A 70,466-nucleotide genomic window follows, 5' to 3' on the forward strand; every position below is an offset into this window, starting at 1 on the left:
ATTGCATATTACAGCAGCCAGCTTTTTGTCTACCACAGAGTCAAGAAAATGCACAAGGAGTGATAATTTTTTTTTTTTCCTGTACTTTGTTTAATACAGCAGTTGGGTGAATGTGGGCAGCAACTTGCAACCATCTTCTGTCAAAGAAACACATCATATCATCACTCTCTAAAGAGATTTTGCGCCTGCAAACATTTAGATATGCCAGGACCAGCATTCATGCCATCCATTAAATTAATGTAGTTACATAATTCAGTCTGTGAAAACGCTGCACCACAATCCACCTATTACTGGAATTTGAGAAGCAAACATTCCTCAGCGTGGGGGAAAAAAAGAAAAGAAAATATGAGGCAGACACAATACCAGAAGCCTTGTTATCAGTAACCGTCATCAAAAGCCAAGTGAGGAGGAGCTGTGCTGGAATCAGAGAGGCAGAGAGAGAAAGATGAGAGATTGATAAAGATGGATAGTCAACCAGAGCAGATAAAAAGCCAGGAGAACTGAGACTACGGCTCAGAGAAGAGACACAACAACGGACAATGCAAACAAACAGGGATATGCCCTCATATCGTCTGGTATTTTCACATCAAAGAGGAAATAAAGAAGAGATAAGGATCTCCAGACACTTGTGCTCAATGCACGCTCTTACTTCTAGTTAATGATCCATAAGTTCACTGAGCAATCAGGTTAGCTCTTTCTCATTTCTGTAAAATATCCCCTTCATTTTACTGACACTTGGTGTGTTATCGCATGCTTGAGGCCAGCTCAATAAGAATAATTTATGATTAACTTCTGGTGTTTTGGAGGCAGTGTGTGCTGTTAACGGTTGTGGTACTGTAGGTTAAAAGCTGCGAGTGTTGGTGCGAGAGAGAAGATAACTTATTGACAGTTAGGGAGGCCAGGCAGAGAGCCAGAGTCCTTCAGCTATTTTTAGGATGCTGACTGTGTGAAAGTACACTGAACACAGAATTGATGACACATAGCCAGAATCTGAACCTGTGCCGGATTAGTGGTGTCTCTGTGCACTTGCACTTGTGCATGTGCATGTGCATAAGCGTACTTGGGCACAGAGGCACATGTGTACATATGCATCCAGTGCAAAGAGTGCAGAACTGGGTGCTTGTATCTTTGTGTGCATATGAACGGAGGAGTGAGTTGGTTGGTTGGTCACCATGGAGAACAAATGAATGATGGACGTATGAAAAGGATTTGCAGAATCATTGGAAGCGGTTTGCTATTTGTGAAGGAGTCTAGCTCTGTGCGTCTGTGCTTGGATCTTGCTCTTGTTTCCTGTGTTTAGATATCATCCTTGAGAGCGGCTCTTAGCAGTACAAGCAGTATAATTACTGAATATGGAAAAAGTGCCTGCTGCCTTACTTCAGTCTGGGCGGCAGTCGTTCACAGAGAAACCAAGTAAACTCTTCCTTTGGTCCAATTTACAACATATGTATCTGTGTTTCTTTACAGGAAAACCCCCCCTAAAGCAGAACTGAGCACTCTTCCACACTAAAAACATTGTAAACAGGAATCAAGAAAAACAGGGCTCCAGAGACAGTGAATGGGAAGCTAATCTTCTGGATAATTACATATCTTGTTTGGACTTTTTTTTTTTTTACCATTTAATTACTTTAGTTCAAAAAAGATCCGGCATTTATATTAACCAGTTAATCATCAAACATAATGTGACTCTTCACACAATGGAAGTCTACCATCCATAGTTAATATGGCTTGATAGACTGTGCAGGAGATGAAGTCTTTGAGGCTTTATCATCTTCATCAGACAGTTGAAAGCAGAGAGAGGCGGCAGCGAGGAGAGAGAGGGGTAACATGCAGCACAGATTTTAGGCTAGTTTCAAAAAATCTTACCAGCATGTTTGTTGAATATTGCGCACTTACAACACTTTTGCTTTGGTTGATGTACTCATTCATATCCTTTAGTAATTCATGTCCCAATCATTTTTGCATTAAGATGATCTCTCTTCAGCCCACACAGTCACAGTGTATTTTTTCCCTATGAATCCTCTCTTAGAGGGAAGGTAAGAAATGAGACCACAAACAGAGAAACAAAAAATTGTTTTCCGCCTTCTAGATAAGTCAGTGATTTGATCTGAGATAACCAGGTCAGTCATGCAGACTCATGCATACTAAAAAGTGAAAAGGTTTTTTTGCAATACTCTGCACTTTAGGTCAACATCATGTCACAAGAAGAAGCATACCAACGAAGTTAGTTTAACCTGGGTGTGTTTAAGAAAATGTATGTTACTATATAATCTGTGTTTATATATATTCATGTATGTGTGTGTGTGTGTCTGCCTGTGCGTTGTCTCATGTTTCTTTCAGGACTTGATCCAGGCTGTTGCTAGGTGCCGTGACCTCCAAGAGCAACATTCATGGACGCAGAGGGTGAACCCTGCAAGGAGGAGTAGGGCAGTATTTTATTTCTGCACCCTTCCCCTACCACAAACACACACACACACACACACACTCACTCACATGCTGTATACCACAAATTCCCCATAGGGTTGGCCAGTGTGTCTAGGCTTGTTCACTAATGGTTCATCATCAGGAACAATGTCGACTCTAATGATCTCTCTCCCCCTCTTTGACCAGAGGAAGCAGGGGAGTCTATGATTTTAAGGAGTGGGATTTTTCACCCGGGAATAAAGGTTTTAGTTTGACATCACTGCAAACTGGTTTTAAACACTTCCCACAGTTCAAACTGTTATAAGAAATAGGTCTCCCTTCCATTAGCTGCAATGAATTGCTGCCCTCCAGATGTCCCAGCTCCCACCTGCAGGCTGTGAGTGGAGTGGGGCCCAGCATTGAGAGGACAAGACGTTCTGTAGTGTGTGTCTGCCAAAGGTACTTTACTGGAGCTCAGCTCCAAGGAACTGAGCTGGGGAGGGGAAGGACACAGTTTGCATGTCTAGCTAGACATCTCAGTGTGTGTATGTGCATACCACAATACTGTACTGTAGAAGGGGATCAGCAGAAGTTAGAATCACCCACTACCTTGCTGCTATTGACCCTCTAGTAAATGTGAGAAAACTCTTGTCCAATTCAGTTTGGACTATTTTCCAGTGCCCTCTTTTAGCTGAATGTGAAGAGAACCACTAAGTTGTCGCTTTTTGAACACAAACACAAAAACACTGCTGTTTATCCAACCTGACCACCTTCATACTTTATCATTTGGCGTGACTCTTTTCATCCTCACTCATCATCATCCCAGCTGCAACTGTCATTTGCTACAGTTAGCAGTTTACATCAAACAAAGCCCAAGGCAGAGCAACAAAAGAGAAAAAGACAGTCGGCAAACAAACTGGGAGGCAGACTAAATAACTGCGGCCTGTCTGCTGCGTGAGTGAAACACAACCCAGTGGTGTGTGTTTGTGTGTGTGTCACTGGCTGTGGCTCTGCATCTGTGTATGTGTGAGCTTCTGTGTGTGTGTGTGTGTGTGTGTGTATGTGTGTGTGTGTGTGTGTGTGTGTGTGCTAGTGTTGGCAGCAAACATGAGAAACAAAAGTGTCTCAGCTCCATGCATCTCCACTAGGCCGCAGCTGTTGTTGGTATTTAAACTTAATGCAGGTGTCACTGCTGTTGTCTTTGTGGAGCTGTCGTTGTGCATACATCTCCCATGTCTCCCCTGTGAATAAATCAACTTTGTAAAATGTATGTAAACGTGTGTGTGTTCATTAACAGGAGTCTGTATGTGTGTAGAGGTGGTTCAGTGACAGCAATTGGCGACAGGACTTGCACTTCAACGCAGATGCATCGCTTGGTTGATTTAACAGAGTAAAGTGGAATCTGATGAGAGCTTAGGTGGCTTACAGAGCCTTTTGTTGTAATGATCAAGCAGACCCTTAAAGAAGTGGAAGAGCACTCACTTCTGTTAAGGCTGAAGTCCAACAACTTACACCAGACTTCAGAGAAAAAAATTCAAATTAGTAGTAAATGATCTAGATCTGCCTCATCCCTACTTTTTGCATAATCCTACTCACAAATAAAGTGACCCTGGTGAAAACATAACCTCTGGAGGTGGAGGTCACTGAATGCAATGAGAACATGAACAAAATGTAGCCTACTCCTGAAGTGGAGTTTGATGAGAAATTTGAAACCACTCTCGTGTCTATAAGGCAAATATAAAGTTTGCAACCACCAGCAGCTACTTAGCTTAGCTTAGCATAAACACTGCACACAGGGAGAAAAAGTTAGTATGGTTCCGTCTAAAGGGAAAAAATGCACCTACCAGCACTAACTCACTAACTACTATATTAGTTTGTTTAATTTGTAAAGGAAGTAACGCCCTCTCAAACTGTCATTTCTACTCTTTAGTTTTTTGTACAGATTAAACTCTTCACATGATTTTGTTACCTTTGGACGGAGCCAGGCCAGCTGTTTCCCCCTGTTTCCAGTCTTTGTGCTAAGCCAAGCTAACTCGCCGCTGGCTCCAGCTACGTATTTACTATACAGACACTGAGAGTGGTATCGATTTTCTCATCTAACTCTTGGCAAGAAAGCGAATAAATATTTCCTCAAATGTCAAACTATTCCAAGATCCTCCTCCAAAACCATTGTCACTTGGTTTTCTAAATATTTACTTCACCTCCCTGATCTCTGTCCTAAACTGAGTTGGTTGGTGTGTCCACTCTGAAGTGTGAGTTGGTCGAACAGGTTGCGGCAGCTGTCTTGGACTCACCAGTTGAGATAACATTTGGGGGGTGGGGGGTGGCTTCAGAGGTGGGATCCCAGTCTGTGCATCCCCTGCTGGGCTTCCCCTCAGCTGGGATTGGCCCTCACCAGCAGGAGGTCTTACCGGTGTATGGACACCTGAGAGCGTCATGCTGCTTTAATAGCCCTGTTTATAACTACCCCCGAATCCCCACCCCCCCACCCCCAAGTATGCAGGGACATTGGGTTCCCATAGGTATTGGCTAAAAACAAGCACCTGTCCTGGAGTCTAACTAGACCACAGTCTTGCTGAATTCTCCAGTTTCTGACACACATTTTCAAAGGAGCCACCGTCAGCATAACTCGCCTCTGTTTTGTGTCTGACATATCAGATACACACAAATAAAGCTGACGCTCATCACGCAGAACTTTTCAGATTCTCTCGTCCATCTTCATGACAAGTTGTACTCACCCGTGATAACAGATCAGCAAAACTGTCTCTGTGAAACATCTGGGCTTGAGTCATGACATGACCCCTGTTTGCGAGTAGGCGTGTGTTTGTGTGTCTGTGGTTGTGGTTTTGATGGTGTATGTCTACTTGTGAGAACGTCTGTGTGTGTGTCTGTGTATGTTTTCATGCTTGTACCCTCAACACATGTCCTATGCAGTGTACAGTGGTACCCCTATGGAAAATGCACAGTGTTAATGGGGGCAGACCAAAGTACAATCTGATACAAAAAAAACATCCCTGTGAGAAACGAAGCCTTCGTGAGTCTCCACCTGCATTTGTTTGTGCATGTGTGTGTGTTTGTGTGTGTGTGTGTGTGTGTGTGTGTGTGTTTGTGTGTGTGTCTGTGTGTGTGTGTGTGTGTGTGTGTGTATGTGTGTTTTTAAAAGAAATTTGAGGGACACAGGGAGAGGGTGACCTTAACAACCTTTATGGTATGTGTGTTTTTTAGTTTGAAGTGGAATAAAAAGAAAAAGTGCGAAAGAATATGTATATCTGTGCACATCTCACAGCGCTCTCTGTTTAACTGCTTAAAAATGATCTGACATAATGACCAGTCAGACTCAATGTTATTAACACAAACATCATTTTGCTCATTCACTCATAATTTATGTCAAGGTGTAATATATTTTGGCAGCATGAAATACCATTTAAGACCAGCAGAATAAAGTTAAGTGATGAATAGACTGTGGGAGAGACATGGACAGCAGCTTATCAGTCAAATCGTGCAAGCTGCCATAATGTGTAATGAACAGAGATCCAAGTCTGAGCTTTATCTGACATCTAGTGGTCAGTTGTGGTTTGACTCCTCTGAAACTGTGTCTGAAGTACAAAGTTACTTCATATGCACATGAATTAATGAAAATTGGGAGTCACACTATCTAAAACAAGATTATTAATCTTTGCTTTTACATTTCCCTTGACTTTTTACATACATACATGTACATGCATGTGTTTCATACACTATTCCAGCTTGATAAGCTTTTTAATCATGTACTGACTTTTAAAAATGTCAGTAGAGGGGATTAGTAAATATTTTAATATTTGATTTTGTTATTTATTATAAATAAATATTTGACAAATAGTATTTTAAAAAATAAATAGATAACAATGAATCAAAAATTAGAGTCATTTACGTCACCTGAAGTAACAGTAAAGTCAATTAGATTGTTTGGCCTTGTTCTGCCTTATTTTAGGATATTTTAAAGATATTTTATTTTCATTTACTTCATTTATTTGTTTCATGAAATGAGTCAGCTTTTAATGTGAAATATGGACTTATTCCAACTCACTGGTGGAGAAAAATAAGAGGATTGTGGGACTGATTTGATAAGACAGGAACATTTTGGGTGCCAAAAGTACCACCACTTTGTGAGTCAGACTGAGTTGTAACGAGCCTGAGTTATATTTGGTAAAAAAAAAACTGCCTGTTTGCTCCTGTTAATCAGTTTTTCAGTTTTGAGCCTTTGTGTTGTTTTATCCAGATGAGGAGTTTAAAACCAACTGGATCGTATTAGGTCTCCTTTGGACTGGTCTCTATGGTTACTATAAGGTCAAATGTAAGAGGTCATTGGGGGAAACAGATGGGCAGATCCTGCCTTACCACAACCCTCACATCTATAAGCTAGGTGCAGATGTGTGGGAGGGAGCGTGCACATGTGTTTGTGTGTGTCCATGTACTGTGCATGTTAAAACACTTTCTCTCTGATGCTGTATAATATCTACTATCTAACAAAGAAAACTCAATGATGAAATAGAATAATCCCATTTTATTTCTCTGCAATTTTTGATTTGACAAAAACTGTATGATTGCTTTCCTCCAATGACTGAAGAAAACACAGGAGGAATGTGAGATAATTACACACCTATATGTGCCACTATAGTGCTATAGTATATAAGTGCATCTGGTTTTAGCCTCATCTTGAAACAAATAAGTATATTGGTGAAGTAAGCACACTATCAATAAGACACCCACTCCAGAACACATGAGAAATATATAGATTCCCACTGTGATTAAGATTAATTCACCAAATCATTTTGTACATGTAAAAATAAATACTTCCGCAGTGTCTGGGCCTCATCTGCAACTCATTCCCCCTGCTGATTTGATGTCCTACTTAAATCTCCCATGTCATTTTCTTCTGTTTGCCATTGTCTTCTCTCTGCAGATATGCAGATATAATTCTATACTCTTACGGCATTTCAGTGGGGTGGGGTGGGGGGGGGGGCAGTGCCAGGGAGCTTACAAACTGACAATCTGATTTGATTGAAAACACAGTAAATCCCACGCTGGCCCGGCGATTCAATCTCACATCATCGCTGACACACTGACGTCCCATAAACCCACTTCTTAATCCCAAAGCCTTTTTTTTTGTGGTCAGTGTGCCACACATTGCCACAAATCCCCCACTGCCTCAGTTTCACCCCGCCCCCACCTCCCCTGTGTGTGTGTGTGTGTGTGTGAGTGTATGTGAGTGTGTATGTGCAGGGATGAGACTGAGTTTAGGCACAGCTGGCATCATCAGCCTGTAACCTGTTCTGCTCTGGGCATATTTGTGAGAGCACTGGCGTAAAGTGGGTACCTGGGCAAGGTCAGGTAGGCAACCAGCAGAACAGTACACCATGCTGATCTGATGCGACCTCTGGTTCTCTGTGGTTCTGCTGTTGATACATGATATTGTTTAGATGTGCTTTCCTGGAGAGAAAGACAATCCCCTCACTGACACAGTGCACTCCTGGCCAGTAGGCAGTCATAAAAACTGTGTAAGATTTAGATGCTAATTGATATTGTATATTTTGGTTAATTTTCTAAAAATATATGTACATAGTTTCTACAGTTAATTTGCGTTTACAGGGTTATTGTTTACTATCTAAATTTCTAAATATTTACATGTGCATCTTTAAAAATAGTTACAGTAACCTCCTGAATCCATCCCTCTTGTTTTCCTCTTGCCTCTGTCTAAATCCTTCTAGTCTCTGATTGGTTAGTTTAGTGACATGTGACTTAGAGACAGGAAGTGTTGTTATTGTGAAGCAGATGAAGTGGAGAAAAGTAAAACTGCTGCTTGAAACATTAATCCAGCTCCATCCAGCGGATCCTCACATTACATTTGGTGCTAACATCCTCTTACTAGAGTTGATGATGCGTTGGATGCTCTGTCAGGCTCTGCCAGGTTCTCCACAGTGGACCTCCAGCATGGATATTGGTAAATTGAGCTCACATTCATTGCATTGCATTAACAACAGGCAGTGGACTGTATCACTTCAAAGTTATGCCTATGGGACTCAAAAATGCTCCAGCCACTTACTGACGCTTAATTGAGATGATACTTCATGTCCTCCCGTGGAAAACCTGCCTAGTCTACTTGGACGATGTCCTCATTTACAGTCGCTCCTTCAGTGAACACCTCCAGCACCTTGGAGAAATCCTCTCCATATTTCAAGATCAAGTTACATTTTTGGGCCATGTTGCATTCAAAAATGGCATTCAGCCATACCCACAAAATATGAAAAGTGATCAGGATTGACTTACGCCACACTCAGCAACAGAAGTCAGAGCATTCCTAGGACTTTGTTCATAAAACCGTAAGCTCATCAGGAACTTTGCACATCACAGTGTTCAACTACATGCACTCACTAGGAAGAATGCACTCTTCCAATGGACTTCTCAATGTCAGGATGCACTCACTTACCTAAAACATACCCTCTCAAGCCCTCCAGTGGTTGCGTTCCCTGATTTCACATTGCCATTCTCCCTGTACACAGATGCTTCATGCTCTACAAATGGTGCTGTGCTAGCTCAGAGACAGTGACGTCATAAGAAAGTCATTGCATATGCTAGCTATATTCTAACAAAAGCAGAAAGGAAATGGTCAACCTATGATAGAGAGCTCTGGGCTATTATCTGGGCGGTTTGTAATTTTCACCACTACCTCTACAAGCAGCCCTTTGTTATTTCTTATTGTCACAGATCACAAACCTCTCTTGGGTCTCATAAAAATACCCACTGACAATGAGAGAACTTGTCGTTGTGCACGCTGGGCTCTTGAACTTGACTCTTTTGAGAGGACTGTAATTCACAAAGATGGCAGCTGCCATCTCAATACAGATGCCGTGTCAAGTCGCCTTACTGACACCACAGCTACGGACCTGAGCATCTCCTCCCCAGCTCATGCCAGTCCACACCCTGACAAGTCATTTAAGTCCTGTAAGTCCATCTTGTCCTGTCAGTTCTGTGCATCACTACAACTCCTGCAGTACTGATCCAAAGCCTGTTTCAACCCAGCAATGTACTCCATGTGATGCCAGACGGAGTCCAATACCTCTCCAATGAAAATAATTATTGCTACTGAGCCATTTCAAAAAGTCGCAGCTGAGATACTTGAGCCTCCCATCACAAGTCGTGGCAATAGTTATGTGCTTGTTCAAGATTATTGACTTAGTGAAAAACCTTTTTCAGCTGCTGGGCATCCAAAAAACACGAACCAGCCACAACAGAACACTCACTGATCAGTTCATCACTTCTTCAGCAGCCTGGTGAATGGGATGACTGCTTTAACCAACTTGCTTCGGCGTACAACACCAGCCCTCACTCTACTACAGGGTTCACTCCCTTCTTCCTCACACACTCGTCGTGAGGCCAGGATGCCTGCCAACCTGCTCTTGCCTTACAACACCATCCTCAAATACTCCAGGTTCTCCTGCTGACTATGTTGCACAGTTGGCCTGGAACATTCAGCCAGCTTGTCATTCTGCTGCTTTGAACAGAGATTGTGTCCACAGCCAGTATGACAACTGTGTCAAGCACACACCATATGTTGTCGGACACCTCATGTGGTTAAATGACCCCACTAAAAAAAAAAAAGAAATTGTTCCTCGCTGGAAAGGCCCCTTAAAGTATTGGAGTGCCTTGGATCTGATGTGGATTCTCCTGGGGTGAGGTACAGGATTCCTTACCTCCTTGATCAGTCTGACAATACCCAGATTGTCCATTACCACAATCTCAGACCCTATGCTCCTGTGCCGGATCATGGACACCAGACACCTGATTGTGACTCATCTTTGCAGCCTCAACTCCAGAGCTTGACTGCATTGTCAGGTGCTTTGCCCTTGAAAACTTCGAAGTCTGCAGCAACAAAGAGCTACAATGTACCTGGCTGCCTGCCTCTGCCCCAACCTCAGCCCCAGACACCAACCCCACCAACCCCTACTCCTGGAACTCAGTGTTTGATTGCTCCCCCCTCTGGCCAGGTTATGGTTGGGCAGTCCCCCACTATACCCGCTGCCACACCTGCTCGAGACTCTGATTCTTCACTGTGTCCCAGCAGGTGTCGAGTGAGACCTCCCCAGTACCTTATGGACTATGTTTTAAAGTGAGACTTTATTGGGACACGCCTAGTAACAAAAGATGGCGAATGGTGCATTTCATATTCAGTCTATAGCTGTGTCCCAATTCAGGGGCAGCAAAGAATCGGTTTTAATCTGGCATCACGCTCACTTCTCCCACTCGAATGAACAGGCTCAGAACTGCCGCTTGTCTCCTAAAGGGGCGGGGAGGTGACGAAACCTACGTAACACAGATTGCGACACATAGGATTGCAAGTGCACCGCCTCCTTTCTCAAATGTTAATAATGAAGCGGACGAAATGTGGAGAAAAGTGTAAATAGAAAACTGCTGCCTGAAAAGTTAATCCGTCTCCACCCAGCTGTTTCTTTTATTAAAAAGTGATCCAAACCACCACACATCGAACCCTCACGTCACAACTGCACCAAAGGAGGAGAGAAGATGCCAGGGCAGAAGAGAAAAGGATTAAATCTTTTGTGCACTGATGTTATGATCTACAGTCTAGATGAAAAATTGTTTTTGACCACCTTGGGATTTGAAGACAACCTCATATGATTCTTGATTTTCTTGAAAAATACGACCAATCTGCAGCGGACGTGAAAAGTTTTTTAAAATTGTTTTTATTGTTCCCGTGCTCCTCCCCGGACTCCTCTGCATCCAAAAAATCCAGACTCTTGCGCAAGGGACGCAACAAAATCCCTCCTGGCCTTGAAGCACTCGTCCAGTTAAGCACATTTACAGATATGCTGGATGATATCACGCAGGAGCCACACCACTGCGTGGCATGACAGACATGTAAATAAAACTGTTTAAAGAATATAACAGAAGAATTGCGCGCTCTCGGCATCCGATGCGCGTCCCCGCCCCGGCAGAGGCTGCCCGAGATCCCGGGAAGAGGAGTTGGAGCTGCGCGAGTTAAAGTTGGGCTAAAGGGGGGGGTGAGAGGATACTGCAGAACAATCTACGATTATATTAACATTGCCCATGCGGAGAAACGTTTCCTAAGTGAAGGATGACTTGCAAAGTACTGAACATATGCCTCTTATTTTTGGGTTTTCAACATTGCTCATCACGTAAGTCTTGTGAAACAGCAATTGTTCATCTCTTATCGGTTGCTAGAATATCATTCAAATATTTCAAGGTGTATATAAATGCATTTTCTGCAGATTATTTAGCGTGTGGTCGTGTGTTTTAGAAAAAAAAAGTTGCAGAATAACATTCGGTAGGCGAATAAGTGAAAAATACCACTGGAGGGTAAAATGTAGCCTGAGGTGTTGAAGGGCAATGCACGTTGCGATAAAACCATAGTCTTCAAACACAGATCATTACATTTCACTGCTTGTTTTGCCTAATGCGGTTTTAGTAAAGCGCTGTTTTGTATGATCACACGCAAAAAAAAAAAAAAAGTGTAGAAGCAGAGCCGCGCCGGTCCTGCAGCAGAAGGTGCGCACGGTGATCCCCATCACACTGGAGTGTCTGCATTGCAGTGCTTTCTCTCAGCCAGCATGCAAGTTTCTGCACCGTGTGGGTTCAACTCTCGACTTCCCTGCAAAGCACGATGCCGCCCGTGTGTCTATTGTATTGTTTCTATTATAATAACCTTCGTGTCGCATTGACAGTGTATGCAGTTGTTGCTGAAAATCCGCTGAGCACATTTTCAAAGTGGCGGTTGAGGGAGCAGGGCTTCGGCGTCCTGACCGGGACCAGCCCACTGCAGTACTTTTTTTTTTTGGGATGCCTGTGTTCCCATCACCTGTTCATATAGAACCCCGCATCCTGCGCACGACGAGCGTGGATTCACCTGGCAGAGAAATAATTGCCCACTTATCAGTGCAGCAGTCCTGTGGTGGATTTAGTTGCATAGAGGAGGGGCTGTGTTTCTGGCTAAAATTGGGTGAGGGGGCTTTTAGGGAAAGGTGCTATCTACCCATCTATCAAACATGTATGCATACTAATAAGCTTTACAGATGATGTCATTGTCAGGGGCACTTCAGAAGATGTTGATTGTTAATTAACCCCATACAGTGCATTGCATGACTCATTCGTTTTTACATCTGTGGGAGATCAGGGATTAGGGATAGGAAGTCATGTGACCTCTGGATAGTTTGGAATGTTGGATTCTGGATTGTTCAAATTACAGGGAATAGAAGTAACAGCCCTCAGCTAAAGCTAACCCTGATATAACCCTGTATTGTGGTGAAACAAAAGCTCAACCAGATTTACAGTTTGTGCACTGAGTGTTAATGTAAGTGGATCCACTAGATGTTATGCACCTTTCTGAACTCTGAGCTTTTGTAGGGAAATAACCTTCCCCATAGGCACAGTGTTCATATTTGATATATATCATGTTTTTCTCTGATGTAAAATGATTTTTATATGATCATCCTACTGCCTCTGCTTTTACTAGGAGGTCTGTCACATATTGTGCTCGGAAGTGAATCATACTATCTTGCCATAATAGAGAATTGAAAAGTGAATGAAAAGTAGAGACTGCAGTTGAGTGGAAGTTTGATAACCTTATTGAATCACTGCATGCTAACCAGTAAGTTGAGGCCTGTGGGTTTGGGTCGTACTTTATTGCAGGCCAGGCCAACTGTATGTCTGCTGTGTGCATGTGCACAGTGGAACTGTGCCAGATTAAAATGGAGCCTCAGATCCCAGAGCACTGTGACCCAGTGGGGTGGGGCTGAGACTCTTTCTTTAAGGTGTGTGCGTGTCTGTGTAGGTGTTTGTATTAGCAGTCTCAAGTTTATGTTTATGCTTTGTACATTCTGTCATGGTTAGCAGTTCGTGCAGCAGGGGACTGACTGTTTGGTCTATTTGTGGGGAACTAATATCTTGTGAAGGAGGCGTTTGTTGCTCTCTGCGGAGACAAAAACATGCAGCTGTTTCAGATCAACATTTAAATCTGAATGTGATTCTGATGTGCTGCATGGTTCGGGTTTTTATCGCTGGCTGTAGTCAGACACCACCCACTGTGATGCCTGCCTGGGTATAAATAATTTAGGGAAATCCCTCCAATAGTAAACGCTGTATATATTTTTTACTTCCTCTCTGTTCTGATGCAGGATTTTGTTTTTTATATAATATTGTTGGACATCTGCATTCAGTTCACATCTGCATGCATGCAGGGTTGCTGTCTGAATCCTCAGCAGCCACGCATCATAGGCAAGACAGTGACAGCCAGAGGAGGGGCCTCTCTGCATACTGTATGTAACCCGCAGTAATGATTGTGTCAGCCCAGACAGACCGACCTACACTTACAGTAGACTGATGATTCAGCAGGAGTGATGATAGAGCTCTATCCCCACAGCCTCTTAATGATGAATGGAGATAGAGATTTCTCTGTGTGGTGAAGAGAAGTGAGGAGAAGGAGGAGTGTGTGTGTGTGTGTGGGGGGGGGGCATGCAAGATCACAAGTAGAAGGGTGAAAACCTAGTGACAGGATGTTCTGCTCAGCCTTCAGGTGCACTTTATCTACTGCAACATGACAACGCCCACTTTTGGAGAGAGAGAGAGAGAAAGGGGAAGAGGGGCAGAGAGAGAGGAAGAAATAAAAAAACAAAAGACAAAACAGGGAGATGATGATGAGAGAGCGTATGAGGTAATGGGATGCAGTGAGCGCACAACAGAGCGGATGATTTTGGGATGGAGATAAAGAGAGAGGGGAGTCAGAGTGACAGTGCGTGACAGTCTTGCCATGAGGCGAGAGGTTCAGGGTCTGAGTGGCCTGGGTTAACCTGCTGCAGTCTGGCATGGAGCTGCTCTTCGCATTTAAAGTCAAATTCCTCTCCCTTCACTACTAATTGAGGCATTAAAACAAATCGATACATTTTAAGCCATTAGCAGCGAATGAGCTTCGGGTGTGTAACTGCAGCACAAAGCCCCCAAATATTTTTGTTTGAATGGCCCGTTTTGAGCAGGGGATCACTTGCAATGGCTCTACAGCGCGGTGTTGCCGCAGAGATCTGTTATTGATCGTCTGTAAACATTTCTGTGTTATGAAGGTGGCGAGAAAGCTTCTTAGGGAGGCAGGCAGAGGCTGAAAGTCAAGGTCACATTTCCCCTGCTCAGCACGTTTCTTCCACATGAGTGTGCAGGCTGTCCTTGCAGGAAAGGTGACAGAACTCATGCTCATTTGACTCAGTTCATTTTTCCACATAATGGTGTATTCACGCTGTGTAATGGCTCACGTGACATTTGAGGCAGTGTAAGGCAGCAGATGAAAGCTTCCTACTCCCTCATTCATATTTCTTCACTGTAACATTCTGCTCTCATCACTCAGACTCCTTTTCCTCCACAAAGGTGTTTTTAAAATTTGAGGCTGTGCTGTATCCTTCCTTATCGTGCCCCACCTGCAGCCTGCATACAAATTCTGCTAAAGCACCCTGTTTTCAGCCACTGTTTACTGCCTTTTCTCTTGTGCTCCATGACCTCTGGGACTGTAAGAACATGAATTACAACATCAGAACTACAGTAAACAACTCCGTACGTTTAGAGAGGATTATACTGTTGAATGAAGATGGTCTGGCTGGAGATGCTTTCATTTTCCTCGTCTCTCTATTTTAGTTGGTCCTGAGCACACTCAGATAAAAACGTTATTTTTTGTATCTCCCTAACTTCTCATTCAAGTTAAACCCAATCCATCTATATTTTTCTTTTAGTCTATATCTATATTAAATCCCTTGGGGGGTATTAAAGAGCATACTTCAACACTTAAAATGAGACAGTGTTTCTCTTGCAGCTTGAGGTGAGGGCATCGCGCATTTATCCTCAGCACTGACACAAGCAAGATTAGGTAGAATTATGGTCAGTTGTAATAGCCTTGGGCCGAGGAGCACGCCTCAGCAGATGGGTGATGGGCCTATCGGTCTCATAAGCACATGCAGAATGCAACCGTGACACAGCCACAGTCTCAGGTTGACTTTCATGAAACTGCATGTACTTTTTCAAGAAATACACCAGACATGCAGTAAAATACACACATACACACACACACACACACACACCCACACCCACACACACCCACAAAGACATCTACATGACACCGCAACATCTTTATTCTGTCTCCGCAGCACTGACCAATACACGACCAAGATCCATCTTTGTACTTTTTTTAAAATATGAAATGGGTGTTGTGTAACTGCATGACGTTCACAATAGTTTATCTCAGAGATAGCTGTTGGTTTCATAATTTACTGCTGGTCCCACACAACCTTTGAAGAAATGCAGATGCTAAGATGACACACTCTCTGAGTAGGTGTCAGCTCACTTGGTTAGATTTGTAAGTCGTGGCCCACCTGCTTATAAGGAGGCTATTTAGGGGTTGTGCATTAATGAGGAATATGAATCTTTGACCTTGCCATCTGAATACTTTAAATAACAAAAAAACCTAAATGTGTTTGTGCTGCACTTTGAATTTAACGGGACTGATCAAGCTGAATTTGAATTTTGTGTCTCCTGGAGCATGCACTAACCTCTAATTAAACTCCAAATGTTTTTTTTTTTAATCAGGCTGTGCAGCAGTGCGAGTCTTTGTTGCCCAGAACTGTATAATTTTGTTGCAAATGCTGAATTATGAGACAATCTATTTAATAACCTCTGACCTTGGTTTCTTCCTTATTGTCACCGCAGGAGAATGTGTTGATCCGCTGGTCTCCGGGCTCTATGCCTCCTCCTTTCTGGCTTCCTCCAGATATAACTTCCTGTATTCTGCCAATTTTGCCAAACTGTATGGTAAGTCCTTAACTTCATCATTCACCATTCACCTTGGAGACCTTTCTCACTGCAGATATTTGAACTTATTATAAGAGCACAAGTGTAACTAATAACATTAATGATGACTGCCATTGCAGCATTTATAATATTCTCTGTATATAAAGCCTTTTGTGGATCCAGAGGGAGCTGCACAAAGTCTGATAAATTGCCTCCTGTGATGTCATTTGAGTCAGTATTAGTTGGGGCTGAAGACTACAAGTTTGAACCAAAATCTCCAACTGAACTGTTGACAATTGAGTTGCATTGTGGGTAATGTAGGTGCCAGGTTTTGACAAGGAAGAGGAATGCATGGATAAAAGAAAAAAGACGACCTCTTTGTTCTGCTGTGTCCATTTTGATACTTTTCTGTTTAAACTGTCCATCATGAATCTGACTATGTTTGAGTGTAACACCAAAATCAGTGAAGTACTTTCATAAGCACTATAAATATAAAATCTGCTTTAATTTTAGCACAGAAATATGGACCTCAGATTACATAATCTAGCAACTGAAGGAACAATTATAGTGACTGTGTGAATTTAGCTTTGAAACCTGCTAACTTGTTGGTTAAAAGATATATGCTTACAGTACAAGTAATTGGCTATAATTAGATAAATATATTGCTTTATACTAAATGCTTCTCAACAAAGCAGCTGAACCTGCTCATTAGAGGTCTCCATCCCCAAGTCTGTCTCAAATTCAAAATGGCTGCCGTAAATTACAGGTTCAGTTGATGTCACATTTGGTTTGGTATTGATTTTGTGGCCATCAAACTGCATCTGTCACCCTCCAATCAAACAATTGTCTTTCTCCCCCTCAGGCAGCAGTGGCTGGTCCCCATCTCCGAGGGACAGACAGCCATGGCTACAGGTTGACCTGGGCAGGAAGTACCGACTGGTGGCCATCGCCACCCAGGGGACCTTCAACTCATATGACTGGATCACCAAGTACTCCCTGCTCTATGGAGACCGACCGGATTCCTGGACGCCGTACATCATGAAAGGAGGAAACTCTGTAGGTGTCACTGAGCCAGAATGGTTGTGGTAGGGGCGTAGGATCAGGGCCATAACACGGACGAGTAAAGGATTAACTAGTCAAATCTTCACAGTCGATTCTGCATTCAGTGGGTGCTTCATTATATTCATTGTCTCTGGCACTGAAACAAAGACAGCACAGCATATTACCTCTCTCAACACTGACAGAGCTAATCTCATCATCAGTTCATCTCCGGTCTCTTAATAAGGTGTTAACGGCATTGCAGTGACTCAATAACTCTCTCGTCTCTTTCTCCGTCGCATCTGTTTGCAGACGATGCCTGGAAACTGGAATTATTATCAGGTGAAGAGGAATGTCTTCCATTACGCCTTTACTGCTAAACACATTCGTCTGCTGCCTCTGGCGTGGAACACGGAGAACGGAGGGAAGATCGGTGTGAGGCTGGAGCTGTTTGGCTGCTCTTATGGTAAAAATGACTGATGGATGCTACACAGGGATTTACAGCCTCTGATTCAGATCTGGGGGCATTTTGCAATCCCAGTGCTTAGTCATATTTGACAATATTCCACTATACCCACGTGCCAAATATCCCATAATATTTTCCCAGTTAATAAATGACTAAGCTCAGAATCACCTGATTCTTACTTGAGAACATCCTACACTAGCTAAATGCCAACACCTACGAGATACTGCAGAAAATCAGATAATCCCAATAAATGCTACATAAGGTTGCACCTTGCTCAATACAAAATGGGCAATATTTAAAATTTGTAGTTATATATTTTGAAATTTTCTCTGTGTTTCAGATTCCTATGTCCTACAGTACAACGGGGATGACTCGGTGGTCTACATGTACCCTGAGGAGAGGTCGCGCACACTGCACGACCACATCGCCATAAACTTCAAGACTCTGGAGCAGGACGGTCTGCTGTTGCACAGCGAGGGGATTCAGGGAGACCTCTTCACCCTGGAGCTGAAGAAGGGCCGTCTCTATCTGCATATCAGCCTTGGTACAGCATGAGTCGTAAATACACTGGAAATCTTTTATAGTATTTGGGCGCTCCTTTGTTGCAAAGGGCAGTGGAGAGGAAAACAGGAAATGAAAGGGGGGGGGGGGGGGGGGGGGGGGCAACAATGGTCCCCGACTAGACGGACCTCATTTCCTAAGCCACCACAGGGACACCCTTAAAGTTGAATTTATGGAAGGGATTTTGATCCACAGTTGTGGGAAGAAAGAAAATACTGGTTTATGTGACGGTGACATCAATCTCAGAAAGAGGCAGGCTTCTCTCAACCCTGAGATCAATATTGCTTGTTAGGTTGTTGGCTGGAGCCCTACAATAACTTTGATGTGAAAAAGCTGCTCTGAGCACTTTCTGTGTTTGCCATTTGTTTTCTAGGAAGCAGTGTAGTGCACAAAGTAAATGGCCGTACTACACTGACTGCTGGCAGCCTTCTCGATAACTTGCACTGGCACTATGTCACCATCAAGCGTTATGGTAGAGAGGTGAACTTCACAGTGGACAGTCAGACAGTGACAGCCATCTGCAATGGAGAGTTTACCTACCTCAATCTGGATAAGCAGGTAACTTAGCATCTGGGTTAATTATCCTCCTTTAGTTATATTAATATCAACGAATATGAATTCAGTTAACTGACTGTCTTGGTACCTCTTAGTTGTATGTAGGAGGAGTAATAGAGCAAAACCTGCCTCACCTCCCTACCACGCCAAATTTCCGGGGCTGTCTGGAGAACGTCTTCATCAATGGCATCAACATCATCGACAAGGCCAAGAGAGAAGAGCCAGACATTCGCATCCCGCGAAAGGTAGGACATTATACAAACCAGCATTCTAGTCTTTTGTCTCCTATGATCTTATGATGGTTTCACCAAAATCAATGATCTGTCTTCTATTTTCTTTTTCTCACCCTCAGAAAAAGATGCATTTCGCCTGCCGTGACATTCTCCTCAAGCCGATGACCTTTGCTGGGCCCAACAACTACCTGCAGGTGCCGGGCTTCTTCAGGAGGCCTCGTATGTTTGTCAAGTTCAAGTTCCGCTCCTGGGACTACACAGGGCTGCTAATGTTCACACGCTTTGCTGACGACCTCGGTGCCCTCGAGCTGGGTCTGAGTGAGGGACAGATCAACGTCACTATATTCCAGCCTGGAAAGAAGAAACTCCAGTTTGCTGCAGGTGGGCTAAGTCATGGCATTGACAGAAAAGGTTTTGGAACGTACAGTTTCATAATGCTTCACTAAGCGCCGCTCTTTCAAACTTTCCATTTTCACAGGGCATATATGCAATTTGCAATAATATGTGAAAAAAAAAATCATCTTTGATTTCAGACAGAGGTAGACAGAGTCTTGCTATATGTGTTTCTGTGTATTATCATGTGCAGAAATCCAAAGCTCGATACACCTGCCATGTCTAGTTCAGATTGATGAGCTATGACAGGGTTTAGCGAACTGTCAATTCCAGATGAAGGTTGTGCGTTGTGCATGTGATCTCTGTTCTGTTTCTCCACTCTCTAGGATACAGACTCAATGACGGCTACTGGCATTCCGTGGATCTGGCAGCCAGAGACAACCTGCTGACCCTCACCATTGATGAGGAGGAGGGCTCTCCGCTGAAGATCACCAACCCCTTCACAATTCGGACGGGGGACCGCTACTTTTTTGGAGGTGTGGTTGATGACTTAAACAACTGCTGACAGCAAAAAATTAACAGGCACCCTTAATCTGCGCTGTTACGTTCATACAACATTTGCTTTTCCTTGCACTCAGGTTGTCCGCAAACCAACAACACTATAAGGAAGTGTGAGACCAAGCTGAACCGCTTCCATGGTTGCATGCAGCATATCTTCATAGACAATGAGCAGCTTGATATCGACATTATTCTGCAACGACAGTGGGGACGCTATGCTGAGCTGTTGTTAGGAACCTGTGGCATCACTGACAGGTAGGAAACATTACTTAACATGCAGTATCTGCTGTACAGCTTACGTTATTTCATGTATGATGACTGGGTATATCATATGATTCTTGGTGTATCTTATTGGCTGTTTTATTGAGCTAGAGTAATGTGATCTCATTCAAGATGTTTGTGAGGCACTTGGCATTGTATTGTGAGACTCATAAACCCTGTATAAATGTTTTTTACGAACGTTTTTAGAGAAAAGCGAGAATGTGGAAATGAAAGAAAGAAAATGACACACTTATGTAAGTCTCTCACGTTTTTAACATCTAAATACTCAGTATAAGCATCTGTTCCATTTACAGATGTACTCCGAACCCATGTGAACATGAAGGCAGGTGCATCCAGTCCTGGGATGATTTTATTTGCCTTTGTGAGAACACAGGCTATAAAGGAGAAGTGTGTCACATGTGTAAGTGCTGGCTCGACATTGTAATAAGTGTTTCTTCACAGTTAATAACACCTGGCCCATTGCGATATTTCTCCCTAATAATAACAAATCTCACCTCTCTCCCCAAACAGCCGTTTATAAAGAGTCATGCGAGGCCTACAGACTCAGTGGCAAGTATTGGTCTGGAAACTACACCATCGATCCTGATCTCAGTGGACCGCTGAAACCATTCGAGGTGTACTGCAAAATGAAGTGTAAGCAAGCACTGTCAGCAACAAAACACAGCTTCATCAGCGATGTGTTAAGTGCTTGCTAGATCCTTTGTGGGTTGTTAATGAAAAGATGAAAAAGCAAGACATCAGGTTATCGTGCTCCTATAATGAGTAATGTTTAGTGAAGTTTCATGGGAAATTAAAAGGGTTCGTCAAACAAGATAGGTCCAGCTGTTTCTGTGTGTGTGTGTGTGTGTGTATGTGTGTTGGAAAATTGTGCTTCTTCTTTAGTAGCACTCTGTCTTTCTGACATTCTTATCAGACATTAAATTGCTTTTCATTCTTTTAATTTTTCTTACATTATCATCCTGCCCACCCTATGCCCTATATCTGTCACACTTCCTCGCAGCCTATAAAGCTTGGACAGTGATTATGCATGACCGAGTGGATGGTACCAAGGTGACTGGGAGTTCAGTAGACCGGCCATATATTGGAGATGTCAACTACTGGAATGCCACCTGGGATGAAGTCACTGCTCTGGCCAACACCTCCATGTACTGTGAGCAGTGGATCGACTACTCCTGCTACAAGTCCCGTCTCCTCAACACCCCCAGTAAGTGGGATTAGTCAGGTTATTAATTTTAGTAGTGTGCTAATGGAGAACAACGAAGATAGGAAACTTCAAGGATGCACTAACACATCATGTCTTTTCCAAATAGATGGAAGACCTTTCGGTTGGTGGATTGGTCGCAACAATGAGAGTCACTATTACTGGGGTGGGACATTCAGAGAGGTCCAAAAGTGTGGCTGTGCCATCAACCAAACCTGCACCGACCCCAGGTTTCAATGCCACTGTGATGCTGACTATAGACAATGGTGAGAGAAAGACACATTAAGCAGGTTTAGCTTGTATCTGTGACATTGACCTTTTAACATCAACCCAACTGTGGCTTCTCAGGTTCTCAGATAAGGGCTACTTGGACTTTAGAGATCATCTGCCTGTGAGGAAGGTGGTGGTCGGGGATACCAACAGGACCGGCTCAGAAGCACAGTTCACTGTTGGGCCCCTCCGCTGCCATGGCGACAGTAAGCTTAAATAAAAAGGGTTGTGCTCGCGCAGTGGTGTTCAGTGTTGTTCGAAGGGTTGGTAGTCGATTTTCTCAACATGTTTTTCAACTGCTTCCCACAGGAAACATCTGGAACACCATAGCCTTCACCAAACCCACCTACATAACCTTCCCCACCTTCAGGCCCGGATCCAGCGCTGACATCTCCTTCCACTTCAAAACCTATCGTGGCAATTGTGTCTTCTTGGAGAACTCTGACGACCAACTTCGAAACTTTATACGGATAGAGCTCAATTGTGAGTTGACTCCCCTGGAGGCAGGGAAGTGTTCTCCTCATACAAGTGATAGATTTGTCTTAGAAATACTGCAAGTTTTTTGTAATTATTTTTTCTCACTAAAGCCTCTTTCCTTTTCCAGCCACCCATGACCTTGCGTTTGTATTTATGGTTGGTGACGGCATCATTAATGTCACCCTACACTCCATTGTGCCACTCAATGACAATGAGTGGCACTTTGTTCAGGCTGAGATTAATGTGAAGCTGGCCAGGATCAAGGTTGATTATCAACCATGGGCTGTGAAACGTTTCCCGGGTCAGACCTTTGTCACCATGAAGTTTACTCATCCTCTCTTAGTAGGTAGGTTGCCTGAAAGACTTTGGAGGCTTAAAACTGTCATGACTGAAAGAACATTTAATTGGTCTTCTAAACTTTGATGGAAGATGATCAACCACTGATAAAAGTATTCTTTGTATCAGGATCAGCCAACCGCACCCTGAGACCGTTCTTGGGTTGTCTTCGAGGGTTACGGATGAACGGTGTTCCTCTGGATCTAGAGGGGAAAGTAAATGAAGAACAGGGTATAAGGAGGAATTGTACAGGACAGTGTCTCAATGCTACCATACCATGTCGAAACAGCGGCCAGTGTATTGAGGGTTACGCTTCCTATACTTGTGACTGTAACAACACAGCCTTTGATGGTTTCTACTGCCATAAAGGTGAGTTCAGACATGTTTTTCTAGATGAATCCTGAGCTTAGAAACTGACATCATGTGCAGCCATACTTTGAAACAGATGTAGATATTTAATTCCACAATTGTCTTTTCTAAGACATCGGCGCCTACTTTGAGATTGGCTCATGGATGAGGTACAACATACGAAAGAAGCCCATATCAGACGAAGCAGCATGGGCCAACTGGATTGACCCGCACTACGACAATTTTAGCCTCGGCTACAATGACACAGCAGATGACATAGAGTTCAGTTTCAGCACTGTCCACACACCAGCTGTGTTGCTCTACATCAGCTCCTTCGTTCAGGACTACATCGCCATCATCCTGAAGACTGACGGTAGGAGAGGCTCAGAAACAATTTAATTTCTGAAGTAGGATTAAATTTGCTGGATTGCAGACTACTCAGTCTCACAAAAACATTCATTGATGTAATGCAGCAAACAGTATATGCTATTGATGTATGTTGTTGCGTCTCTCTTCACAGGTAGTGTAGATCTGAGGTATAAGCTGGGGCTCATAACACACAAGTACCAGCTGACTCACCGAAACCTGGCAGATGGATATCCCCACTATGTCAACATCACCAGACACAACAGAACCATCAAAACACAGGTTTGTACTCTCACCACTGTGACTGTGTAAACTCTGATCTATGGTTTATTTTATTTTCAGTGAAATCATGAAGAATTGCACCCAGCTAAGAACGTCCAACTAACAAACCTATCCAAATTTTCTTTAAATTACAAGAAAACTGTGATCCACAAATTTCTTTTGTTTCATTTGTTTTCTTGCTGTGAAGACTTCCCAAGACGTCAAACTATCCTTTTAAATAATATAATAGCTGCTTCATATCGAATCTCTAGAATGCAGTTAGGGCAAAGAGAAGCAGCTCTGTTTTTGTAATTGTTCACATAAAAAAAAAAATGTGTAAATGGGTCTGTTGGTGGTGTTATGGCCATTTATACATTCTCTTCATGAATCACTTCCCTTCCTGTAATGATGATTTTAATCTGCCCACAGGTGGATTACATGGAGCCTATAGTGGAAAAGATAACCTTAGTGGAGGACGCCAGGTTTGACTCTCCGAAGTCCATGTTCCTCGGCAGAGTGATGGGTAAAAGTCTAATTTACCGCTTGTCGGCGAGGATGCTGCCAGTATTATTCATGCATTACTTATTTGAAGTACAAAGTACAAACTGTTCTTTGTGTCTGCTCCTTCAGAGGTTGGTGACATCGACTATGAGATCCAGAGGCATAATGCTCCAGGCTTCATAGGCTGCATATCTGGGGTAAGATACAACGTCTATGCCCCTTTAAAGGCCCTCTTCCGTCCAAATGAAACAGACCCTCCGGTAACGACACAAGGCTATGTCTCTGAGTCCAACTGTGGCGCCTTCCCTCCTGTTCTGGGTTATGTACCATGGGAGGTAGACCCCTGGTTTACCAGCATAGGTGAGTTTATATGTATGTCCCATAATGTATTCATACATGAAGAGAGTAGTGGTTTCTCTTCAGCCACGTAACTGTGTATCTCTCTCTTTCAGAGTATATTTATATCCACGATGACCTAGGCCTGTTTTGGATAACAGGTGAAATTACATTTTTTTCCTTGTACTCTAATACACTTAATCATACATTGCCCTGAATACACAAATGTTGCATATCTACCATGTTTCTGAATTGCTGCATTCAAAAGTAAGACCAGTGATGTGACATTTAGCAGTTTATCCAGTTTATTTTGAAGCACTGCTCTGCTCCCTCGTTTCTGTTTTACTCACTACTCCCTCCCCTGTCCCAGATGAGACAAATCAGTTTGAAGTTCTTTCCTTTTTTCCTAAAATCCTCTAATCCTAAATTAGAGCAGGGTTGTCAGATTCCAACGTGGGCTTTTGAGTGTTTATTCAAGCGTCTGGCTGCAGGCTCAAATCTATTACGTGGCACAAAACTGAAAAAACTAACTCATAGAAAAATAAACAGTATTTCTAATGCACTGTGACCTAATTTGTCTTTGCAAGAAATATATGAGCCATGTTATGTTATGTTATTGTATGTTATGTTATTAACTTATCAGTCATTTCTACATTTGTTTGAAGTACTTATTCAGATACAGATAATTCACAATGAGCACAATAACTTGAACAGTACATTAAGCCTCCATTCTTTAACACCATAATCATGACACAATAACAATAGCACAATTAGGTTAAAGACATATAAAGATAAATATAATTTGAGGGTCTGCGGTACAATATAAAATAATATATATATTTTTGATATATAGATATAGATTTCTGTTCTACTTGCCTGTTCACTTTGCCTTTAAACACACAAAGGAGTATGTTAAAGCCATGAGTTTACACAAACAAGCATGAAACTGAAGCTTATAGATTTCTGGAAAACATTAATATTTAATATATTCCTTCATCTCTTTAATCCCCATGATAACATCACACCTTATTACATGAGGACATGTTGTGTGTTGAGAACAGATGAACTGTCTGCAGCGCAGTATTACAGATGACGGAGTAAATTAGAGCCGGTCCTCCTGATGAGCAGCTGAGGCTGGAGTCTCAGGATTAAAGTGCAGCACAGAGAGCTCCCTGCTCCATCCCTGTCTGAGACCTTTACCGGATCAGCTAAATTTAGTCTGCATGGGCCCAGCTCACTGTTCATCATTGATACATGCTTCAGCTTAATAGATCATTCAGCTTCAGAGCTATTATGCTAATGCGGTACATCAGCGTGTCATTAAAGATTAGCACACCGTTCAGGCATCCCAACAATGTTCCCCACTGGTTATCAGACATCATTCCTGTCTGATGTACCGCTCAGAATAAAAAACAAATTACAACTTTGATTTAAATGTAGCTGATAATGTTGTGCTGGTGAACAAATTCTGTCAGATGATACTCAGGGCATATGTTTTTTCTTAATTTTTCCTGTGACAAAACCAGTTTAAGTAACATTTTTGCTTTTTTGCTGCTCTAAACAATATGCTAGTCACAGAATAGCTTTCCCAGAAAAAAAAAGAATACTGTAGCTCACCAGATATTATATTTTATCAGCAGCATCAACAGGATCGATCCATGCTCTGTACCCATTTATTGAGGGGCGGAGGCCTTTGCCAGTAAACATTGGCAGAAAGGCTAAGAAACACTGTGGCCATTTTGCAGGTCCATTACACACTGAACACCCTGAATGACAAACAAACACACACCTCTAGGCAATTTAATGTCTCCAGTTTGCCTGACCTGCATTTGTTTGGACTGTGGGAGGAAACCCAAGCAAATGCAGGGGGAAACACATTAAAGCTGCACTCAGAAAGGATGAGGGTTGAGGTCTGAGCCTTCAGCTGTAAGGCAGCAGCTTGAGCTACTGAGCAATCATGTTGCAAGAAAGAACACTTCTGGTTGTGAGTGCCAATGCTCAGAGGCAGGAGGTCTGTGAGAAAAGCAATCACAGTACAAATTGAGGACTCATTTTGGATGCTGATTTCTTAATGGCCATCTACAAAGCCAGCAGACTATGATGTTTTAAAATTTGTGCATCATTCTATTATTTGAGAATCAGTGGGAAGAGATAGAAGGGAAACATAAGGAGAGAGAGAGGGATATTAAATTTTAACTTGAACAAAACGAAATGAAAATATAAGGGACTGGGTAGCATCAGCACCAAGGACTTGAGCAGACAGATATAAAACTCAGCTACAGGGACAGAAGAGAAAGACCAGTGCAGGCTTATGTGTGTCACTGACAAGTGAATTTTGGGATGTGAAGTGCAACAACAAACTTTATACAAAAAACAAAGCACAAAGGATATTGCAGGCACAGTAGACATCTGATAAAACAATTCAGTGAGCAGTTTGGACTCAATGCCTATTTTGAATCTTGTATTGGATCTTACAGGAGGGTGAAAATGGGGTTATTATATTGACCTAAATTCACCCACTGATATTGTGCAATAATTATGTAGATAGATTTGTTTAAATATTATTTGTGTGAACAGATAGACAATTCGTGCGTAAATGTGTAATCTGTAAATATAAAACACCTTCCACAAATACAAAAAAGAAATTTGCAAATTCACAAAGATATCTTGCAAAAATAAAAGGGATTTGCAAATACACAAACAAAATCCACAAATAAAAAAATTATCTGTGAATACATTCAGTTACTTTACAAATAAATTAAAAGTATTTGTGACTATCTTCCTAACAATTACAACTTTCAAACAGACAATTGTGAATAAATTTTCTATTTGTGAAGAAAAAAAGCATTTGTGGATCTCAAATCTACACACACAGAGTTTTGAAACAAACTTTCCGCCAGTCATAGTATATTATGGCAAAAAAAATGAATAGCATAGTAAGGCATTAAAAGGTCATAGTAAGGTAAGGCATAAAAATGACGGAATAAAACGTTGTAGTATAGTAAGTGATAAAATAAGCCATTGTATAGTAAGGCATTAGAGTCACCAATTAACCTAATGTGCATTTCTTTGAAAGACCCTAGGCCCGGGATTTGAACCCAGAATCTTCTCAGTGTTGGGAAGCAGTTCTATCCACTGCTGTACCATGATGTACTCATCTGAAGGTTTTAGTCTAGTAATGCATAAAGACGTCAAAGTATAGTCAGGCATAAAAAGTCATACTAGAGTAGAGTCAGAGTAGTAAGTCAGAGTATAGTAAATCATAAAAAATGAAGGTCAAAAAAAAAAGTCATAAAAAACACCATACTAGGGGTTTGAACTCACCACCTCACTGTAGGACAACAGCTCTAACCACTTGCTCACTGTACCAACCCGTAAAAAGGACAGTATAATACGGCATACATAAGTCATAGTAAAGTAAGGCATAAAAAAGTCATAGTATAGTATGAGAAATACGTCAAAGTATAGAAAGGCATGAAAGGTCATAGTATAGTAAGGCATAAAATATCATAATACAGTAAGGAATAAAACATCATAGTATAGTAAGGCATAAATAATCATAATATAGTAAGACATAAAAACATAGTATAGTAAGAAATAAAAATGTCATATTATAGTAAGGCATAAAAAGTCATAGTATAGTATAACAAAAAAGTCATAGTATATTAAGGCATAAAAAGTAATACTATTGTAAGAAATAACAAAGTCATAGTATAGTATGACTAAAATGTCATAGCATAGTAAGGCATAAAAAGTCATATTATAGTAAGAAATAAAAAGTCATAGTATAGTAAGTCATAAAGTCATAGTATAGTAAGGCATAAAAAAGTCATAGTATAGTGAGGCTTAAAAACGTCATAGCATAGTAAGGTATAAAATGCCATAGTATAGTATGACAAAAACATCATAGCATAGTAAAGCATAAAAAGTCATAGTATAGTATAACAAAAAAGTCATAGTATATTGAGGCATAAAAAGTAATACTATCGTAAGAAATAACAAAGTCATAGTATAGTCTGACAAAAAACTTCATAGTATATAAAGGCACAAAAAGTCATACTTTCGTAAGAAATAAAAAAGTCATAGTATAGTATGACAAGAACGTCATAGCATAGAAAGGCATAAAAAGTCATAGTATAGTATGACAAAAACGTCATAGCATAGTAAGGCATAAAAAGTCATAGTATAGTCAGGCAAAAAAATGACATAGTATAGTAAGGCATAAAAAGTCATAGTATAGTAAGGACTAAAATGTCATAGCATAGTAAGGCATAAAAAGTCATATTATAGTAAGAAATAAAAAGTCATAGTATAGTAAGTCATAAAGTCATAGTATAGTAAGGCATAAAAAAGTCATAGTATAGTGAGGCTTAAAAACGTCATAGCATAGTAAGGTATAAAATGCCATAGTATAGTATGACAAAAACATCATAGCATAGTAAGGCATAAAAAGTCATAGTATAGTATAACAAAAAAGTCATAGTATATTGAGGCATAAAAAGTAATACTATCGTAAGAAATAACAAAGTCATAGTATAGTCTGACAAAAAACTTCATAGTATATAAAGGCACAAAAAGTCATACTTTCGTAAGAAATAAAAAAGTCATAGTATAGTATGACAAAAATTTCATAGCATAGTAAGGCATAAAAAGTCATAGTATAGTATGACAAAAACGTCATAGCATAGAAAGGCATAAAAAGTCATAGTATAGTATGACAAAAACGTCATAGCATAGAAAGGCATAAAAAGTCATAGTATAGTATGACAAAAACGTCATAGCATAGTAAGGCATAAAAAGTCATAGTATAGTCAGGCAAAAAAATGACATAGTATAGTGAGGCATAAAAAGTTGTAATGTAGTAAAGCATAAAATGTCATAGTAAAGTATGACAAAAACGTTATAGTATAGTAATGCATACAAAGTCATAGTATGGTAAGAAATAAAAAAGTCATAGTATAGTAAGAAATAAAAATGTCATTGTAAAGTAAGGCATAAAAAATCATACTATCGTAAGAAATAAAAAAGTCATAGTATAGTATGACAAAAATGTCATAGTATAGTAAGGCATAAAAAGTCATAGTATAGTAAGGCATAAAATGTCATAGTATAGTAAGGCATAGAATTGCATAGTATAGTATTGAATAAAACATCATTGTATAGTAAGGCATAAAAACTCATAGTATAGTATGATAAAAATGTCATAGTATAGTAAGGCATAAAAAGTCAAAGTATAGTAAGGTATAAAATGTCATAGTATAGTATGACAAAAACGTCATAGCATAGTAAGGCATAAAAAGTCATAGTATAGTATAACAAAAAAGTCATAGTATATTGAGGCATAAAAAGTAATACTATCGTAAGAAATAACAAAGTCATAGTATAGTCTGACAAAAAACTTCATAGCATAGTAAGGCATAAAAAGTCATAGTATAGTATGACAAAAACGTCATAGCATAGTAAGGCATAAAAAGTCATAGTATAGTATGACAAAAACGTCATAGCATAGTAAGGCATAAAAAGTCATAGTATAGTCAGGCAAAAAAATGACATAGTATAGTGAGGCATAAAAAGTTGTAATGTAGTAAAGCATAAAATGTCATAGTAAAGTATGACAAAAATGTTATAGTATAGTAATGCATACAAAGTCATAGTATGGTAAGAAATAAAAAAGTCATAGTATAGTATGACAAAAATGTCATAGTATAGTAAAGCATAAAAACTCATAGTATAGTAAGGCATAAAATTGCATAGTATAGTATTGAATAAAACATCATTGTATAGTCAGGCAAAGAAAATGACATAGTATAGTAAAGCATAAAAACTCATTATATAGTAAGGCATAAAAACAATGTAATATAGTAAGGAATAAAAATGTCATAGTAAAGTAAGGCATCAAAATGTCACAATATACTAAGGCATAATAATGTCTTAGTATAATAAGGTATAAAAGTCATTTTAGATCCACAAATTCTTTTTCGCTTCACAAATATAAAATTGATTCACAAATGTCTATAAATGTTAGGAAGATATTCACATGCTTTTCATTTATTTTAAAATGAATCGAATGTATTCACATTTATTTGTGGAATTTGTTAGTGTATTTGCAAATTCATTTTAATTTAGATATTTTTGTGAATCTCCAGGTTTTTTTGTATCTTTGGAAGGTGTTTTATATTTACAGAGTACACATTTATGCACAGATTGTTCATCATTTCACAGAAATAATATTGAAACAAATCTAACTCCATAAATAATACAGCATTATAAAAGCAGTCATACAGAGCCTGCTCCTCACCAGTATTTCTGTCTTCCCCCATTGTGCTGCATATTAACTCTGACTGTGCTATTTTTATCTTTCAGTCATTGTCATCCTGGCGCTACTGCTGCTCTTCGGAGGCCTGTACAGCATCTATGTCTACGCGTATCAGCAGAAGGGCAGCTATCACACCAACGAACCCAAGAACCTGGAGTCTCCCAGCAGCTCGAGGCCACTGACTGAGACCCTGAGGAGAGAAAAGAAGAACCTCCCAGAAATTGAAGAGGAGTTCAGGAGTGACTAGCATCACAGGACCTATGGGACAGTGGGCGGGGTTTGACTAGGGGAGGTGGTTGGGCAGAGGGAAATAGCACTTACAACAACCACAGATACCTGTATTGAGTTTTCTAATTGTTTTGTTTTTTTTGTTTTTTTTTACATTTTGGTTTGTGTTTCCTTCCCCCGGTTGAGTGGGATCTGATGTCTGGTGCTCTACATAGTATGTATTTTGGTAAGTTCTAGTTTTGCTGGGTTCAAAGTTCAAATCAAGCCCCATGTTGCGTGAGTAGCCAACAAGTCTCACGCTGTATTGCAGGGTGAAATACTGAAGTGCCTCATCTGAGCAAGCTTGATCTGAAGCAACCACAATAGCTTATTCAGATAGGGTTTAGATCAGACACTGTGGGGAGAAGGGATTTTAAAGGATGTTTAATTACAGTTCAAACATCAGTTTAAATTACTCACACTTTTATTGATTGATTTCTTTTCTGAGCCATTTTTGGAACGGATAAAGCTACAGCTATATCTTACTGTATAGATTTATTGCCATCTAAAATATACCTTTTGATGACAATCTCTCATGGAGCCATTTTCGACACCGTAAACTCATGATCCGTGCTTGGGTTTGAGCAGTGAGCACATATGTGAGCTGGTCTACTAAACCAGTGCAACAAAAATCCAAATAAATACAAAACTGGTGTTCGTGAATGAAAACAAACAACCCGTAGAGAGAGCAAACTGACAAGCATGGAGCTTTGAGATGTTAAGCTTTGAGATGATACATATAGACTGTAAAAGGTATACACGCTTCTCTTTGTTGTATTGCAGCCTATAACAGTGCATTACCTATACAGAATGGCACATGTAAGTGGTTAAAAATTGCCATAGTGTCAGTAGATAGCAGCTTTGCCGATCACAGTGTGCTCACATTCTCAGGTAAGGCTTCAGAAGGTGAGAGTGTGATTATTTGAAGACGTACCTCCAGGTGTGTGAGCTAACAGTCTGGTGTTGGTGTACTGCAGAGTCAAAATGAAAGTCAATGTGATGAAGCTCGCCAGGGACAGGGTGACCTAAATATCCAAGTTATCATTCCTTCTGTCTTACTTCTGGTTACTTAGGTTATGGCCAAGCTGCCAGGAGCTCTGTGCCACAGAGCGCTTGACTCGAGCAGACATCTCTCAAATTATATAACATCACAAAAGAACCAGTCTTCTCACAATAATTTCATCTCCCAATGATAAAAAAATAAAACATATTTCAGGAAACAGCTGCTCCCTATTTCCCTGTGGAGAAGCATTCATATAAACACACACAATAACATATGTACAGAGGACCACATGAGTGTAAATGCTAATCTTTTACTTAAGACTCACTAACTCACTGCTCGAATATTTTTGCATAACGCTTTAGGACAGTAGCCAACCGCTCTGTCATCGCCACTGCTGCTTGTTTAGCTGCTTCCAGTGGAAAGTTTAAAAAAATTCTACCTATAGTCCAATGAAACTTTCTTCTCTGGCAAGAGGAAATTTCATTTGATGTATGTTGCAACCAAAGCTTAGGGCTATCATCCCTCACTGCAGCTGTCCTTGCCACTAAAGCACTATTGTGTATGTGAAAAAATAAGGGGGGGAAAAAGTAATACATTTGCAACATATTAGCTATGCATATGTAGAGCATGAGTGCACTTTGCAGTAACATGCAATAATATGAGCTTCTTTCAGCCTCCAATGATGTTAATGTTTCAGTTTAATTTGCAGATGCATAATAGCAAATAGTATGTAATGAGTGTATACGTGAATATACGAATAATGTATTAAGCGACTTTTTTTATTCCTATGGTTTCAATTCAGATGAATGGAGTGCTTTGAATGTAATTCCTTTGACTCTGTAATGTATGAGCAGATGCTACAGTGGAGACCCGTTTTCACTGAAGGGCTGCTTCAGCACTGAAAGTAAAATTATTCATGGTACCTTTTTAAGAACGCTCAGGATAAAGAAAGTACAGCACTTGTTCTCTGTAGTACTAATACAACTCCAAAACTCAACACTGTTGGTTTTCCTCTGTTACAGATGGACGGGACTGTGCGAAAATGTACAGAGACAGAATGTACAGTAGATGTAAAAAAAAAAAAAAGAGAATTGCAATTACTATAAAGACACGACTTGCTAATAATGTATGAAAATGTACAGATTTGGCCAAAGCTGGCACTTACAGGCTATATTTTTAAGAATGTGCTGAGAGGAGATGAATGAAAAATGAAAAGTGAGCAAACAGAATGAAACTGATCAATACAGAGAAAAAGTTTATGTTTTTGTTAAATGGACAATCACCACTCAAAAGTTCATACTAGGTGCAAGCCAAAAACTTTGGCTCCAATATGCTTTGTTGCCTATTAGGGAAGAGTCGACTTATGTATTATATAAATGTATACACCTTACTGTATTCATTGGTAAATGAATTATAAAGATTCAGCCTAGCAGTGTCATTTCATTACTAACTCACTAGTTTATTCATGCGTGGTCCCTGGAGTGTGTGTATGTGTGTGACTGACTGGATATTTAAGTGTTTGTGTATTGTGCCCACCGAGATACAACTTACCGATGTTACATAATGACTGATCAAAAAAAACAAAAAAAACAAGCAAACAAATGTGCACTGATGCCAACTATCCAGCTCACTTATTGTAGTGCACCAACGGTATTAAATGAAACAGAAACAAGGCCTGGGTGAAGCTCAGTGTGGCTCCTCTGTGGTGTTTAGTGAAATTACAAACACACTGATTCTGTGCTGAATTGATCTTGGAAGTGTGCAGCCTGCTTCCTGTTAATGGAGGCAATGGTGTGGGGTAAAAAGGGATTAAAATGACCAGTAGAGGGAGCAAACCAGCAGGAAGTTGTTAGCTCGGACAGGGTATCTGCTGATTCCGCAGAATGTGACATTTACTGAGTGCTGTTTAATGCTTAGTGGAGTTAAATGTTGGTTAAAGATTAACTTTAGAATTTAAATTTAAGAGGAAAGCATATTCAAAGGGGGATAAAGTTGAATTAGGTTCAGGATTTGCATGTTATCTTGTGTCATGTTCTATACACATATTATAAGATTTTAGTACCTATAAAAGCCTTAAGACTTTTTAACAGTTGTTCATATAAATCAGCAGATACCCGGTCAACAGTGATATCATTTATGAAGTCAGATGATGAAACACCAGAGTGAGGAGTGGGCCGGTTCCACCAGGTTAAGACTCCTCTGCACCATCAAATTGAATCCTTCCGCAACAAGTACCAGAAATGATGATTACAGTTGTGTTTGTGACCACACTGAAATTTAGAAATGTTTTTTTTTTTCTTCTTGTTCTTCAGTAACTCGCTCGATTTTGTTTTGTAATACTTTCACTGTATATGACCATTACTGTGTGAATCAAGGCAAAGCCGACCTGTCACCTCAATAAAAGACGCTTGAAGTAAAACTGTTGACGTGTTGTTTCATTTGCAGTACACACAGTACACACATAAAGACCAGGACAGCATGTTATAATGTATAAAGTTAAAGTTTTATTTTTATAGGCATACACTGTACATAGCAGTAAACTCCATTTTTGTTCATCTCTATTGAGAAAGATCTCATTTCAAAGTGGGCTTTAATGTTTTATAAATGAAAGAGTGAGTAACAAATCAGGACATATAAAAATAAAGAAAAGATGTTAAATGATATTTTACATTCACATGTGGGGGACTTTTAATATTTGGTCATACACTGATAATTTTGTTTTTTTCCCATTGCTATAAGTTACCTTTAACACACCTGTTCAATATGCAACACATCCACACTGTGTCAGCCTTTTTCTGCGTGGAAACATTTGGCACTTATACAATTCGTCAAGGAAGACATTTACTATGTGACTCGCTCATTTGTGAATTACTTGCCTCACAAAGTGTGAAGGCTTCAAAGATCATGTAAACATGATGAGAAATGTTGTGATGTGCGTGTACGTTGCTCAGAGTACCAACGGAATGAGTTGATGAGTAAAAACCAAAGGAGGGATGAGATCTCTTCACCATTATCTACGGGTTACATTCAGTCAGTCGGTTCCTCGTCTGGTTGCCTATTTTTTATTTTTTTATTTTTTTTAATTTTATTTGCAGAACAATGATATAAATGCACAATAACTTATTTTTACCATAGAGATGTGATGGTGATGGTTCACAGAGGAACACACCTGGTCACGTTCTTCCAAAAAACAACCAGAGGGTAACATCACACTACAATACTGAGTGACTGCTCAGAGCAAAGCAGCATCTGACTGAAGCTAATGCTGTGGCTAACATGTTTAATGGTCTGTTTATCCAAGAGACAACAGCACATGCATTTCACTGATCGTTAGGTATGATGGAGAAGCTTGCATTATGTATTGAGAGATCAAACAAAAGCCGGTCTATAAGTACGGTAACAAAACTACTGAGAGAGTAACACACTGCATCGCAGCCTCTTTGCTTTGACAAGATGGAACAAAAAAAAACAAAAAAAACAATGTGCAATGTGGATTAATAGTATTTCCACTTTAAATAGTTTAGTTTCATAAGCTTGGCGTATACAGTCTTGCAGGTAGGTGGGTGGGTTCGGACAGATGAGGGAGGGGGGAGAGCTGACGGCTGTCACTGAAGGAGGTGGTACGGTGAGTCTGCAGAGCGGCAGCACCTGCAAACAGCACGGAGGGACTTTCTATTTTTGGAAGTGCAGCAGAGAGGGCAGAGACAGTGACTGTTCATAGAAAACTCGTCAGCTAGATGTGACGCTGCAGAGAGGGACAGAAGCATTAGTGGGTGGCTGAGGAGTTAAGGGCAGGTTATGGAGGTAGGCAGCAGGTGCAGCTAAGTCATGTCTACCTCCCTCTCTATCCCCACATATTTTAGGGCATCGGCTTGGCTGTATCTGTGGGTAGAAGATGAAGTAAAGAGTGTTAGTACACGGTATCTGCAGAGACTGATAATTCAGGCACAATGTACAGTGGCCTTGTCTCTTTTTCTTTTTTTTTTTTTTTACTTTGAAGCTGCTGTAGAGTCACAAAAAGGCCCGTGACTCTACCTGTAGTCGAAGAAAAGCTCCTCTCCTTGCAGGATAGCTCGTTTGGCAAAGATTCCAATGCGATGGTCTCCGTTCACCATTACCACTGCAACGTCAGTAAACAAAACATCAGCCAACAGGACACTGCTTTCATCCTTCACAGCAGAACAACTGAGTCATCTTTACCTTTCGCGTAGCAGTTGGGATTAACTGAATGATTTGCAAAGCGGATTTTGTTCCCCTTTCGTGTGGCATCCACAACAAAGTCTGCTGAGAGACATACACACAGAGTATATTAAGGATTGCTTAATATACTGTTACAGTGGAGTGGTGGGCAGGTGACGTTAAAGGAGGAGTGGGGAATACTTGCCATTGTTCAAGTTGAAAAGGAAGCTGGACATGTATTTGTCATAGATCCTGCCGCGTCGGTCTGCCTCATCCTGAGAGATCAGCTGCTCATGCACACGCACACACACACACACACACACACACACACACACACACACACACACACACACACACACACACACACACATACATATTCATAACAAACACAAAACTTAAATCAAGCTGACAGCTCATGAACCAAATCATTTTAATCAGACTAAACTGCATGGACTTGCCTCGCCACAGTATTCTGAGATGAACTCATTCTTCTGAACAGGCTCTTTGATGAAGGTGCCCCACCCGGCGACATCTGATGGAGCCAACAACAAGTGCTAAAGGGGAAGTAGCATATGAGTGATCTAAAGTTAAGTTGTATCCAGAATAACAGATTACAAATATCTATCTATCTATCTATCTATCTATCTATCTATCTATCTATCTATCGGGTCCTTTAAGTGTCTTTGCGTACCTTTTTTAGGCCTCTCTGGATGCTGCAGTTTTTGCAGGAGACCACCTTGCTGTCCCAGTGGTCCGCAGCACCGCAGGTCATGCACAGGTCTGGGTCACACTCCCTCACGGCCAGGTAGCAGGGACACTGTTTGGTGTTACACTGAGTCTTACACCTGCAGCCTGGGAAGCGGTTCTGGCCTAGAAAATGTTTAGACATGGAGCTGCTCAGATGGGGGAACATGCAGAGGGTTTATGGCCAAAACTGCATGCGTCGATGCAGAAATATAATATATTACATAACTTGGCAGAACACAATATGATTATGATAAATAATTCCATCTCAAAATGCAGCTGCAGCATGGAGGCTCAGTGGCTGAGTAATGCTGAGAAGCTCATCGGAGACCTCTGCTGGCAGATATGCTCAAATACAATTTTGCAGAGTGAAACATAACACCCTCTGGGCAGATGAGCGGAAGGATCAGGCAGGAATAACCAAAATGTCTTTCCAGCAGCCTCTGCTTGGGGAAAACTGTCCATAACAAGAGCTCCAGGCAGCGTTTGTCTTCCCCTGTCGTGCCGTTTTAAGCTCCCTTTCCCGGCCTGTGTGGGTTTTATATGTCTGTATCATCAAACACTGTTTAGCTAGAACTGCCTGACTCATACTGATGTTGGAGATGATGTTGTATATCAGGCACAGAGCCTGTCACATCCCTTTGATTCCTTTCCAAGTCTTTAGAGCACACACATGTGCAAACCGAGGTCTGCTTCCTGTTTGGCCCCGGCTCTCCTCAGCTACGGGAAAAGGCGAGGTAACAGTCGGGTAAGGAGGAGGAGGAGGAGGGGGAGGGGTGGGGGTGGGGAGGGGGTGACTGAACCACAACTGATGAATAAATGAGGCAAAACCATCGTTTTTCAAACCATAGCAAAATGTTTACTTCGTCTTATCCTCCTCCTCTGGTGTAAACTCTCCAGAGGCCAAAATACAAAATGCTTTCCTCCACCATGTGGCCATTTTGGAAAACACAGTTTTGGGTCACTGCTGCTGCAGCAGCGAATGCCTCATTGTGAACACAGCTCTGCGTTAAACAGACACCCACCTATCCCCGCCAGAGGACGGCTTCTCCTCTGACCACTGCCAGAACACTGCAGAATCATTTTCCATTCTGCCGCCCTGCTCTATTGTGGCCTGGCAAAAAAAAAAAAATGCTACTGAGAGCTTCCAGTGGAAAATGTGGTGACAAATAATTTTCTTTTAGCTTCACGGGGCAGAGCAGGCTGCTTTTGTGTTATTGTTTGTGTAAGGAAGAGGAAAACATATAAGGTAGAGATTGGTGACACAGGTGAATAAGAAAAAAAAGAAAAAAAAGGTGACACTCACACTCGTGCTCGCACTGACAGAACTTCTCACAGAAATTCTGGGTCATCACACATGGGCAGGAGCTGTCGCATGGATGGTCAGGGTGGTCACATGGTTGGTAGTTGTACACCTGATTGGATGTGTTATCTGGAGCAACAGAGGACAAAGCCCTCAGACTGGCACAGTAAGCTGTATTGTATTTCAGAGGACACAATGTAGTAATAGTCACACTGTGATGTTTTACTGTGGGATGAACGTACCTTTCTTCAGCTGAATCTTTGCCCATAACCTGCCACCGCAAACAAACATAAGGAAAAAGGGTTCGAGTTAAAAAGTCATCTGACTTGTTCCACATTTATCACTGTTGATGGATTATTAAATGACAAATATTTAGATGTGACAGGAAGATCAACACATGCAGCATTGCGGAATACATTTTTATCTGCATGACTTCATTTATTTTAACCTTCATCTATTCAGTTTCACTGAAGGCCAAGCTCCCTTTTTGCAAGAGATCATGTTTCCATCATTCAGCAAAGGGTTGGCAAGAGAGGGAGAATAACTGGTGATATCCTGCCTGTGTTTCCTCTTCTTCTTTTGGGGCGAGATGCCTCCGTCCTCCAAAGGAACACGATGGATCAAGACCTCCTTCACTGCAAACTCATAAACCTGGGGGAGATTGAAAACGACACAGACAACAGCAACACATGGATGGAAATTTATCCCCAAAGTAGACAATTGTGAAGAAACTCTGTTCTCCTCACCCTCACCATGTTGTGTAATGTACTGCTGCTCAAGCTGAAAAGCACATCGCCTCGATTACACCACAGATCCCCCCCCACCCCCATCCTCTGCTATCAAAACCACCGCCGCAGGGGCCAAATATACACATACATCTGCACACACACACTCCACCACCTCTGGCTGCCAAAACCCAGATTTGGCTTCTTCCCTAGGACACAGACATACATAATGATGCAGCTGGTTTTAGCATTTACTCGATTAAGCAGTGGGCAGGGCCTTCTGGATACAGGGCTGTGACAGACAGGCCAGTGCAGATTCTGGACTCGTCTGGCCGTGGGACGAGAGGCACTGCAAGGGTTGGATGTAAAGGGGTGAGGCTGCTTCAACATGACGCAGACAGATCAAGATTTGGTTTACCTGTTCTTTCTTTGGTGCATTGTGCTCAAAAGTAAACAAACAAACAAAAAAAAAACCCACTCCCCACAGCCGACTTGACAATGACTCAACTGACATGAGTGTGGGAATGTCTAAGGCTGAACTACTGCATCACGAAGAGTATATGAGAGACGTTACATCTGGTAAGCATCCCTGTTTATGGTGCCACATGCCATTCTCTCTGTTGTCAGCCCAATTATCCACACCATAAAACCACAGGCACAGGATGCATGTGTTATTACACTTGCACTGACGCAAATGCAACAGAAATCAGCAACGCTACTTATTTCAAAACAACTATGCATCAGTTTCAGAAAGTGTTAGTCATAGTTCATTATTTTAAATTTAAAACTACATTGTGTAGCTAATATAACTGGTAAGCAACAGTTGAAGCAGCCTGTAACTCACAATTGTACTACTTTTACTATTTGTGCTTTCTCATAAAGCCTCGTGTTTCTATTTCCTATTCCCCACCATTCTCTTTCTATGGTCTTGTTTTATGTGATTCTTTTTTCTTTTCTGCTCCACTGAAGCGTTGAGGATTTTTTGAAATCCACTTCCTGCCTTTTTCTCATTCCAGCATGTGGCATTTTAAAGGGGGAACTCCGCCGATCTTACACATCAAAGTGTGTTTTCAGGTTTTGGGGAGCGCTATAAAGCTTTTTGGGGCTCCAGAGGGAGCTGCCTCAAGTCTTTGCCTCAAGTGATGTCACTTGAGTCAGTTTCAGTTGGGTCTGAAGACTACAAAATTGAAAATGAAAAAAACAAGAAAAAAAACAAAACAAAAAAAAACGGGGATTTGGAATTAGAAAAGACGTCAGCTTAACAGACCTGCTCCTTATCTCTGCCTGAGGTTAGCAGCTTGAAGATACATCAGCTGCTACTAGCATAGCACACCTGAATCACTGACAGACATTTTGGCAGTTGAGTTGCATTGTGGGTAATGTAGGCGCCAGGTTTTGAAAAGGAAGGAGAATGCATGGAATAAAAAAGAGGATATCTGATTTTTGACTGTCCATTGAGAATCTAACAATGCTGTAAGAGTGTAATGTTAAATCAGTTGAGAACTAGCAACTTAAAAAAAACAGAATTTGTTTAGATCTAAGCCACATTTTGTCACAGTTATGAATCATTATTTGCCAGTAAGACCATATTAAATGTTTTAATGCTGAATGAATACAGCAAAGTCAGTGTAGCATGTTCTGCTTATGGTGACAGAGGAAATGTGATGAGATTGGAAAACTGTAAAATGTGCAAACATTTCACCTCCTTGCAGTTCTTGGTACCGATGAGGCGAGCGATGGAGCAGAAGTTGTTAAAGTATGTGCCGTGTAGCACCCTGAAAAGTGACTCCTCGGCCCCGCTCCACTGGACCACACAGCACGCCTGCTGCTCCCTGTCATCATCCCCTGGACGCATCTTGGTAGGGGTCTGGCACCGTGAATTCCCCTCTGTCTCACAGACACACAACACACACACACACATGCAGATACACACACAGAAACACACTTTAGTATTACTGACTAACTAATCTTGGCAGAAAGATTGTTTCATATTTTTTTAATCTACACACATGGAGCAGCACATACAAACATGTTCCTATTATTTGGTATTGACAAAAGCTTTTTGACAGCTTTTTATCTGCACACACACACACACAGACACACAGACACACACACACACATACACACACACACACACACACACACACACACACACACACCAGTATTGATATTTTAACCCAACACAGATACACATTATTATTTCTGGATGCCATTTTATGTGTATTTAGATGCACACACACACACACACACATACACAAGGGACCATGGGCTTTGATTTAGCTTTTTGGATATATTCAGGACTGATGCTTGTACACCCACAGCTCCAGGCAGAGAGCCGGATGTTGCTTGGCAACAGGCTGAATGCAGCATTGCTGTGGCCGCATGCTCTACCACTGAGTATCTTTATTAATCTGCTCAACAATCTGTTTTTTCCACATTATCTCAACACGTGTGAGAGCATCTGCTGAGTCATTGGCTAAGCGTGAGCGGTTTCCAAAACTAACAGAGACTTCCACTGAGGCTCTGATGGAGATGAACAACAACCTGAGAGCTCTAGGGGAGGGGGAGGAGGGACGATAAAGATTCAGGGGAGATTGCTCTTATTTCCCTCCCATTGCTCTCCACATGAAGATGTCAATAGAAATGCAAAAAAAGAGAGGAAAAAAACACAGTAGGAGAAGGGGGAGAGGGAACAAAGTGTTTATGTTGGGGCTGAAACATGCAAACTAATGGTTGTTTTATTTTGCTTGGCAAGAGAGAGCTGATATTGAGAGGGGGCTGAAGAAGGCGGGAGACAGAAGAGGGAGCAGGATATGACTTGAAAGCTATCATCTCTGGCCAAATCTCACTTTTGTGAAGAGCTGCAGTCGGCGCAGACAGCATTCCATACAAGGGGGAATTGGGGGTGGGGGTGGGGGGGTTGGGGGGGGGGTGTTTATGGTAAATGATGCATCCACTTGCACAGTCATACAGTGACTCAGAGTGTCAGTATTACAAGTAACTGTGCCTATACTTTATGGAGTTTCAGAGCACAAAGCTTTAATTGCATTACCAGAATTAACCATTTACTTTAGCTCAGCTCAGAAAATGGAACTCTCAAAACAATAAATTGTTCATTATAAGCAATATAAAGCCAATATTCTACTATAACTTTATTAAATAACATTGCTAAATTCTGAATACATTGTCTAACATAATAGTGATGTTAAGCCATAGATAAAACTGGTGGTTTAAAAAAGTAGCTCCAAACCCTATTCCTGTGAGATTCGATTCCTACCTGAAGAGGAGGTGGTCTCGTGGTCACTGTCACCCTCCTTTCCTTCCTCGGCAGACCCAGATGGTCCAGGACAGGCGGAGCTGGTGGGACGCTGCTGCCTCCGTCGCCTCCGAGACCTCTGTGACCGTAACATGTTCTGATCCACAAACTCTCTAGCCCCCTTCTTCAGAAGAGGACACGGGATGGGAAGAACAACATAGTACGGCATTGTACAGAATGTGTGAATGAGTTACGTAACTGTGAGCTTGGCATACCTGTAACAGAAAGCAGTCTACACCACACGGTTCCGTCTCCATGCGGATCTCCTTACTCTTCCTCTTGTAAACATTGGGCGTAGCATGAAAAGCTTTATGAACAGAAAACAATATATAGATATAATTGGAAAATAATATACAATTGTGACATATTGTGTGTCGGGTCGTTAGCAGTTAGCAACTGGATGCAATTAAGTAAGTACAACACTTAAAGCAGAAATGAATATGCAGGAGAAATAATAATAAACATAAATCAAGCCATTACGGTGGAGGAAACAGTCGTATTTGAAGCAACGTCTGCAGAAGAGTGTGTGGAAGGAGTGTAACGACTGCTCTCGCTGCACAGACTTCGCAAAAGGTCCATCCAGGTTAGGGGTGCAAAGTGGGGGCAGCTTCACCGGGTTGGGGGGCTCCAAGAGGTCCTTATACCTGTTGAGGTGACAGGGAAAGTTTTAGTCATGACACGCCTTCGTGCCTCAGTATTAGTATGCTCATTTGAAGTTGTTGTTGGGCGAACTTGTACATGTTTCTTTCTGAGCAAAGCTCTTTCAGATGCTGATGCAACTCCTCCTTTGAGTCAGAGAGCCTCAGAGAGGGAGCCACCATTATTACTTTCCTCCCTGACAGCCTGCGTCTCCATGGTGAACACTAAGCAACGGCCTGCTCAGCATTGTGCACATAGATCCCCGGCTTCCCTTCACTTTTCTTACTTTTCCTTCAGCTCCTCTGTGGTGCCCTTGTAGGGGAACATAGAGGCGATGGCTGTAAATATCTTATCATTGGGGATCTTCTTGGTGCTGCTGCACAGGTCCCTCACTTTGGGAGAGAGACAGAGAGAGAGAGAGAGAGAGAGAGAGAGAGAGAGAGAGAGAGAGAGAGACAGTGACTACAGTTTGTTTTGTCCACAAATCAGGTTTTGATACAGAGTCACAAACAAAGCTTATGTAATATGTTCTTTGAAACATTTTGCAATCCAGCAGAAGTTTTCCCAGTTCTCAAGGCCAGTTAGCAACAACATGCTCTGAAAACAATTCTCTGTCAGTATCGTGACGTAATGAGAACAGTCTTTTCTTCAGTATCTTTTATTCACGGAGCCTTCATCCATGCATGTGTTTGTGTACCTGTAGCTGAATGACTGTGTGCCCAGGTGTGCTTCCATTTCACTATCACTAAGCGTTGGCAGAGTGTGTGTGTACAGCCTAGTCTGCCATAAAGCCTGGTACAAGAGGTCATTAAGTTCTGTCATTAGACCTGAGCCATATCAGTGTCATGGATAAACAGGTTCCCTCACACACACACACACACACACACACACACACACACACACACACATAGAGTACCCATGCAGGGACACGGGGCAGCTTTAAAGTAAACAACACCAGCTCCAGAGCTGCTGCGGCAGGGCGACCTTGTGGCAACTGTACAGTGTCATGAGAGGAACAGTGGCGGCCTTGTTCACGCTGCAGCCCTCTTGTTCTCTAACAGGACACAAATAAACAGCTGAGGACTTGCTCACCCTCGGTTGTGCTCCTCCTCTTCCTCCTGATGAACGCCACAGTCCCAGCTTTGGTCTCTTCTGAACCCTCCACTGAGCTCCTCCTCATCATCACTCTTTCCTCCTCCTTCTCCCCCGTTGCCGCCGCTGCCGCCGCCGCTGCAGCCGCCGCTGCAGCCGCAGCTGCCGCCGCCGCCGCCACCGCCGCCGCCTCCACCACCGCTACTGCTTCCTCCTCTTCCTCCTCCTCGTGGTCAGAGTACTGGCTCAAGGCCTCCACCAGCTCTTTAAAGATCTCGTCACTGATGAAACCACCCTCTGGAACACAATCAACACATCAGAACAAATGTCAACACCTTTTCCACAGGCTTCCAGCTGAATCATTAGCATATAATAAACCCAAATCCTCCAAAAAAATAAAAAAATAGAACTGATATACAGTATATCAGATTGGCATCAAATAAGGGACAGGATAACAGGGATCTATGATGGGGCACACACCTCTGTCACCATGAACACCATCGTAGTTGTCGATGAGTTCCTCCAGGAAGGCCTCATCCTGCTCCAGCACCTCGTCGCCCATGTAGGGGATGTTGTGAAGGAAAGTCTCATCCTCCACCTAGGACACACAAATCCCCATCAAAACACATTTGTGACTGCCTGAATGCTGCATGACCACCTGTGATACTTCTGAGGAGCTACAGCTGAAAATATCAAAGCAACAAGCAAGAACCACAAGTCTGCTGCAGAGAGTTCACAAAATGTTCACATGGTCCTGCTTATGAGGATTTCACAGTCCAGCAAACGTGCACAAATGGACTGGAAACAAAATTAACGCAAACCAGGTTGTGCTACAAAGAACAGTGTGTGAAACTGTCTCCGTGCTGTGACCATATCACCTTTTGCAGATGAAAAGTACATATTTACAAAATAAAGCTATTTTGGAACAAAGGGGAAATGTCCTGTTTTTAGTTTGATAATGTGTCTTGATGACTGGTTTAGATGTTCCTAGAGCCAAGAATTTCCATCAGCTCACAGGGGGAACATGTCCGTCTCCACCGAACACATGAATATTTTCTATATCAGAATCGGGCGAATGAGTGAAATATTACACAACGTCTGTTCTTGCACCTGTAACAACACTGTCGCTGCATCACCTGCAACACAATGTGATTTGTTTCATACCATGAAGTTGTGCTGCAGAGGCGACCAGGAGTACATGAAGGGGATTCCTGCCACTGTTGACAGTGGCCTCATGGCGATGGCTTGAGCTTTGAACCCTGGGAAGCCAAACTCCACTGTACACATCTGTAAGAGAACCATACGTGAATTGAGGTTGACAAGACGCTACAACAATCCTCAACAATTTTGGACTATTTTATATCTTTGTAATTTAATACACATGCTGCTTGACCCCCACCCCCCCAACAGAGAAAATAAACCCAGTAAACACAATATAGCAGATCCCGACAGCACATGGGAAGAGAAAGTTGCTGTTATGGCCTCAGGCTGTTCATATCATGAGCTCCCATAGGGCCACAGACGACTGTTAGGCTGCTGTTGATCCGTTCCTGGCACACGCCTTTGTCCTGAGATATTTTAGTAACACATTCACACAATAATAATAATAAAAGTAGACAGGTGAGGCAAAACAGCTGGGGAAAGAGTATGAGGCCAGAGCCTAGACTGTGCAGGCAGGATGGTGTATAAAATTTTGTTTTGCAACAGACATTATTACCTTCACACACACACACACACACACACACACACACACACACACACACACACACACACACACACACACACACACACACAAACCTTCTTGCTGGCCATAGCTCCACTAAAAGTTGACAAAGGGATGGACTGAATCCTGAGCTTGGACCACTCTGTGTTCAGAAGATTTGTCTGCTGCTCAATCTTCTGTCTGTTGGACATGAACAGGGTCTGGAAACAAACAGAGCAAAGAGCGAGTCACACATGCAGCTAGGCACACAAAAATTGCACAGTGAGTGCTGCATATACAACACGAACCCACTACAAGTCCCCATCACACACCATGCATACAGCACAAAGCCCCAAATGTATTTACTAGCACACCTGTCAATAACTGAGTTGACCCACCTTGACCTCCTCTGCTTTTTTAAGGCGTTTTAATTGGCGAAGGCGCATATATTCAGACTTGACCCTCCGTCTCCACTCCAGCAGGCTGCGGGAGGGGGCAAAGAAGGACGGCTGTGGTCTTGGGGTTGGTGGGGCAGCATTGGTGCCAGGGGCTGGGTCTGCAGCAGCTGTTTCCTCCATGACAGAGATCCTATGTGATGAACCAGTCCAACATCAGTGGAGTACAGGGTGTACAGAGAGTAGATTCTAATTGCACAAAGGTGTGCAGAAGGTGAACTATCAGGACAATTATTGCATTTTGGGTCAAAAATGAGTTTGTAGTAAATTCAAATAACATTACAAGGCTTTACAAAGTGTGTAGTGAATTTATTTCAACACCTATTCCATCACAATAATTCTCTATAATACAATTAATAGGTATTAGTATGCTCGTGATAGATAGTTTTGGTGTGATATGCTTTGTTCCATTCTATCATTTCCTGTTCATTTCCCTATATAGCCTTATTACTATATAGGCTGCAGATAGTACTACATGCCCCCCCCTCCTCTCTGCCTCTCACAGACATAAAACTTCCCCTTTCAGTCTTACTGGAAGTCTGTTTGAAAGAGTGCCCCCCTCTGTTGGCAAAACAAAATTAACATCTAATGTAAAAAAAAAAAAAAAAAAAAAAAAAAAAAAAAAAAAAAAAAAGCCTTCCACACAGGTGCTTTAAACTGTTCAGTGTCTGTTGCATTTAGCTTCTATTTTTTACCATGTGTTGCAACCGAATAACGAACAAATTGACGCTGTGCACATGAATACGCAAAGTGTCTACGGATCTAACAGCACGGGGCATCCACATTGCTCGGGAGTGGGCGTGCCTCTTCAGAAAAGCAATATGAAGCGGAGCATAAAAAGTGCGTAGTACAGTTTTTACGTGTTTCACAAGCATCTTAGTGAACATCAACTTCCCTGTCCGAGCTAAAACACAATCGAAAATAAGTACGAAGACAAAACTGAGCTCGGGAAACTGCTACCATGCCTTTTCTTTTTTTCCTGGAGTCGTGCACACGTTTCAGCCACAGCTATGAAGTGCGCTACGTCCTGTAGCTGCAGACCCGTGCAAACAGAGCTACTCAGTATCCATTTAAATGTGGAACACTTTAAAGACGTGCGCAACGAGCACCACAATGACAGCACATTATTCTAACGGACCCGTGGTCACGTCTACCTCTACACCCAGTGTCGCAGTTATTAAATACCTTCAAATCCACGTCTTGCGTCCTATTTGTTGCGACAAGAGCCTGCAAGGCGATCAAGTCCCTCTCTGTATTTTTTTTTTTAAGTGGAGAGATCCGGAGCAAATAAAGGCTGTATATTTACTATGGATCTGACGCAGATATCGTCTCCGGTCGGCGGGGGGATCTCAGAGAAATCACTACGTTATCCACGGGCATGGTGCTGGTGGTGGTGGAGGTGGTGGTGGTTGTTGTTGTTGTAGCTTACAAATAGCTGCGCACTTGGCTTGGTTGAGCCAACCCGAGCAGGAGGGTGACGTCTTTATTATGATCACAGCCTTTCCAGGCAGAGGAGGATTTATTACTATTCTGCGTCCTGGGAATAAAAAGTAGCGTGGAGCAGCCACAGCACAGCCGTTTACACGCACGCACAGGAACTGATGCAACTGTCCACGGCGCTACATCGCCATCTAAATGCAATAACACTGCATGGTCGGCATATAGATGCAATGCTTAAAAAAAAAAATCCCTCTAGCTTATTCACAGCAGTAACCTGCACGGAAGAGCAATGGAAAATACAGTGAGGCAAAGTCATTGGTGTGTGAAACAGACACACAAATAAACAATGTCACAGGAATATTATTGTTTTTTTTGTTTGTTTGTTTGTGTGTTTTTGAAATAGCAAGACGACTCACAAAACCGGAAAAGTCAAGTAATATGCGTATTTCCCTTGAAAGTGCAGAGATTGCCGTTGAAATAACGTGCGCCAATTTAAGAATTAAAGCGGATTAATTAAAGGTTGAAAACTGGCCCACAGTTTCTTCACATTCCAATGGACCTGAGTCGGACGGAAAACAGTCCAGTTGTTGTTCCGCACTCCTCCTCCAGGGAGAGCTCAACTCAGTTCATCCTCCGTGTTGAGAGCGAGTGAGTGAGCGAGCGAGCGAGCGAGCGAGGGTTGGGTGATGGTCCTCAGGCCACTGATGCTGTTACGTACTTCACGTAAAATACAAATCGGAAGAACTTATGAGTTGAAATCATGACGATGGGTGTTTTTGTCTTGTTTGTTTCTCAAATTTATCAATAATTATTTAAATCTAGTGGTGAAAGTGAAATTGGTGAAAGACGAGGGGGTAAGTCTGTAGTTAATCAAATAACTACACTGTTATCAGATCAGTAGAGCACACATGATCTCACTTCCTGATTTGACCTAATTTACAATGTGGCCACTAAATGGAGCCTATAGGCTGCCTAATTAAAAATAATTACTTATCTTTAAGTTCCCCTATTAAGCACTCAGAAACAGTCTATTCATTACATGTATTTAATTGCTGTTTATAACACAATCGCCTTTTTTATGTAGCTATTGGGACATAAATGTGTTTGAATGTATTGTCATTAATTATCTGTTGTTCCACCATTTATTACATTCTCATACTGCTTACAAATGCTAAATAGGGGAGTTAAAGTAAAGTGCTGCTTACTAAAGTCATGTACTGTGTGTTTTTTCATGCTTGAAATGTTGCTGCTCTGATGATGAACATATCTGTTTTCACTCTTCACAACAGAATTTCTAGCACAACTTTTTCCTGTTCTTCAGGATATTACCCAGGGAAATATCTGACATTTAGTTTTATACATTGAAGAAAACAAACAACATATTTTAAGGTTGTTTGAGGCATGACTTGACAATACTTTTGGGCACAGACAGAGTGTCATTACGCAAGACTCCATGGCTATAAAGTAAAGGGGCGGATGTTATGGTTAGGAAGACAGACCTATTTTGTATACTTAACTTTTTTTAAACTGTTATTTTAATCTTTGATGCTCCGGTGGACAAAGACACATCCCTTAAAATATTCATTAAAAACATGGCTCTATTTATTCACTTAGTCAAATGTCAGTCTGAGCATAAATGTAGGTTGTACTGTAAAGTTTAATCCTATGTCATATCTCACAAGCTGTAAAGATGTGAATTCTTATTATTCTGTCTGTATTTACAGCCGTCTAATCCATTGACTAGTTTATAGTTCTTAAAAAAAATAAACCTTTCAGAGAGTAAAGGAAAGCACTGGAATGCTGCTTCTCTGACACACAAGATGGCACTGTTCAGTTACTTTTCATCCTGTGACATGACATTTTCTCATATACATGTCTAATTTGGATCAAGAAACCTGGCTGGGCACACTGTGGTTTCATATCGTGCGATACAAACATGACAGACTCTGATCACTGTGTTGTTGTAGTCGTTGTTGCTGCTCTCTGGTTCTGCTGTTTATGCCGCGCATTCCTGGCAATTAATTGTGCATCCAGTGAGCAAAAGTATCTCAGATGATACAGCCTGTTTGGTGTGTCTACACTGGTATTTGAAGTAGCCCGACACTGATAGTGAACTGTCAAACAATAGCAAACATAGAGAGGGGCGATAAGCTTGGGGAGCGAGACAGTTATCACCAGGAAGTATTTAATTGTGTATAGTGTAAACTGTGTGTTTGGCTCTTGGCAGCTGTCACTGGGACTCTTCAAAATATGTTGCAGCTTTTACGATCTGAGACAAAGGCCTGCTGATGAAAAGATTCACAAAGTAAGCTGATGAAATAGTTACCTCTTTAAATATTAACTGACTGTAACTGATGTAAGAAGCATTTATTCATAAAAGAAAGACATGCTGAGCAAACTTTGACTTATTCTGGCTTCCTAAAACAGAACACTAAAAAATCGTTGTGCACTTCCTTGCAGGAAAATCCATTCAGCTATTTATCTTTATTCACACTGCAAATTTGATGCAGATGGTATATTTAAGCTTCTATTTGTGGGGTTTTCCAAAAAAAAAAAAAAAATTCAATCAGTTGCATAAAAAAAATAACAGCAGCCTCCTTTATATGAAATGAAATGTGGAAGCAATTTTGGCCCCGAGCTACCTGGCTCTCTCCCAAGCGCCGGCAGCTGAGAAAGAGCACTCGCCATTCAGTGACGTGGACAAGTGCATCAGTACTACTGGAGATACTGGAGATCCCTGCTGCCTCTCATTACCACAGAAGCTCAGTGTTTTGTCAGACGCAGAGGTGGTGGGAGGGGGGTCGGGGTGGGGGGTCACACTGCTGATGGTGTAACGCAGCACAAAACATATTTCTGACTCACAGCCAGTCGTATGTAATAAGTCTTATGCTCTACAGTGACAACAAGAAACAGAAGTCATAATTTTGAAAATGTAGTTTCTATAATGATGATAAATTAAAGGGGAACTCCACCAGTTTTACACATCAGAGTTACAGATCTTGGACAGTATTACTGCATATGTGAATAAAGTTGTATAACACCTTCTGTGGGAGCTGTGTGAAATATGGTTTGTTTTTTTAACTGATAGGAGTGCTATACTAACTTGGTGGAGTACACCTTTAAAATATCATACATGGTTTTTAATCGCTACTTTTGGGTTACACCCCACCACCCCCCACAAATCTCAAATTAGTAGCAATAACCCTTGGGATCATGATTAACGATCATGCATCTCTCTCAGGCTGTGAGTTGGCTTCACAACTCCTGGTGCTAACATTTACTCAGCACAAAAATACTGTTCCAAGTTTCCATTCAAGAGAAACATGCGAAACATAAAAAAAGAAGCTGTCACATATTAAAATAACAGCATGAAACCAGTGCTGTGTGAACTCAAAAATGATGTCTAAATATTGCTTGTATTAATAATAATAAAATCAAAGTCAAAGGTAGAGACAAAGAGAGAGAGAGAGTGTGGGGAGAGAGAAGGTCGGGCTCTCCCCACCTTCTCTCCTTCTGTTTGAAAATAGAGGGTGGGATGAGCAAAGGAAATAGATAAAGAGAGAGAGAGAGAGAGCCAGAGAGAGAGATGGTGCTGCACCAATGGAGCACAGTAGTTCTAACCTCATCAGAGGATCTCTGTTGTGTGAATCAGCCCATCATAGGAAGTGACGGCTTCCTGTTGTGTTATAGAGGCTTCCTGGACAAAGGTGGAGATATGTAATCCCTGCCCACCAGGGAGGACAGGCAGAGCAGTGTCAGACAACATGACAGCCACCAGTTTCTCACTCATGTTTTCTGGGTGTTTTATGACTCTTCTCATCTGGGGTAAGTAGAGAAATTTACACTGTCTTAATCTATGGTATAGCTTCTTTACATGCCCTCTGTCTCACCTCTCAGGAGGAATGCTGAGGGGCTTTCAGTGACAGTGGCTTTTAGAAAGGAGCTTAGCTAGTCTCATGATGGAGTTTTATACTTAAAACAGTTTGGTTTGAGGGTCACAGAGGGATTTTGATCACGACATGACAGCTAAAAGGTTTTTGTGGTGTAGTAATTCTTGAGAATGTTATCATTAGATTGTTACTTAATTATTACCTAATTCATATTGCGGGTCATGCTGTTGTTGCTTCTATTTATTACTTAAGATCATTTGTCCTTGTGGGAAGGGAATGTATTGTAGGTTTCAATATCCTTGAGTTGAACATATTGAGAAGCAATGGCCAACAAATGAAAGATACAGCTTACTCCTTGTCATTTCCTCTTACTTCTTCTGTTTTCACAAGTTCTGAAATCTGTATATACTATAATAATTCAGCTTAATATCAATTCCTGCTCTGAATCGCAGCATTTCTTTTCCTTCTCCTCTTTATTCCAAATATTAATTTCTCCCATTTTTGGAATTTCTCTTGCAGCAGGATGCACAACAGTGGATGGTCTGGTAGATGAACAGTTGGTTGTGCAACCTGCCACAACAACAGGTATATGAAAGATTAAAAAAAAAAATCTAATGGATGACCATAAACACTTTGAATAACCCAGCGTCTTCTCTCTACAGAGTATCACTCAACAGACATGATGACTGCTAGTGAGTTTATCTTCTAATCTTTTTCTAGCTTCCTTTATCATAGACCATCAACTGCAGATCTGTATAGCAAATTAACTCTGAACATGGGTAGATATTGATTTAATCTTACTTTAATTTAGCAGAATTACATTAACCTGTTTACATTTTATATATGTATGTATATCTTACAGTTTCAAATAGTGAATATATGTTTGTGTCAACTGGGGGCTTGCTTTGGAACAGTTCCTTACTCTCATTTGCTTGGACTGACTAACACAGAAAGCAGAGCTCAGAGATCCTGTTTTCTGCCAAGATCTCCTTGTGTGTATTATCTTGAGAATCCAAGACAAACTCCTGGGGAGGTCTCTACCAGTGAGGGGTCAACAGCAGTAGACAAAAGGTCCATAATGGTTTGGGGTTAAAGGTTAACTGAAACCTCATTATGAGCAGCCCCCACCTGGCTCAACTTCCTGTATTTGTTCGTCATTCACCCCATGCAACGTCTGTGATCAACGCATGAACTCGGAGTTGTGAAACAACTGGAACTTTGGAGCAGCGCCCCTTTCACTGTTCCTCATCCTGTGCCTTCCTTTTTTTTTTTTTCTTTCCCCTGACTGTCCCCCCTCCTTCCCCTGCCAACTCCCCCCAACTCTGAGCTCCTCCTCTGCTGAAAAGACACATTTCCTGATGTCATTACTAAATCAAAATGCTGCTCGGCAAACAGATGTTGTGAGAGGCCCAACATGTGGATCCAGTGACACAAATTCACAAGTTGGTCGTGAGAAAACATGCACCATACGTTCCATTTTTCATTCAGTCAATGAAAGCAGCTCTCTCTCACTTCTCTTTAAAGTGGTGAGCAGTGACAGAGAGAAAGTACCTTACAGATGTAGCACACACACATGCGCTCCTCGTGGCATAAAAGAACAAAAAATTTCCCACACTCTTTCTTTTTTTTTTGTCTGTTTTCTTTACTGGCATGTGGGTGTAAAGACGGTTGGACTTTTAAACAGCTGGTCAGCAACAACTTGTTCCAGGTTTGGTCAAATTAACCTAAATATGAAATCATGGCTGTCTGCACAGCACACCCTGCAGAGTCATGATTACATCCACCCCAAAACGCTAAGCCCTAAATGTTTACTTATGTTTCCTATTTGGCAGAGGCAGCCCAAAAGGCAAATAAATCACATGCTGTGAGCTGGCCAGGCCTTCGACTGTGAGAAACTGAGACTAAAAAGCAGAACAAGAGTTAAAGAGTAAGGGTTTTCAGATGTGAGTCCAGCCCAGCTTGGGTGTGCTCCCTTTTATTTGGGAGAATGGAGAGGACAATCTTTGTTGCCTCCACCCCTTTAAAAAAGGAAGAAAATCCTAAAGAAACGTGTGCTGGAGAGGGGAAGAGCTGCTGCCAAGGCGCAGGGCCGTCAGACAGATCTTCGAAGAACATCTGGTAACCGCGGGTAACACTGTTTGGACATCTGGTAACCGAAGGTTACACTGCGTCTCTTCCATCCTGCCGGGTTTCCTGTTATGCCTCGCTGTACACAGTCTAAGAGGTTTAGGTTTATTATACATGGTCATCAGTTGGAGAAAGCGCACCTTTATTCATTTTTTCTGACATGAAGGGAGCACTTGGTTTCATTGGGGTATTCCTCTCCTTTCTCTCCGGTGAGTGTGTGGTCTCCCTTCTACAGCTGCAAATGCCTGCTTTAGTGCTAGACATGTGAAAGGAACTCATGAGCTGCAATAGACAACAATTCTCTTTGTATTGAAATTTGTCTTGGATGCATGACTTTATTAATGAACTTTATTAGAGAGGGCTTACACTGTAGATTTGAAGAGGGGTTTACTGCCAATAGTCTACTTTGCTAATGTTTTTAATTTAAAGACCTGATTTTTCTCCCTTTTAGACGCCACTTACGGAGAGTCTGCCTTGAAATTTGGTAGGTGACATGACCTTATAACCACACTGTGTAATCTTGTGAACAGTCATCCAGAATCTAAGAGATCTGAAGATGTGCAACACATGTTTATTGTCATTATCTAATCTGTTTCTGTCTCTCTCTCTTTTTTGACTCCCCCTCCCCTCCTCTCTTTCTTTTTGTGTTTCTCTTCAATTCATGCAGCTTGTGGGAATATTTCGCACAGTTGTATGCACTATTGCAACTTCTGTAATGAACTACATGGCGCTCCAACAATGGCTTGCCTTTCAATCCTGTCAAGACATCTGTGTCTCAGAAATTTTGAGAGCGCGATGGCATCACTGAACAGCACTGACTGGTGCATTTGGGATAATGTGAGAGGGTAAGTTGCATGTGTTCTATGCAGTTTTAACATTCAAAATATTGAATAAGTATTTTGCTAATATCTGAATTACTTTCCATACTGTCCCTGTCTCCACCTTGCAGTTTGTATAGTAACTTAAGCCTCTGCACAGAAGACATCTCTGACTGTCTCTTGATCCCATGGCCCAACCCTCTGGTGGAAGAGACCTTTGTGAACATTCATGCCGAGTTTTTCAAGGATTGTCCCACAGAGGAGCTGAACGACCCGCCGCCGGTCATCGTCTTCGCCCTGGTCATAACTCCCATCTGCCTGATCCCTGTCATGGTCAGCCTTGTGGTGCTCAAGACTAAGAATGGAGACGGCAGCTCCTGAAAAGTCTCTGCCTCGCTCACTTTCTATTGGACCTATGCTCTTCCCCTTTTTTTCCCAACCTGAGGACTGCATATTTACACATAGGCTGCTGCTGCGCTTTCATCTCACCAGTGGAGGCGTGACTCTTTCTGACAAAGTTCACTGGCGCTAACCCAATTCAGTGAAATTTGGAAACATGAGCGATAGAGAAAGCCTATCAATAGACGATTGTGATTCTGAGTTAATGTCAAATCCTGAGTCATCACAATTATTCAGTGACACACTTCCTGGTGTTTTAAAGAGACTCACTGTGACAAAATCTTTGTTATTATAAACTCATGTACTGTACTGCACTGTACTGTGTCTCATTAACACTTTTAAAGAAGACACTATGACACAACACCGGACTGGAAATCTGAACATTGATGGTATTTGGTTACATCCAAACTGGATGCACATGTTCAGAAAACAGCTTAATTTATAATGGAAAAAACCCAATATTCAGGTTTATGGTGACAAAAGCTCTCAGGCTTGCAACAGTAAAAGCAAAAATATATTTGTGTTGACACTCCTCATTATGTTGGACACCAGTTGTGTTGGTAAAAGACAAGGTATTTTTTTTAAATAGTGAACTCCTGAAGTCTTCAAACTTATCTCTGCTTTGAGCCTCTTATTAGACAACGTACAGTCTATTCACTTCAAGCCTGAACTGAATACAGGTTATGTGTTCATATGTGATATATGAAAAGGGTCCTCTATGTACATACAGGGAGGACAGGACAAAGGAGTATGGTCTGAAACATGGATGTGGTTATGTGAGTCATAGTGTATGGAAGGTTTGGAGTCAGAGGTTACAGATGGGACACAAAGAATGGATACGCCCAGAGACAGAGATCTCTTTCCTGGTATTGTCTATTTTCGAACAGCGATAAATCTTTCAGCACTTTCCACTGTCCAAACGGTGACAATCCTCATGACGATATAATGATGAGCTTATTGAAGCAAAGTTGATCTAACATCTAACATCCTGTTCAGACAAAAGACATTTAGTTTGTCCATGCAGCATAGTGATGTACACTGAGTGATGTACACTGAGTGATGACACAAAGATAAAAGTGTTATCTTTCGCCTGGATCTTGATAACGTATGAGTATGTATTGTTACGACCAGAAAGCCACTGTAGGTGCTTTCAGATTTTGAACAAAATGTGTATTTATATACTGTGTTAGTTTTCTGCCATTGTCAGGACTTACTGTACTGTCTGAGAACACATTCTGCCTGCTCTCACACCATGTACTGTATGCATTTTGATATACTTTTTTATATTTTATACAATTAAATGTACAGTTGGATTGATGGCTCTATTTTTTTACTCATATGGACTTTGGGTAAATGAAGCTCATGTTCAACAAAGATACATTAACAGAGCTGTGGCATCATTCTGACAGAAGTGCACTTTAACCTTTGTCAGTATTTGATTAAACGTTCCTTTCCCTCGAGTGCCGTGCAGATGGCATTGCTTTGTGCCTCAGGTAGTGTTTCACTGTATCTTCAGTGAGCAGTATATTGCGGTGCAGTTGCTATGCTGCGCAAGTGCTCATGTAGTGAAGGCAGCAGTGACAGCAGTCATGTATCACACCCTCATCTGGCACAAACAACACTGCAGGGTGGACCTGTGTTTGTTCGTACTGTATGTAAGTGTGTGTATGTGTCTGGCAGGGCTGGGTGGGAAAGTGTGTTTGGTGACCTTCCTCCTCTCTAGATGCTGGGACCATCCTCGTCCCCACCCCCTTCTGATCTCATCCAACTCTGTGTAACTCCGTATTCTTAGAGCGAGCCAGAGACATTTGTGATGCTATTATGCAATATGTGATTGTGAAAACCGTATTAATCATATTTTATCAGTCACATCAATTGTTTCACAAAACCATATGTGTACACATTCAGTACAGAATTCAAACACCCAAGGTCGATCTATAGCAGATGAGAGAGTTGAGAATGTTATCAGTCAGGAAACATTACCCTCTAGTGGAACAATGATAAATTGATTATTAACTCAGCAGGAAGTTTTCATACCAACATGGCTGTAATTTTTACATTAAGCATACATGAAATAAAGCAGAACAGAAAATGTCTAAGTAGGTTAATGTATGTTCTGTCAATTGTAACATTTGGCTCATGCCTGTATGTATCCATCTTTGAAACAGACCAGGATCAATCAGTGTCTAACACTGTGGTCATCCCTGTCTGTGAGTTCAAATTTGACTTATGACAAGTTGCTCAAGTACCTTAATTGCCTCCATGAACTGTGTTTCTCAGCCTCTATTGCAGTATGTATATTTTGTTTACTATCATCAGGATTCCTTCAAAGCAGTATATGAGGCCAATAGGTTATTTTCCAGCCCCTCAGTCACGCCACAGCACAGTTATATAACACTTTGAGAGGCCTCAGTTTGTATATAAATAAGATGATTTGACCATAATCCCATACAGGCCACAGTTTGAATTATCTGCACTGACACCAAAGTGGGTTGACTTGATGCTGTGGGGCTGAAATTTAAATTTTTTAAAATTTTTTAAAATTTTTTAAGGGATCAGGGAGAGAGAAAGATATTTTGTTGTGTAAAATCTTAGTTAGTTTTGATTGACAAATTACACATACGTGACAAAATAAAAAAAAACCTGAATAAATGAGTGGATAAACATAACGAATGCAGATACTTTTACACAGGTGCACTGTGCTCTGTAGCAGGTATAAAAATGGTGAACAGGCTTAGTTGAGGAAAAAATCTGAGTGACTTTGAAAGAGGGTTCATTGTTGGGGCACAGATGGCAGGAGCTTCACTCACAAAGGCTGCTCAGCTGGTTGGTGTTTCAATAGGAACAGGGACTAAAGTGACATCTGCATTTAGATCTATGGGAGAGACTTCAGATAATAGGGTCTGAAATTGTGATCGACAGCGCACATCTGCTGACTGAGATGCTCGTACATTAGTGCGATATGTAAGGAAAAACAGTGGTGCAAAAACCAGAAGCACTGGTCTAGAGATGTGGAAAAAAGTGATATTGTCGGTCGTACACCATGAGAATGGTACAGGCCTCAACGCTCGATCCCTACAGCGAGGGGGGATCCAGTGGCTCTGTTATGCTGTTCTTCCATTTGTGGGGCATGAGGGGTCACTGAATGGTTTTATGAGTATGGAAAATGATGTGAATCATATGCTATGGCCTTTACAGTCACCAGAACTCAACCCAATTGAATACTGCCACATAATATGTGTGCTGGACTGTGAGTGGCTTGCCTTGTTGTTTGCCGCAGTGTCTTTGTTCATACTTCCATAGAGAGTGGCTTTAATTCAGCTCACTTCGCAAAAACAATTGTATGGTGCCGCCATAGATATGTATATTCATAGAATTGAGGACAAAGCTTGCACTGTGTTTGCACAGCACAAAAAGATACCAGACACCCTCCTCTCTCTGCAGTACTGATCTCACTCGCAAAGCCTCAGCTGTGTCTCCAGTTGCAGGGTGTTGGGTTTTGACTCGAGAGTCTCTGTCGCGGCCTCTAGGTCCTCTCACCGCGGGAGCTGATTACTGTTACGTCCTCGAGATCTGGCAGAGAGGTTGGAAGGACGGCAGGTAAGGGCATCTGTACAGCAACTGCTGGTTCCTCTGGCAGCAGTTGCTGATGGGGACTTTGGCATTATATACGGCTGATAGTGTCAGCTTCACTTCTTCATATGAAGGAGCATTCGGCAGCATCAATGACAGCAGGTCAACCTCCGCAGCTGGCGAGAGAAAGTAAGCTTCCCGGAGCAGCCTACACCAAGTTATTGATGAGTTTTCATTATCTTATTTGATTTATAGATGTATTTATTCATAAAAATCTGTTTTCATTATGTTTTTCTCACCAATAGTTTACTGGAACATGTGCACAGTGGAGTTTTGCCAAACTTGATGAAAATTAAAAGATTGCAGCCGCTGATGCGAGTCATTCGGTGTGACATGAGTAATTACTTTGTTGTGCGAGATCTGAGCAGCTGGCCCTGCTGTGTCAGAGCTGACCCTTCAGCTGGATGACACAGAGCTGGCAGCACATGACTGTTCATTCGAGTAGGTTTGACATCAAAACTGCTACTCGATGAGTCAGAATAAATTTAAAGAATCACAAAGCATGAACAACCATGTTCCAATGCCGTATGAGCATTTGAATGACAAGAGGGAGAAATTTTCTTCAGTTCTGCGGCGATGATGGAAAAGAAGCAAGGCCTGCACCCACTGAAAGCCAATATTATTGGTTTGATGTAGATCCTGAGAGATTTATCCCTGAAAAAACCCAGATCTGCAGCAGGACAATGAGAAGAAAGAGATATAAACAGAAGGAGCTGATCATCAGAATCAGGAAATGAAAACAATGGACACGGACATGCATTGTCAGCTGAGACATCACATCCAAGTGGAAGTGGATCTAAAGTAAAGTAAATTAATACAGCATATACGCAATCTTAGCAACGCTAGTGAGAAATAATGTACAAAATTCAGGAGTAGTTCACCTGCATATTAAACCATATCAGAAGCCAATAACAACTGACAAGTAAAGCAGGAACAGGGTCTGCTGGTTCATCTCAGGTAGAGACAGACACAGAAATGACACAGAGGTTCACATCACATCACCACTGAAGACTTGAAGCTGTGTTTGTAGACACAGACTTCTCATTTGCAATGTTGGGCTAACACTTTTTTTTTGGCCACTTGGGGGCAGCAGAAAAAAGCTGTAGACACAGTGACATCACCTGTTGTTGATATGGCGAACTGCTTAATAAACAGCTGCTAATTTACAGTCTTAGAAGACATGGAGTAGCATTAGCATCCGTTTTGGAATTGTGTTTTTGTCCATCTGGTTAAAGTAAGTCTTATATTCACTTTAATATCATTTCTGCTTTTGTTCTCCACTTACTCCTGAGGGAAATATGTGGCTCTGCTAAATGCTCCACTAGGTTCAATGGCTTCTGCTCATTGATTGGCACTGGGCAGGTAGCGGGTAGGTGGTGTTTCTGTCTCCCTCTTTTTTTTTTGATGCCGGGAGAGCAGGGAGAATGGACCAGAACAGTAACATTGAAGGCCAGAAAATCAAAACAAAGAGCTGAAAGTTGCTCCAAAAGCAAAGGGAAAAGTCATGGGTTCATCACCACAGATGAGTCTTCAAAACCAAGGACGGTTTCCATGAATTATAACTGATGATCACTTCATGTGCAGTAGTTTATTCATACTCTAACTGAGTGTGCGCTCAGAGAAAAATTAAAGGCCAGTGACAAAGTACAACAAAACTGGAACTGGCACTGGATATAATTTCTGTAAAGCCCAACATAAACTAACAGCGGTGTTTTGATGGTTAAATACCACTGCATTCTGTATAACAAATAACTCTCTGGTGCAGAGGTGTGATAAACATCTGTACCTTTTTATCCATAAAGCTATTATTGGACATTTACCATCCTATATAACATCTATGCTGGACTGGACCACAGGGCCCTACCAAACTCACTCTCCTAACTGTCCTATGCTTCAAGTCAAGGGTTTACTCTGAACTTGGAAAATTTGCCTTTAGTTTTTGTGCACCAAACACACGGAATTGTCTACAAGACACTCTCAAGATGGACACGCTCACCACCCCTGGACAATTCAAGACAAACCACCTCACCTCACCTCAGCGATTCTTTCACTCAGTATTTTCCTCTTTTGAATTTTAACTGTATATTTCTGTGTATCTCAACATCATTGCGAATGAGGGAAAACTCAATGATCTCCAAGGCTTAAATAAATAAATGAAATACAATAGGAAAAAGAATTGTAATACCTTTGTGTAAAGCTACAAACAGAAATTTTAAAACACAATATTTATCCACCAGTGTTATATTCAAAAGGAAACATGGTGGCAGCTCAGTTTTCTTGTGATAATGTAAGAGTACTTTAGAGAACATTTAGAGTTTCCGCCCTCAAGTTATCCGTATTGTTACGTGATACACATCTGTATCACTCTGCATGCTGAGAGGTTTCAAAATAACAAACTAACATGATGAGACAATTTCCAAAGCCTGCCAGTGGTAACATGACCTTTGACCCTCACATCTCATCCGAAGGATTTATGAACAGTCTGCGAAACATGACCCACAGAAAATTCGCAAAAACAAAACAAACACACAGAACAATGTAGCTCCGGCTTAGCTTAACAATATCTAACTTTATTGTTTTACCCTTGTCGCCTCGCTGCGGGGGAGGGGGGGGGGCCTGACTGAGATTGAGGCCTGTAATTGAGCTCTGATAATGGGGGTGGGGGTGGGGGGGCTGCAAGCGCCCCATCTGCCAGCCTGACACGCATCGGGGCAGACAGAGGGAACTATCCAAGAGTACCAGACCCAGCTGGATGTCAGGACATGTTTGGACCCGGGGATAACAGAAGAAGACATGGGGTGAGCCACTTTCATACCACTGTCTGCTTGTGATGATGGACTCTGTAAGAACACAAAGGCAAGGTTTCTTCTTAAAACCAATCCAACCATGAATATATACATTACTGTCATTGCAATCTCTATGCAGAGCCTTGAATATAAGTTGAACTATGTTTTAAAAACAACTTCTTTTTTTTTTTTTTTTAAAGTCTCACTGAGAGCTGTTAAGATGTGAATAGTGTGGGTGCACTTGATATCAGAGGAGGCCTCTAGATGGCAGTCTGTGAGAGCATATTCTGTGACTGAAGGCACTCACTTTTAAGTATAGGTCTATTCACTTTGAGAGAGACGAGTATGTATTATATTGTTGTTTACACCTTTGGTCACAGGCATGTAGTGGTTTAGGCTGTTAAAGCAGCGCACACTCAAGCCTCAGGTCACTCAAATTCATTTTATGCTTTTGTTTGGTTACTCCCATTTTGAGTCAATACACAGTACAGTTCTCATGCACTGTGGGATTAGTTTCAAAGCAAATAGAATAAGAGAAATTAAATCAACCTTGGAAGCTGAACCTTTCATGCAAATACATTTTATGATCTGACTCTCTGAAGTAAAGCGCTCTGAGCTTTGTGACGGTCGGGCCCGGCTTTGTCGAGAGTCTGAAAAGTTAAGCGTAAATTTTTTCTTTGCACTGAAGAGACACAGTCACTGTATGGTCTTGAGAGAACAGGTGGAGATGATAACAGAGAAGGCAAATACTCTCTACACTCCTACATGCTCCTGCGGTTTAAAAAACATTTTTTTTATTCATAGCATGAAAAGTACAGTGGCAGTTCAACAAAGCAGATTAATTAAATATCAAATATTCCTTTTTGGTATCAAAATACAGAAAACAGCAAGTGTGCATGCACATTTTAAAAAGGCTGTAACAGGCTGTAAGGGTTTCGTGGCTTAAAATGATGTTTTTTCAGGTTTTCTAGTTTGTTTTTTTTCTCTGAGATTCAATGATTTTCTCTCATTCATCTCTTCTCATCTTCCTGCAGTTAGTTTAACAGGAGCCTCACGGTTGTTTCAGAGTGATCACCTGTTTTCTGTCTCATGAAAAGACATTCCAACATGGATGGTTCACCCGCACTTATCCACCTCCCTTTCCTCTGAACATCCTGAGAGACAGAAGCTTTTACCAAGTGAAACGGCCAGATTCATTCGTGTTTAGCAGTAAATAGCATCACTTTCAATCCACAAATGCTGAGCTTCTTACATTTATCTACAGAGGAAAATACAGTTTTCACACATCTTTTGTTTCCTGTTTGAGAAGCCTAATCCCACAGTGTTCTTGAATTTTTTTTCAGGCTAAAATACGAATCACATAATGCACAAAGGCATTTATTTGATATAAAATATCCATATCTGCATGGGCAGGAGCAAATGTACCCTACACTCAGAGATGCTCATCACAAAAGCGTGCCAGCACACATACTGTACCTTCCAGTGAAGACACAAACACATGCAGTCAACAGTATAATACAAGATATGAAAGAAGACTTATGTGCAGGTATAGTAAACATTAGAGGAGAGACTGAAAGGAAAAATATGAAAAGGAACGGGTGGGAACTTATCCCATTTAAAGACTCCGACAAACTTAAGTGTCCGGATGTGTTTATAGGGACAGTGTGTCATTCCTCCAATACACCCACCTGACAATGCCTCAGACATTGAGCCTAAACAGGCCTAGTCTGTGGCTCTATATTATGTATGGCTTTCATGTAAATGCAACGGTGACAGTGAGCAAAAACCTTTGATCTAGGCTTCTTTGTGGCTGGAACAGTTAATGCTGCAAAAAGCATCATGGATCTGCTGGGAAAACAGAATCAGGAATGCAGTGTGGAGATTGTGAATAGAATCCAGGAACCTGATAACTTCGCCTGTGATGTAAATGAAGAGCTGATATTCAGCCCCGCTGCCTCACAACCCCACATTTCCCCAACGTTAATGACTGCACGCACAAACAACTGCTTGTGCCATTACTGCAAAAACAAATCCTTTGATAGTGACATTAACACATCAAGATTGTCATTTCTACCCAATTAAAGAATTATGAAGGTATTAGTAAGTGAGTTGCTGAGCGGTCCTAATAACAAGGTCTTCACCTGACTCCATGCCTGTCTCAGTCACCACTGCCTCGTAGTGGCTGCCAAGGTCATAATCGCAAAATACTAAAGTGCCTCTGATCATTTTCTCCATGAGTTTACTGGCTCATAAAAACGAACCAGTGATTGTGTTTTACACAATAACCACATAACTTAAGAAATAAGCATTTTTACTGGTCCCTCTGGCTCTGTCAGGATAGCAACGCAGGCAGTTAAAACACCCTATATCTTTACAATCTGGGTGCAAATACTTTTCTACTGCATCTCTTAGAGACATAGAGACATTATTTAAGACATTTTTTGTGGCACAATTGATTTTCTTTTCATTGGCTGCACTGCTTTTCCACAAATTTGAATAATTTAGCTGCAGATTACTTTAAAAGAAAAGAAAACAATGGAACATCTTCAATGAAATTCACCACAGCTAGGGGCCACAGCAGAGATGGTGGGACTGCAAATATTTTTGGCTTTCATATGCTCTGAAAATGTTGTGAACGAAACTGCAACAGTTGTGTTAAATGTTTGCTATACAGAACATTTTAAGAATGGTGGCTGCCACAACGAATTTACACATGAATTGCAGTCAGTTTACTGTATGTGCAGTGTACTGTGAGGACAGTTTTAGCGATGACTGATGTGCTTTGGTGAGCAACATGAGAATGGGTGTGTCCCTTTGCTGTTGTCTTACAGCCCCTATGGAAAAAAAACTGAAGCCTTTGTTTCAGTCCAAACCTCAGTGCAATCCTCCTGAATCTAGTAACACACAAAGCATGTTTTGAATAGCACAAAAGAACACAATTTTGTATTCAAAAATTTTATTATTATTTCTTTCTTTTAAAACACTCTTCTAAACTCAATCGACAGGCACTCAAACACAAATAGCTTCAGCAAAAAAAAAGGTTTATTTTATTCCTCAGACTACAGTGTCAAGGTAAATACAGACAACCGTGTGTTTTATTAAGCTATGTGCCCTCATCCTCCAGTGAGTCAGCCTTTGATTTCCATTTCTAAAGATGCCATTTCAAAACCGGATGCTATTGAAACAGACAGAGGCGTCAGCCATAAAGGGGGATATTGCTGCCTGGATTTATAAACAAATTAAACTCTGATCTTAAGCAGATTTATGGAAACGTAATACCCAGGTATACAGACACATGTCAGCAGTGATACGTCTGTTAAGTCATGCATGTTGACTGTGTTAGACTATCTGCCAGGTAAACGCTCGAGATGGAGGGATGAATTCTGCCGTCGGGACAAATGACGGAAATAGTGGTTAGGAGGGGTCTCTAGCAAAACTGCTGACCCATGGGTGTGAAAAGCTTATCCCACACCTCCACCTTCATGATGGCTTTGCCGAGGGGGCACATGGTGGCCTTGATATCTAGGTAGTTGCCTACGTGATTGATTCCCGAGCCATTGGCTTCCTCCCTGACAAACCCATGCTCATGCTGCTTTTTCTCATAGTACATTTCTTTGTACAAATCCTTATCGCAGTTACGGCCCTTTTTGTAGATGCCCACCGCAAACCAGTTCTTGTACAGGTGGTAGTCCCAGGGAACTGAGAACATGATGGCCAGAGTCTCAATGAAGTCGTTCTGTGACCGCTCGAAGAGGTCGTAAGTCAGCACACCAACGCTACCGGTCGCTTTGCCGCTGGACTTGGTGAAAGTGCAGACCTCCGTCTTGAGAGGGCGCACTGTGGGCTGAGGTGGGTTGTATGTCTCCCCATTCTCGAGATACACCCTAACCAGCACAGAAATAGACACATACGTCACACCAACGTTTTGTGGACATATATATGCATAATATGTTTCATACTGTTCAAGTCTGGAAATACATGATTCCAGCAGAGTCGGGGCTCACCTGGGGTTGATGAGGCAGTAGTTGTTGGTGACGTTTGTGATTTCAATGGTAACACTTCTTTTGCTGCTCACATCAGCCGCTACAGCTTCAGCTGACTCCGACATGTTGCAACAGATGTGAGATCTGTTTGTGAAACAAAGGTAATTAATTTGCCAACAATCTGAATGAAAGAAACATCACAGCCGTGACTAGCACCTCCTATCCGGCTCGAACACAGGGGATACGAGAAATCACACTTACAATAGAGAATACCCTCCTGAACTCTGCTCTGCTGAAAAGCTGCACTGGCATTACACTGACCTTCAAAAGCACACATAGACTGGCACTTAGTATGAATGATGCATTTCAGAGGCAAATGAGATTTCAAAAGGCCGCGGACTAATTACAGCGTGCCTTCGATGACAGCAGCGATGAAGTTCAAGTGAAAACACAAGAGAAAATTATCACACCTTTTATCAACAGATACAAGATACAAATCAAACTTCTATATGCCAGAGTCATGAGCTAAGGAGCCATATCTGATCTGTCTCAAACCAAAGTCTTTTGACTTACCTGCTGAGAACCTCTGTTGGTGCTCCCGAATTCCAAAATGGGAAAAGTTACCTAAAAGGGAGGTGCTGCTGGGTTTTTTTTTTTTTTTTTTTTTTTAAACAAGGATTTATGCCATCACCCAGGAAACCCTCCCACATGCAACCCAACCCCAGTTAGACAGCACACACCCTCCTTTGGCAGACCCTCCTTCAGCACACAGTTACCAGTAAGCCATGGCCCACATGAGAACAACAAATATGTTTTCCCTCTCGGATAAAACAGCCACACCCTAGCATGTGGAAAAGTTGAACAGTTTCCAGTCAGATCCAGACCTGTTGGATAAGATGGGATCACTCACTTAGCACATTCATTCTCTCCCATAGGATTGTGGGTACATGGATGTCTGACTGTACTGACTGAGGTGGTTTGGAAATCTCATTCCTGTGGTATTGTGTAACGATAAAAACAGCAAACTGAACAAGTTAAGACAGACATCTCTGGAGCTCCTTTTCTCTTATTCTTTGCTGAACCCCCTGCTACCACACAAAAACATCTGAATCCAGAGCAAGATTGAAAGTCTCACAGCCAGCGAAGAACAATATTGTTATCTGGCCGATTAAAAAAACATCTATGCAGATATTCCATCTGTTGCCACTCATTAGAATTGGATGGATCCAGCTAAGAGATTAGAAAATGATCACTGTTCATCAGTAATAATAAAAGAATGTCCCACACACACAAGGCAACACAAGCAGTAGGTTTGAATGTTTTATTATCACAATCAAAGAGAAGGGTGTGTACAATGTACATAAGCCCAAGGAATAAGCTAATGGAGAATCAATGAGCTGGCTGTCAGATATTGATATCTTTCGGCGGAGACAAAGTAGAGATGACAGCCAAATCCGTCTTCCTCTCCTCTGGATGACAACACGCAACAGTAGTCAAATCAAATGAAGTTTATTTATTCTGTGGGTACAAAAGCGCCAAAGTACAAATAAAAACAGAACAACAGCACAGTCGTTCACGCTAACGACCCATTTTATCATAGAGCTCCACTTTAACAATGGCTTTGCCAATAGATGACATTGTAGCCCTCAAATCAACAGATTTCGCTCTATATTCCAGCCCACAGCCATTTGCGTCAGAGCGGGTGAAGCTACTGAGGTCTTTCCCATCATACATCTGGTCGTACAGATGTTTGTCACAAGCACGGGAATGCTCAACCACGCCCACGGCCAGCCGGTTCTTGTACAGGTTGTGGTCAAAGGGCACGGAGAACATGATGGCCATGCGCTCGGAGCAAACCCGGCTCTGCATATGGAACAGGTCATAGGTCAGCAGGCCGACAGCGCCCGTGGCGGTGTTGTCGTCCTTGGTGAAGGAGCACACTTCGGTCTTGGTGGTGCGGACTGTAGGCTGTGGCGGGTGGTGACAGAAGCCACTCGTCATGTAAACCCTGCACACACGAGAGCGAGACACAAACCATTACCGTCACTATTAATCAGTTGACAACTTTTATGTCACACTTCCCAGACACTGGATGAAAAAACACAGTTCTATAAGTTTTGTGGAGATTGTCAGTGCACTTTCTGAGTGTCGGGCTTTCCAGGGTGAAACACCTTATGCTGATGGATGGAGTGTGACCGTGCGAGTACTGCTGTGGACTTCTAAGCAACAGTGACTGTACCTGCATGCGATGTGCAATGAGGCGGTGTGTGTCACTGCATGATGGATAGGTGGATGTTCTAAGCAAAGTGATGTTACACATGAAAACCACCCATCCAAGATATGGTCTGTCCTGCCACAGCTAGATAAATGTGGACAAATTCCAATAGACAGAGTTAATTTTTATTTATCTTATTGTTTTGTTATTGTTCATTCACTGTTGAGAAATGAGTGGTAAAATAAAACAAATTATTTATTTATCCAAAATACCTAGTAAAGTGGTATTTCATTATCATTTCATCATTGTACCTTACTTCTGATTAAATACAGAATATCCACATTGAATTAACATAAAATTTTTATGCTGGAAATTGTGCTTTTTCTATGACTACTATTCTATTTTTATTGATGAAAACGTTTGTGGAGGAAGTGGGTGCTTCTAGTATCAAGATGCTGATTTGGAGCTGGAATCTGGCACTGTAAACTCAAAGCACTTCAAAGCATTGTATTAAGCTTGAAAATGAATGCCTTTTTCCTGGAACCAATCATTCGTGAATATACACTGGTATCATGAGAAAACATGCACTGATATAGGTAACTTGAAGTTTTAGCGAAGCTGCTCCGCCTCCAGTTAAGAGAATGAATGAAACATAACTTTTGTAGGCCTCATTACAGGGGCTTTGATGAACCATAGAAGCAGTAGAGTGAACAGCATTATTGTATTTTTTGTTTTACTATATTATCTTAATAAAGCTGTAACTGGGATCATTGATTCATTTATCTTTATGTACAGTAAACATTCTTGTCTCTTCATCCACTCAGGTTTGATGATACATATTATGTTCTTTTAATCATTAGAACATGTGTTATGACATTAACAGACTTACTTGGGGTTGATGAGACAGTAGCTACCGCTGACATTGGTTATTTCTATGGTGCAGTTTCTGTTGGTGGTGAGGGTGGCTGACACAACCTCTGCTGTTTCTGGCATCTTGACTGCAAGAGGAGCAGGACTAAAAGCTTAGAGCAGTATATCTGCTAAGAGGTCACCATTCAGCAGGTAAAAAGATGTTTTTATAGAACAAGACGTGAAGAGAAGAGACATTGTGTAGGTCATAAGTCAGCTTGGGTCAAAAGAAAAACACAAACCTTCAATTGTTTAAAAGACGAGTTACTCTACTACTAAAGCGAAGCTGCATTTCTTCTTCTCTATCACAAAACTCCTGGAAGAATTTATCAGTACATGCCCTCTGTATACAAAATGTGAATACACCTTACATATGTGAGAACTGTTATTCATCTGAGACTACAGGCAAACCAAGACATGAATCAGAGTTAAGTTACAATCTTGTTATAAGTAAGAGTAGTTATAGTCACCTTTTTTGCAGTTAAACACTTGGGGTGTGCTTGACGGCAGCGTTAAGTCTCTTTCCTCAGATTGTGCAGAGCGAGGTGGAGAGAGAGAGAGAGAGAGTCTCCCTTGTGTGATTACGCCTCTGTGGCTCTTGTTCCAGCACAAGCACAGGCGTGTCCACCCTGAAATAAACATACAGCGTCCCTTATGGAAAATTAGATCTCGACAGGAAGCACCTGGGCCACCATAGCGAACATGATCAATAATGCTAATTAGGTGAATCATTAAACTAATTCATATATTCATTAGACAATATTTCCTGGTTGGTATTGATATCACCTTTGTATCCTGAAGGATTAAGGACTAAAGGGGATTATTTTACCTCACTAAAGTGCAAGTTAATGCAGCACACTGTTGCAAAATATTATCAGATTATCTCTGCACTTTAAACTTTATTTTGTTTATTGTTCTTTACTTATTTCATTAGTCAAATTGAATAGATTTTTTAATAGTCATCTCTTTGCTCCCGGGGGATCCTTTGGAGCTCAGAACATGTGTTTCATAAAGATCCTTAGGGAACATTTCGTGCTCTAACTTGCTTAGAATGAAACCGCTATCTCCCGAGCATTGCTCAACTGATTGTTTGTTGTTGTTGCAGGTGATGGCTAGCGACAGATTCGTCTGGAAAGCCTCCCACCATCAGTCACAAATTTCAACACACTGTCTGACTCTCATATCACTAATTCTTTCACTGCCGACTCGGCTCCCAGCGGACCATGGAGTAGAAGAAGAGACACTCCCTTCTTCCGTGTAACTCACGAAAACAATGTATTATGTAACACCAGTATACGGTACAGTGCAGCGTTATATTTATCCCGAACATTATAGGTCCCGTGGGTCCTCCCAATTAAGTATGTTTTGCAAACTTTGTGTGTTTTGAGATGTGTTCATTATTCCACCAGCCCAATTCAAGAAATATTATGGCAGCTGTTCTCCTCCATACATCAGGCGCCTGGAACTCGATTTAAATCCTTCAACTTCAGTGCTTGAAGTCACCAGATGGCACCAGACATGCATTTGCAAAAATACATTTGCACTACACAGAATTTGTCAGTAAATGTTTGCTATCTGATGGTTAGCCAGTGACCATGGCAGAAAATCTCTGGCATACATTACATATTCAGCATGCCCTTCATTATGTCCTGTGGAAAGGGCACAGCTGCATTCAAACAGTAGGTGCAATACTATATATCGAGAGCTATATAAGCTATGTAAGTGAAACCTCCGGATGATTTATAATGCTTTTTCTGTAACCAAATAATGTACAACAAATCCTTGATGTCATCGCTGAAATCTTACTACAATAAATACAGGCTCATACAGCAGAGGAGCCCAGTCTGACCAGCTGAGTCTCAGATGCCCCACAATTATATGACCTCTCCTCTGCTGCCACCCACAGGGGAAACTTTACATCTTTACATTTGATTTTTGCTCATACTGTTGTCTTTGGTCAAGAATAAATAAATAAATAATCTCCTCATCAGATTTACATGTTTTAGCTCACTTTTGGTTTATTTAAGAGTGGTGTCAATTTTCATCCATTTGTTTTTAGTGACTTTGCTGTTACAGCCTCACAGGAGCTACTAGCAAGAATACATACTGTTTATTGTAAATGCATACATGCAACAATAAAGAAACACAGAATCATATGTCCTCTGAT

At 41.5% G+C, this 70,466-nt stretch overlaps 5 protein-coding genes across 11 annotated transcripts; 2 read left to right on the forward strand and 3 right to left on the reverse strand.

Annotated features, from left to right (window-relative positions):
* Nucleotides 1-10,867: 10,867 nt before the first annotated feature.
* cntnap1 (contactin associated protein 1) lies at nt 10,868-33,030 on the forward strand. Its single transcript, XM_022739747.1, has 24 exons — nt 10,868-11,594; nt 16,156-16,257; nt 17,099-17,292; nt 17,587-17,740; nt 18,081-18,284; nt 18,675-18,859; nt 18,952-19,101; nt 19,209-19,470; nt 19,809-19,958; nt 20,061-20,235; nt 20,556-20,662; nt 20,773-20,895; nt 21,263-21,466; nt 21,573-21,729; nt 21,812-21,939; nt 22,043-22,216; nt 22,338-22,556; nt 22,676-22,915; nt 23,028-23,267; nt 23,415-23,542; nt 23,951-24,044; nt 24,152-24,382; nt 24,475-24,519; nt 30,722-33,030. The coding sequence occupies exons 1-24, from the start codon at nt 11,534-11,536 to the stop codon at nt 30,919-30,921; spliced, it is 3,927 nt and encodes a 1,308-aa protein (XP_022595468.1). The 5' UTR covers nt 10,868-11,533; the 3' UTR covers nt 30,922-33,030.
* A 1,409-nt stretch (nt 33,031-34,439) lies between these two features.
* On the reverse strand, nt 34,440-48,118 carry ezh1 (enhancer of zeste 1 polycomb repressive complex 2 subunit). Of its 3 annotated transcripts, none has more exons than XM_022739542.1 (20): nt 47,956-48,118; nt 46,043-46,232; nt 45,740-45,865; nt 45,107-45,229; nt 44,423-44,540; nt 43,943-44,239; nt 43,137-43,242; nt 42,692-42,855; nt 42,427-42,518; nt 42,173-42,335; nt 40,598-40,782; nt 38,730-38,821; nt 38,413-38,441; nt 38,174-38,299; nt 36,815-36,993; nt 36,582-36,677; nt 36,329-36,410; nt 36,145-36,225; nt 35,980-36,064; nt 34,440-35,826 (listed from the first exon to the last, which is right to left on the reverse strand). In XM_022739542.1, the coding sequence occupies exons 2-20, from the start codon at nt 46,220-46,222 to the stop codon at nt 35,766-35,768; spliced, it is 2,385 nt and encodes a 794-aa protein (XP_022595263.1). In that variant the 5' UTR covers nt 46,223-46,232; nt 47,956-48,118; the 3' UTR covers nt 34,440-35,765. The 3 variants fall into 3 exon arrangements, with proteins under 3 accessions (XP_022595263.1, XP_022595262.1, XP_022595261.1); XM_022739541.1 differs by lacking the exon at nt 47,956-48,118 and adding an exon at nt 47,406-47,689; XM_022739540.1 differs by lacking the exon at nt 47,956-48,118 and adding an exon at nt 47,285-47,689.
* A 3,093-nt stretch (nt 48,119-51,211) lies between these two features.
* ramp2 (receptor activity modifying protein 2) lies at nt 51,212-56,086 on the forward strand. Of its 3 annotated transcripts, none has more exons than XM_022739304.1 (6): nt 51,212-51,364; nt 51,952-52,014; nt 52,092-52,121; nt 54,008-54,040; nt 54,224-54,401; nt 54,506-56,086. In XM_022739304.1, the coding sequence occupies exons 1-6, from the start codon at nt 51,304-51,306 to the stop codon at nt 54,753-54,755; spliced, it is 615 nt and encodes a 204-aa protein (XP_022595025.1). In that variant the 5' UTR covers nt 51,212-51,303; the 3' UTR covers nt 54,756-56,086. The 3 variants fall into 3 exon arrangements, with proteins under 3 accessions (XP_022595025.1, XP_022595024.1, XP_022595026.1); XM_022739303.1 differs by having other exon boundaries at nt 51,214-51,364; nt 51,949-52,014; XM_022739305.1 differs by lacking the exons at nt 51,212-51,364; nt 51,952-52,014; nt 52,092-52,121 and adding an exon at nt 53,380-53,765.
* An 8,036-nt stretch (nt 56,087-64,122) lies between these two features.
* On the reverse strand, nt 64,123-65,841 carry LOC111217439 (DELTA-sagatoxin-Srs1a-like). Of its 2 annotated transcripts, none has more exons than XM_022739308.1 (3): nt 65,437-65,590; nt 65,197-65,319; nt 64,123-65,076 (listed from the first exon to the last, which is right to left on the reverse strand). In XM_022739308.1, the coding sequence occupies exons 2-3, from the start codon at nt 65,298-65,300 to the stop codon at nt 64,620-64,622; spliced, it is 561 nt and encodes a 186-aa protein (XP_022595029.1). In that variant the 5' UTR covers nt 65,301-65,319; nt 65,437-65,590; the 3' UTR covers nt 64,123-64,619. The 2 variants fall into 2 exon arrangements, with proteins under 2 accessions (XP_022595029.1, XP_022595028.1); XM_022739307.1 differs by lacking the exon at nt 65,437-65,590 and adding an exon at nt 65,749-65,841 and having other exon boundaries at nt 64,124-65,076.
* A 641-nt stretch (nt 65,842-66,482) lies between these two features.
* LOC111217645 (bryoporin-like) lies at nt 66,483-68,906 on the reverse strand. Of its 2 annotated transcripts, none has more exons than XM_022739606.1 (3): nt 68,770-68,906; nt 68,280-68,427; nt 66,483-67,183 (listed from the first exon to the last, which is right to left on the reverse strand). In XM_022739606.1, exons 2-3 carry the CDS (start codon nt 68,381-68,383, stop codon nt 66,754-66,756), a joined length of 534 nt encoding a protein of 177 aa, XP_022595327.1. In that variant the 5' UTR covers nt 68,384-68,427; nt 68,770-68,906; the 3' UTR covers nt 66,483-66,753. The 2 variants fall into 2 exon arrangements, with proteins under 2 accessions (XP_022595327.1, XP_022595326.1); XM_022739605.1 differs by having other exon boundaries at nt 68,280-68,388; nt 68,770-68,904.
* Nucleotides 68,907-70,466: the final 1,560 nt, after the last annotated feature.

Source organism: Seriola dumerili, unplaced genomic scaffold (genome assembly GCF_002260705.1).
Source record: "Seriola dumerili isolate Sdu_G_001 unplaced genomic scaffold, Sdu_1.0 BDQW01000044.1, whole genome shotgun sequence".
Taxonomy (NCBI): domain Eukaryota; kingdom Metazoa; phylum Chordata; class Actinopteri; order Carangiformes; family Carangidae; genus Seriola; species Seriola dumerili.

Excerpts from the sequence above, each read along its gene's own strand:
- cntnap1 (XM_022739747.1), top strand. The coding sequence starts at position 11,534 with ATGACTTGCAAAGTACTGAACATATGCCTCTTATTTTTGGGTTTTCAA. Across the intron at positions 23,268-23,414 it reads CATCATCCTGAAGACTGACG|GTAGTGTAGATCTGAGGTAT; the intron begins GTAGGAGAGGCT and ends CTCTCTTCACAG. Across the intron at positions 23,543-23,950 it reads ACAGAACCATCAAAACACAG|GTGGATTACATGGAGCCTAT; the intron begins GTTTGTACTCTC and ends ATCTGCCCACAG.
- ezh1 (XM_022739542.1), bottom strand. The coding sequence starts at position 46,222 with ATGGAGGAAACAGCTGCTGCAGACCCAGCCCCTGGCACCAATGCTGCC. Across the intron at positions 45,230-45,739 it reads GAGCTATGGCCAGCAAGAAG|ATGTGTACAGTGGAGTTTGG; the intron begins GTTTGTGTGTGT and ends GTTCTCTTACAG. Across the intron at positions 35,827-35,979 it reads GAGCTTTTCTTCGACTACAG|ATACAGCCAAGCCGATGCCC; the intron begins GTAGAGTCACGG and ends TTCTACCCACAG.
- ramp2 (XM_022739303.1), top strand. The coding sequence starts at position 51,304 with ATGACAGCCACCAGTTTCTCACTCATGTTTTCTGGGTGTTTTATGACT. Across the intron at positions 54,041-54,223 it reads AGAGTCTGCCTTGAAATTTG|CTTGTGGGAATATTTCGCAC; the intron begins GTAGGTGACATG and ends CAATTCATGCAG. Across the intron at positions 54,402-54,505 it reads ATTTGGGATAATGTGAGAGG|TTTGTATAGTAACTTAAGCC; the intron begins GTAAGTTGCATG and ends TCCACCTTGCAG.
- LOC111217439 (XM_022739308.1), bottom strand. The coding sequence starts at position 65,300 with ATGTCGGAGTCAGCTGAAGCTGTAGCGGCTGATGTGAGCAGCAAAAGA. Across the intron at positions 65,077-65,196 it reads TACTGCCTCATCAACCCCAG|GGTGTATCTCGAGAATGGGG; the intron begins GTGAGCCCCGAC and ends TGTGCTGGTTAG.
- LOC111217645 (XM_022739606.1), bottom strand. The coding sequence starts at position 68,383 with ATGCCAGAAACAGCAGAGGTTGTGTCAGCCACCCTCACCACCAACAGA. Across the intron at positions 67,184-68,279 it reads TACTGTCTCATCAACCCCAA|GGTTTACATGACGAGTGGCT; the intron begins GTAAGTCTGTTA and ends TCGTGTGTGCAG.